General features: G+C 47.0%; 2 protein-coding genes and 1 non-coding gene across 6 annotated transcripts; 1 reads left to right on the top strand and 2 right to left on the bottom strand.

The window, feature by feature from the left end:
* Positions 1-23,307: 23,307 nt before the first annotated feature.
* LOC103642775 (uncharacterized) lies at positions 23,308-25,623 on the bottom strand. The gene is made up of 3 exons (XR_002265584.2): positions 25,423-25,623; positions 24,551-24,754; positions 23,308-24,083 (listed from the first exon to the last, which is right to left on the bottom strand). It is a non-coding gene; the product is annotated as an uncharacterized protein (transcript).
* Positions 25,624-30,142: 4,519 nt separating this feature from the next.
* Positions 30,143-40,204, bottom strand: LOC100383321 (NAD(P)-linked oxidoreductase superfamily protein). 4 transcript variants are annotated; one of them, XM_035963150.1, is made up of 7 exons: positions 38,971-40,204; positions 38,226-38,402; positions 32,554-32,806; positions 32,041-32,454; positions 31,550-31,793; positions 30,843-31,019; positions 30,143-30,606 (listed from the first exon to the last, which is right to left on the bottom strand). In XM_035963150.1, exons 4-7 carry the CDS (start codon positions 32,391-32,393, stop codon positions 30,379-30,381), a joined length of 1,002 nt encoding a protein of 333 aa, XP_035819043.1. In that variant the 5' UTR covers positions 32,394-32,454; positions 32,554-32,806; positions 38,226-38,402; positions 38,971-40,204; the 3' UTR covers positions 30,143-30,378. The 4 variants fall into 4 exon arrangements, with proteins under 4 accessions (XP_035819043.1, XP_020400768.1, XP_035819042.1 ...); NM_001354326.1 differs by having other exon boundaries at positions 30,203-30,606; positions 37,109-38,402; positions 38,971-40,126; XM_020545179.3 differs by lacking the exon at positions 38,226-38,402.
* Positions 40,205-45,927: 5,723 nt separating this feature from the next.
* Positions 45,928-47,475, top strand: LOC100279463 (uncharacterized). The gene has a single exon (NM_001152468.2). It carries the CDS (start codon positions 46,428-46,430, stop codon positions 46,947-46,949), a length of 522 nt encoding a protein of 173 aa, NP_001145940.2. The 5' UTR covers positions 45,928-46,427; the 3' UTR covers positions 46,950-47,475.
* The last annotated feature ends 24,268 nt before the right edge of the window (positions 47,476-71,743 follow it).

Raw genomic sequence — 71,743 nt, 5'->3', positions numbered from 1 at the left:
GCGCGCCCGCTCCCTCGCTCTCTCTCTGCCCGTGGGCCCAACCCGTCAGCCCCGCTTCTCTCGCGCCCGCACCCGCTTTCTTCTCTCTCTCTGCGTCGCGGGCCCGGGCTGTCAGCCCCGTCGTCCCCGCGTAACCGCCGCCGAGCTGCTCGCGCCCGCCTTCCCCGCGCCCACGTCGCGCGTGGAGCTCGGAACTGACCCGCCCCTGGCCACTTGAGCCCCGAGCCCCACTCGCCCTCACCCTCTCCCACATTTGCGCTCCAGTAGACCCTCTTTCCCCCTCGCTGCGCGCACGCAGAGCGCCGCCACCATAACCCCGCCGTCCCGAGCTCGGTTCCTCGTCGCCGTTGGAGCTCCGCCGCGCCCCTAGCCCCGATGAGCTCCGCCCCGACGTCCGCAACCCGGAACGCACCCCAATTCCCTCTTCCCCTCCCTATTTCTCTCTGCCCGCGCTCACCCGTCGTCCGCCGTGCAGCCGCCACCGTCGACCCGGGTCCCCGTCGCGTCTCTGTCGCCGCCGAGGAGTCCCCGGAGCCCGCCTTGAGGTAAGGGACCTCTCCCGCCCCTATCGCCCTTTGTTTTGCTCTCTGTTGCGTTTGATTGCTCGCCGGAGTAGAGTAACCCCGCCGTCGAGCCGCCCCGCCGTGAACCGCCCCCCTCCGGTGCCTCTGCCCTGACCCAGACCCCACCAATGGAGTCCCCGTGCCCTCCCTAGCCTCCCCGACCACTCGGATTGCCCCAGAGCCCCGCCAATCGCCCGCGCCCCTCGTCTCCGGCGAGCCATCCGCCGCGGGGACGAGCGCCACCGCCCAGCTAGCCGTAGGGAAGACCCAGGCCGCCCATCCGATCTCCGCCGTTCAGCCCAGATCGGGCGGCCCTGATTCAACTCGCCCGGACCTAATCCTGGCCGTCCGCCAGAGATCCAGCGACCCAGGCCCACTGCCCCCTCACCCCGTCCCTCTGCCCGTTAGGCCCCACTTGCCAGTCGCCCGCGCGCCCGCGCTGTCCGCCCGGTCCCGCCTGCCAGTCGCCCGCGCCCGCGCTGCCCGCCCGGTCCCGCCTGCCAGTCGCCCGCGCCCGCGCTGTCCGCCCGGCCCCGCCTGTCAGCCGCTCCCGCCGCCGCGCGCCCGCGCGCCCGCCCGCAGGATCTAATCCTGGCCGTAGATCTGAGATCCAACGGCTGTAGGCGCCCGATACCCCTTCGCCCGCGCATTTTCTTAAAGAACCCCCCTGTTTTCTGGAATTTGCGCCCGCCGTCCCTGGTTTCTCGCAGTTAGGTCCTCGGACCTTTTATTTAATTCAAAATAAGTCCTTAGGGTATAATTTTAACCCCTAAACTTGTAAAATTCATAACTTTGCCATATGAACTCCAAATTAGGTGCTTCAAATTGCAAAATGTTCATAATATTATTATCTATCTGTTTATGCAATGTTTCCCTGCTGTTCCCATGTCCCAATTAATGGTTAATCATTAGGATAAAGTTAAGGTTATGGGAACCCTATTTGAGATAAATAAAAGATAGTAGACTTTAATAAAAGTTGGAGCACTTAAGCTTATGGACTCAAACACTTAAGTTTAGGAACTTAAAACCAGGTGATGATTTAATTCCACCACTGACTTAAACTTGATTAGTGGATAATGAATCACTTTGTATAGTCCTCTACTCCAGACCTAGGGAACACCAGAGTGCCTATCCCTTTTCAAGTATGAACTTGTGACCTCTCTCTGCTGCATATGTTTGGTATATTGTTTTTGTTGTTATTTTCCCAAGTGCATAGTGTGAATGATTGCTTTACGTAGACAACGAGCAGTCTGTGTTTCCCTAGGCAGTTGCAGAGGGAGTCCCTGAGCAGCAGTTTGGTGAAGGCAAGTGTCCTCTGTCCCACTATGTCCTATTCATTTATAACTTACTACCCCGCATTACTCACTTGAAACCTAAGGATTGACTAGCTTTACACTTTACTTTGTCCTTGATGACCTATTGGGTTGTTATGGTTAGCACTTTGCTATTGCTTTAACATAATCAATGAACATGATGTGACTATTTATGATACTGTTATCCTGATGATGATGTTGATCTTGTGATACTCTAGGGGGCTCAGGCTGTTTTCCTGAGTACCTCTCCGTAAGGACTGGTTCGTTGAGAGACCACCCGGGATAACAGTGCAACCATGAGGGTGAAATGGGATGCCCTTAGCCGATTAATTAGATGAACTAGAGGTGTAGTTGCTTAGCCGTCGTGCCGTCAATGGGGTCCAGGCACAGTGCTTGCTCTGCCGAGGCTGAGTGCCGAGGTTCTTTCGTTTTGCTCTTTGTTAGTCACTCTCCTGCGGGGAGGGGTACTGTGTTTATCAAACTGGAGAAACCTAACGGGCAGCTACGATCTCTAGGGAATCTTTGTAAAAGCTACGTAGTGATGCCCTGCCGGACCACCTAGGTAGTGGTCAATGGGGATTAGCTCTCCCCGGGTAGAAAGGGAATCATGACTCATGGGTAAAGTGTGCAACCTCTGCAGAGGGTAGTGAAACTGGTATATCAGCCGTGCTCACGGTTAAGAGCAGCCTTGGGATCCTCTTTGATTAGAGATACAGATGGTCCGAGATACAATGATTATGATATGGTTTTGGTTCGACTATGATGATGATGTTCCTCGACGAGGAAATGGTTTACGGGTTGGTTAATGCTAAAATCTGGCTTCTACTAATGATAAGTACCTGACCAACTAAAAGCAACTGCTTGAGCCTAACTCCACATAAAGCTAGTCCACCTCAGCCAAACGGGACATTTGCTGAGTACGTTGATGTGTACTCATCCTTGCTTTACCACAAAACACCAGGTTGCCCACATTGTAACCACTGCTCAGGAGAAGGCGAAGCCGTGGAAGGAGACTTCCAGGAGTTTCAAGACTACGATGAATTCTAGGAGTGGGTTGGCGGCAACCCCCAGTCAGCTGCCTGTGGAGGCTTTATCTTTACTGCGTTTCGTTTAGCACTTTGATTTACCTGTTAAGACAATGACTATGTGGATGTCTATGACTCTATGATGTAATAAGTACTCTTTTATGTTATTATTCGAGCATTGTGTGATGATGTTCATTTATGTAATCGATGTGTACGTGAGTTCTGATCCTGGCACGTACATAGTTCGCATTCGGTTTGCCTTCTAAAACCGGGTGTGACATAAGTGGTATCAAAGCCCATGCTGACTGTAGGACCGCTGACCTAGAGTAGCACTGGTCGTACTAAGGACTATTGACCCTCCCCCTCACCTTGACATCTGATGTTACTTCAAAAAAAAGTCGGTCACCTCGACCAACCCTATATTTTACTATCTATCTATACAATACCTTGTTAAAATTTTTATCTTATTCTGTCCTTGGTTTATTCACTTGTCATATTAGTTCTGCTCTTACTCTTATGCTTACGGTGTCTTTTGTAGATGGCTCGTCTTAGACACACTGCACGTAAGTCGGTGATTCCTTTCCTGCCGTCTCGACTTGCGGAGCGTCCTCTGCACCGCACAGTGTCCGGACAGTCGAGTCACCTGGAGAGGCTGCACCACCGCCTGCGTGAGGAGCAGGAACGCCGGCGCCAGCACGGAGAGCAGCAGGGCTCTTCCTCCTCACCCCAGCAGGAGGTGGAGACCGTGAGGCCCCGTTCCTCTGTGGCCCAACTGGAGGCGCCCCTTGTTCCACCGCGGGACGTCCCGGCTGTTGGAGGAGCTACTGGTGGAGATCCTGGAGGAGACCCCGACGACGACGACTCAGACCACAGCACGGAGTCCTCTGAGCCGCAGGAGGCGGAAGGATGGGTCGCCCGACCCATCACCCGTGACGCCGCTCGCGGTTGTCACTTCCACGACGCACTCGACACCTTGCTGCGCCAGGCGTTCGACCGGCACACCTGGTCGATCGAGTATCGTTGTGTAGTCTACCAGCACAGTCGCGGGAGGTACCCGGACCGCTGGGAGGCTACCTGCCTAGTTCGCCGTCCGGAGGATGACCTCCGGGGTGCGGAGGCCGTTTCGGAGCACTATTCCATCTCCGAGAGGGACACTGCAGAGGCGGCTATGCAGGATGCAGCACGACGTGCACTCTCCCAGTACTGTTCCTTGTTCGGTGGGGTGGCCGATGGTCTTAACCTTCGGTACTACCCCCGCCGTCCTACTGGCAGCACCGAGAGTGTGGTTGTCTCACCTGTTGGTGAGGCTAACCCTAGGTTGAGCAGCACAGTCAACCTAGTCGCAGTGCTTAACACTAAGCTGGACCACTCTCTGGACGAGCTAAGCAGGGCTCGAACGGAGATTGCGGAGTTGCGTGCTGAGTTGGCAGAGCGCCATCACCAGGAGGGTGGTTCTCCCGCTCCTGTCGGGACTCAGCACCCATACCGCTCACCGCCACGTGGTCACCACACTTATGGTTCCCCTGTCTGTAAGACCAGGATAGATCTAGATCCTTAGATCGTTAGCGTCGGAGTTTGTAATAATTCTTAAGTCAGATGTCTCAGTCTTAGGTAGTCAGTTTAGTTTGCTTATCAGTTGCTTCCATTTAGTTTAGTTTGCTTATCAGTTGTTTGCATGCTTGTTATGATGAACTTGTGCTGGATTCGAATCTTTGTAATGACTGTTGCCAACCTGCGGGTTTCCCCTGCAGTTCGGCTTAGCTAGTAATATTAATGAAGTCAGTTGTTTAGTTGGGAAGCCATTTACTCTTACTTTCCTTATTTATCTGAGAAGCTGTGTTGAATCATGAATGAGGATCAGTGAAGCTCTTTGTTCACTCAGTGTCATGAAGAATTCTGTATTCTCTTTTCTTATGCTGAAGGGTTGTAAGATCAATGCTGATGTATGAATGTCTTCCACAGATGTCTGACAACAGGCGCCGATGCAACAGGCGTGCTTAGCTGGAGCAGCATGACCAGCAGGAGGAAAATCAGAGGCAGCCTCCCCCACCACCCCCGATGTCAGTGGAGCAGATGTTCTTGATGCAGACCCAGGCGGTGCAAGCCATCGGGCAGACTCTGGCAGCCATGCAGCAGGCTCAACAACAACCCCAACCCCAATTGCAAGTGCAGATGCCCCAGATGCCACGAGATAAGCGTGGTGAGTTCATGAGAGGGCACCCTCCTACCTTCGCCCATTCTGCTGACCCCATGGATGCAGAAGACTGGTTGCGCGCAGTGGAGAGGGAGCTGCGCACCGCCCAATGCGACGACAGGGAGAAGGTTCTGTATGGTCCCCGCCAGCTGAGGGGAGCAGCCCAGTCCTGGTGGGAGTCCTACCTCGCCACCCATGCTGACCCCGAAGCCATCACCTGGGAGGAATTCAGCGAGAGTTTCCATCGGTACCATGTGCCGGAGGGACTGATGATCGTGAAGAAGGAGGAGTTTCTGGCTCTGAAGCAGGGACCCCTGTCTGTTAGTGAGTACAGAGACAAGTTTCTGCAGCTGTCTCGTTATGCACCCGAGGATGTCAACACTGATGCCAAGAGGCAGTACAGGTTCATGAGAGGTTTGGTGGATCCCCTGCATTACCAGCTGATGAATCACACCTTCCCCACCTTCCAGCATCTGATCGATAGGGCAGTTATGACTGAGAAGAAGCGTAAGGATATGGAAGATCGGAAGCGCAAGATGAATGGACCCCAGTCCGGAGGCATCAGCCGTCCGCGTTTCTCAGGCAGTTCATCTCAGCAAGGCAGACCTGGTCACCCACAGGGATATGAGAATCAGAATCAGCGTCCGCATCAGCAGCAGTTTCAGAGACAGTACCCGCAGCAGCAGCAGCAGTATCGTCAGCACAGCCAGCAGGGAGGTAATCAGTATCAGAAGCAGAACAACCAGGCACCTCGCCTTCCTGCCCCAGCAGCGAATCAGAGCAACCAAGCAGCCCCAGCACAAGGAGGAGGCAGAGGATGTTTCCACTGTGGAGATCAAGGCCACTGGGCGATGCAGTGCCCAAAGAAGACGGCTCAGCAGCAAACCAACCCCAATGCCCCAGCAAGGCAAGGTGTACTGCAGCCGGCAGCAGGCAATCGTAGCCAAGCGTACAACCGTGGAAAGGTGAACCACTTGGAAGCCGAAGCGATCCAGGATGCACCAGACGTGGCAGTAGGTATGTTCTCAGTCGAATCTCATCCCGCGAAAGTGCTATTTGATACTGGTGCAACTCATTCATTTGTCACTGCAACATGGGTAGAATTGCATAGCATCTCAGTAGAGGCAATGATGCCACCCATGAGGATTAATTCGGTTGGTGGCAAGGTGCAAACAGATAAAATATGTTCAAACATAATGGTGGAAATAAGGGGGATAGGATTCCCCAGTGACTTAATAGTAATAGACACCCCTGGGATAGACATTATTTTAGGGATGAATTGGTTAATGAAGTATGAGGCGAATGTTAGTTGTGACAAGAGGACCGTAACATTGAAGTCCCCGTCAGGAGAAGAGGTAGTGGCCGAGCTAAGGATGCCTAAGTCAGAAGAGGGAGTCTGTCACCAGATTTCAGTTGATAGTAAGGAGCCCAACCCGCTCGAGGCTATCAAGGTTGTGTCGGACTTTCCGGATGTGTTTCCCGAGGAGCTAACAGGCATGCCACCCGAGAGAAAAGTCGAATTTGCCATAGAGCTTATCCCTGGTACCGCCCCCATTTCCAAAAGAGCCTACCGAGTGTCTGGACCAGAATTGGTGGAACTCAAGAAGCAGATAGATGAGATGTTAGAGAAGGGTTACATCAGGCCAAGCACCTCGCCTTGGGCCGCTCCAGTGTTGTTTGTAGAGAAGAAAGATGGTACCAAAAGGATGTGCATAGACTACAGAGCCTTGAATGAAGTCACTGTCAAGAACAAGTACCCCCTGCCAAGGATAGAAGATTTGTTCGACCAGCTCAGAGGTGCCAGCGTATTCTCGAAGATAGATCTAAGATCTGGTTATCATCAACTCAGAATCCGACCCTCTGATATACCGAAGACGGCATTCATCACCAAGTACGGGTTATATGAGTTCACGGTTATGTCCTTTGGTTTGACAAATGCGCCAGCCTTCTTTATGTACCTGATGAACAGTGTGTTCATGGATTATCTGGACAAGTTTGTGGTAGTGTTCATCGATGACATTCTCATATACTCTCAAAGTGAGGAAGATCATGTAGAGCATTTGAAGATGGTATTGCAAAGACTTCGAGAGCATCAGTTGTATGCCAAGCTGGGCAAATGCGAGTTCTGGATTCATGAAGTCTTATTTCTGGGTCACATCATAAATCAAGATGGGTTAGCAGTGGATCCAAAGAAAGTAGCAGATATCCTGAACTGGAAAGCACCGAAGGATGTTCGTGGGATCAAGAGCTTCATTGGGATGGCCGGATATTATAGGCGTTTCATCGAAGGCTTCTCAAAGATTGCTAGACCAATGACAGCGTTACTAGCAAAGAAAGTTGAGTTTAAGTGGACCCAAAAGTGTCAGGAAGCATTTGAAGAACTGAAGAATAGATTGACTACAGCTCCTGTGTTAGTCCTGCCTGATGTTCACAAGTCATTCTCAGTGTATTGCGACGCTTCGTACACCGGATTGGGATGTGTGCTAATGCAAGAAGGGAGAGTTGTAGCGTACTCATCTCGACAGCTGAAGATCCATGAGAAGAATTATCCCACACATGACCTGGAATTGGCAGCAGTGGTTCATGCTTTAAAGACCTGGAGACATTACCTGTATGGGCAGAAGTGCGACATCTACACAGATCATAAAAGTCTGAAGTACATATTCACCCAGTCAGAGTTAAACATGAGGCAGCGAAGATGGTTGGAACTGATCAAAGACTATGAGTTGGAGATACATTACCATCCGGGCAAAGCCAATGTTGTTGCAGATGCTCTGAGCAGGAAGAGTCAAGTCAATATGTTGGCCTCGCACCCAATGCCGTATGAGTTAGCCAAGGAGTTTGACAGACTGAGCCTCGGTTTCCTGAACAGTACGCAAGGAGTAACAGTGGAATTAGAGCCCACCTTAGAGCGGGAGATCAAAGAAGGGCAGAAGGATGATGAAAACATCAACAAGATCCGGCAGCTGATTCTAGAAGGAAGAGGCAAAGACTTTCGAGAGGATGAAGAGGGGGTAATCTGGTTCAAGGACCGATTGTGTGTTCCCGACCTCAAACCTATTCGGGAACTGATCCTCAAGGAAGCTCATGAGACAGCCTACTCCATACACCCTGGAAGTGAGAAGATGTACCAGGATTTAAAAAGGAGGTTTTGGTGGTATGGCATGAAAAGAGAGATCGCAGAATATGTCGCTATCTGCGAAAGCTGTCAGAGAACCAAAGCGGAGCATCAGAGGCCTGCCGGATTGTTGCAGCCATTGCGGATTCCTCAGTGGAAGTGGGATGAGATCGGGATGGATTTTATAGTTGGCCTACCTCGTACCCGGGCCGGCTACGATTCCATCTGGGTGGTTGTGGACCGCTTAACAAAGGTGGCCCATTCCATACCTGTGAAGACGACATACACCGGAGCAACGTTAGCTGAGTTATACATGTCACGGATAGTCTGCCTTCACGGTGTGCCGAAGAAGATAGTGTCAGATCGAGGAACACAGTTCACCTCTCATTTTTGGCAGCAGCTACAAGAAGCTTTGGGCACACATTTGAACTTCAGCTCAGCTTATCACCCGCAGACAGACGGTCAGACTGAAAGAACTAATCAGATCCTAGAAGATATGTTGAGAGCCTGTGCGTTGCAAGACAAGTCAGGATGGGACAAAAGGTTACCTTATGCAGAATTCTCCTACAACAATAGTTACCAGGCCAGCTTGAAGATGTCACCGTTTCAGGCACTCTACGGACGGAGTTGTAGGACTCCGCTGCATTGGGACCAGCCTGGAGAGAGACAGGTGTTTGGCCCCGACATCTTGCTTGAAGCCGAAGAGAATATCAAAATGGTTCAGGAGAACCTGAAGACAGCCCAGTCAAGACAGCGAAGCTATGCTGACAGAAGGAGAAGGGAACTGAGTTTCGAAGTGGGAGATTACATCTATCTGAAGGTGTCACCTATCAGGGGAGTCAGAAGGTTCGGAGTTAAAGGCAAGTTAGCACCCCGGTACGTCGGACCATATCAGATTCAAGCCAAGCGTGGAGAAGTGGCCTACCAGCTCGACCTACCAGAGAGCTTGTCAGCAGTGCACAATGTGTTCCACGTGTCGCAATTGAAGAAATGTCTGCGAGTACCAGAAGAACAGTTGCCAGTGGAGGGCTTGGAAGTCCAGGAGGATCTGACATACATAGAGAAGCCAACGCAGATTCTGGAGGTTGCAGACAGAGTCACCCGGAGGAATACCATCAGAATGTGCAAAGTCAGATGGGGTCACCATTCGGAGGAAGAAGCAACCTGGGAACGAGAAGATGATCTGAAAGCCAAATACCCTGAACTCTTTGCTGACCAACCCTGAATCTCGGGGGCGAGATTCTTTTAAGGGGGATAGGTTTGTAACACCCTGAATTTGGGGGTATAAAATTTCTTTGCTCATATTCACAAATTCAGGTGTTACTTCCTTTTCTCATCCTTCCTAATTCTTGTCTCTCTCATTTCTATAGGAGCTAAGTGCTTATTTTACTTGTAGTTATAGTTTATTATGTTAAACCCTAAGGGAGTATGAATTGTTGCATCATGTTGAACCCTAGATTTCACTTTTGTTTGGTGCATAATTCTCAAAAGGTCTAATTTGAATTTGTGGCTCATTTGAATTTGAATCAAATAGAGAAAATAAAAAGAAAAGAGAAAACAAATACCAAAATAAAAGAAAAAGGAAAAGAAGCCCGCTTTCCCCGCCCCTTTCGGCCTTTCGGCCCAGTCGGCCCACCTCGCGCGCGCGCCTCTCTCCCCTCCTCTCTCTGCGCAGCGGGCCCGACCTGTCGGCGCGGTCGCCTCCCGCGTACCCGCCCCCTTCTCTCTCTGCTCGCCCGGCCCCACCTGTCGGCGCTGCCGCTTCCCCGCGCGCGCCCGCTCCCTCGCTCTCTCTCTGCCCGTGGGCCCAACCCGTCAGCCCCGCTTCTCTCGCGCCCGCACCCGCTTTCTTCTCTCTCTCTGCGTCGCGGGCCCGGGCTGTCAGCCCCGTCGTCCCCGCGTAACCGCCGCCGAGCTGCTCGCGCCCGCCTTCCCCGCGCCCACGTCGCGCGTGGAGCTCGGAACTGACCCGCCCCTGGCCACTTGAGCCCCGAGCCCCACTCGCCCTCACCCTCTCCCCCATTTGCGCTCCAGTAGACCCTCTTTCCCCCTCGCTGCGCGCACGCAGAGCGCCGCCGCCATAACCCCGCCGTCTCGAGCTCGGTTCCTCGTCGCCGTTGGAGCTCCGCCGCGCCCCTAGCCCCGGTGAGCTCCGCCCCGACGTCCGCAACCCGGAACGCACCCCAATTCCCTCTTCCCCTCCCTATTTCTCTCTGCCCGTGCTCACCCGTCGTCCGCCGTGCAGCCGCCACCGTCGACCCGGGTCCCCGTCGCGTCTCTGTCGCCGCCGAGGAGTCCCCGGAGCCCGCCTTGAGGTAAGGGACCTCTCCCGCCCCTATCGCCCTTTGTTTTGCTCTCTGTTGCGTTTGATTGCTCGCCGGAGTAGAGTAACCCCGCCGCCGAGCCGCCCCGCCGTGAACCGCCCCCCTCCAGTGCCTCTGCCCTGACCCAGACCCCACCAATGGAGTCCCCGTGCCCTCCCTAGCCTCCCCGACCACTCGGATTGCCCCAGAGCCCCGCCAATCGCCCGCGCCCCTCGTCTCCGGCGAGCCCTCCGCTGCGGGGACGAGCGCCGCCGCCCAGCTAGCCGTAGGGAAGACCCAGGCCGCCCATCCGATCTCTGCCGTTCAGCCCAGATCGGGCGGCCCTGATTCAACTCGCCCGGACCTAATCCTGGCCGTCCGCCAGAGATCCAGCGGCCCAGGCCCACTGCCCCCTCACCCCGTCCCTCTGCCCGTTAGGCCCCACTTGCCAGTCGCCCGCGCGCCCGCGCTGTCCGCCCGGTCCCGCCTGCCAGTCGCCCGCGCCCGCGCTGCCCGCCCGGTCCCGCCTGCCAGTCGCCCGCGCCCGCGCTGTCCGCCCGGCCCCGCCTGTCAGCCACTCCCGCCGCCGCGCGCCCGCGCGCCCGCCCGCAGGATCTAATCCTGGCCGTAGATCTGAGATCCAACGGCTGTAGGCGCCCGATACCCCTTCGCCCGCGCATTTTCTTAAAGAACCCCCCTGTTTTCTGGAATTTGCGCCCGCCGTCCCTGGTTTCTCGCAGTTAGGTCCTCGGACCTTTTATTTAATTCAAAATAAGTCCTTAGGGTATAATTTTAACCCCTAAACTTGTAAAATTCATAACTTTGCCATATGAACTCCAAATTAGGTGCTTCAAATTGCAAAATGTTCATAATATTATTATCTATCTGTTTATGCAATGTTTCCCTACTGTTCCCATGTCCCAATTAATGGTTAATCATTAGGATAAAGTTAAGGTTATGGGAACCCTATTTGAGATAAATAAAAGATAGTAGACTTTAATAAAAGTTGGAGCACTTAAGCTTATGGACTCAAACACTTAAGTTTAGGAACTTAAAACCAGGTGATGATTTAATTCCACCACTGACTTAAACTTGATTAGTGGATAATGAATCACTTTGTATAGTCCTCTACTCCAGACCTAGGGAACACCAGAGTGCCTATCCCTTTTCAAGTATGAACTTGTGACCTCTCTCTGCTGCATATGTTTGGTATATTGTTTTTGTTGTTATTTTCCCAAGTGCATAGTGTGAATGATTGCTTTACGTAGACAACGAGCAGTCTGTGTTTCCCGAGGCAGTTGCAGAGGGAGTCCCTGAGCAGCAGTTTGGTGAAGGCAAGTGTCCTCTGTCCCACTATGTCCTATTCATTTATAACTTACTACCCCGCATTACTCACTTGAAACCTAAGGATTGACTAGCTTTACACTTTACTTTGTCCTTGATGACCTATTGGGTTGTTATGGTTAGCACTTTGCTATTGCTTTAACATAATCAATGAACATGATGTGACTATTTATGATACTGTTATCCTGATGATGATGTTGATCTTGTGATACTCTAGGGGGCTCAGGCTGTTTTCCTGAGTACCTCTCCGTAAGGACTGGTTCGTTGAGAGACCACCCGGGATAACAGTGCAACCATGAGGGTGAAATGGGATGCCCTTAGCCGATTAATTAGATGAACTAGAGGTGTAGTTGCTTAGCCGTCGGGCCGTCAATGGGGTCCAGGCAAAGTGCTTGCTCTGCCGAGGCTGAGTGCCGAGGTTCTTTCGTTTTGCTCTTTGTTAGTCACTCTCCTGCGGGGAGGGGTACTGTGTTTATCAAACTGGAGAAACCTAACGGGCAGCTACGATCTCTAGGGAATCTTTGTAAAAGCTACGTAGTGATGCCCTGCCGGACCACCTAGGTAGTGGTCAATGGGGATTAGCTCTCCCCGGGTAGAAAGGGAATCATGACTCATGGGTAAAGTGTGCAACCTCTGCAGAGGGTAGTGAAACTGGTATATCAGCCGTGCTCACGGTTAAGAGCAGCCTTGGGATCCTCTTTGATTAGAGATACAGATGGTCCGAGATACAATGAATATGATATGGTTTTGGTTCGACTATGATGATGATGTTCCTCGACGAGGAAATGGTTTACGGGTTGGTTAATGCTAAAATCTGGCTTCTACTAATGATAAGTACCTGACCAACTAAAAGCAACTGCTTGAGCCTAACTCCACATAAAGCTAGTCCACCTCAGCCAAACGGGACATTTGCTGAGTACGTTGATGTGTACTCATCCTTGCTTTACCACAAAACACCAGGTTGCCCACATTGTAACCACTGCTCAGGAGAAGGCGAAGCCGTGGAAGGAGACTTCCAGGAGTTTCAAGACTACGATGAATTCTAGGAGTGGGTTGGCGGCAACCCCCAGTCAGCTGCCTGTGGAGGCTTTATCTTTACTACGTTTCGTTTAGCACTTTGATTTACCTGTTAAGACAATGACTATGTGGATGTCTATGACTCTATGATGTAATAAGTACTCTTTTATGTTATTATTCGAGCATTGTGTGATGATGTTCATTTATGTAATCGCTGTGTACGTGAGTTCTGATCCTGGCACGTACATAGTTCGCATTCGGTTTGCCTTCTAAAACCGGGTGTGACACTGTGCCTTGTATTACTGTGTTCTTATTGCCCGCTTGATGTTTGAAGGAGTTGATTCTTGTTTGCAGGAAGAAAAGAGTGCCCTTGTCGCTTCTCGCGACAATCTTGACAGACTGTATCGTGATTCCAGCAACTCGTTGACCATCCTAGAGAGGAGTCATCGCTTCACCATGGAGGAGTTAGACAATCATCGCTGTAAGCTGCAGGAATCCACAGATGAAGTGATCCGTCTCCAGCAGTTGATATCAGCTAAGGATGCTGCTATCAAAGAACTCCGTGCTTCCAAGAAATCCATCGCCCAAGAGCTAGAGACTGCTCAACTGGCTGTTAAAGTTGCTGAAGAAACTTCCATTACTCTGAGGGCCCAGCGCGATAGAGCCATGGATAAAGCCATTCGCGCGGGGCGAATTTTGATGAGGAGACCCGGCGTGGTTGTTCCTGAAGACATAAGGGCTGACGTGAACGCTGCTCCTGATTCCTCAACTCGCCCTTCTTCGTCGGTTGCTCCTGATAAAGATTTTGCAAAATAGAGAAACATTTTGCGTGCTTTGAGCGCGCGGTTAGCATGATCGAATATTTGTTAGGAGACACTGGTTCAGCATTTGAATGATATTGTTACTCCCTTATTGTTTCGGAATTCGACAGTACGTAAATTTGCAGTAGTAAAGTGCTATGTGATGGTTTTGGAGCTTATTTATGGGATATAGAAGTCACCCCTATATGAGTATTCGTAAGCATGCGAAGTCGTTGCTGACTTAAATCGATCGCTTTTGTTAGTAGGGCATAGTGGTCACCCCGAGTTAAGTAAGCGCGAGCATGTTGCACCGCCTTAAGTCGTTGCCGACTTAAGCCGATTGCTCCGTTAGGTAGGGCATAGTGGTCACCCCGAGTTAAGTAAGCGCGAGCATGTTGCACCGTCTTAAGTCATTGCCGACTTAAGCCGATTGCTCCGTTAGCAGGGCATAGTGGTCACCCCGAGTTAAGTAAGCGCGAGCATGTTGCACCGCCTTAAGTCGTTGCCGACTTAAGCCGATTGCTCTGTTAGGTAGGGCATAGTGGTCACCCCGAGTTAAGTAAGCGCGAGCATGTTGCACCGCCTTAAGTCGTTGCCGACTTAAGCCGATTGCTCCGTTAGGTAGGGCATAGTGGTCACCCCGAGTTAAGTAAGAATGCAAGTCAATCATGAACAAACTGAGTATTCTTCAAGCCTTTCTTTATTGATGACATATTTCCCATTTTATAGAGTACATTGTCGTCTTGATAGCTTTTGAAATATAGCTAGGGATAAAACTTTCTGAGGTGTTCTATATTCCAGGAGTTCCCGATTTCTGTGCCGTCCATTTGAGTGAGACGATATGATCCCGGCCGAGTGACTTCTGCTACTATGAATGGTCCTTCCCATAAGGGCGATAACTTGTGTCGTCCCTCCCCCGTTAGAATTCCGAATTCTCCCACTGAAAAGGATTGTTGTCGCACGGCCTTGTCGTGATAGCGTCTCAGAGTCTGATGGTACCGTGCTGATTGAATTACTGCGTTCAGCCGCTCTTCTTCGAGTACATCAATATCTTCCAGCCTAGTTGCTTCGGCCTCTGCTACGCTTTCAAAGATCAATCTTGGTGCTCCAAACTTGAGATCAGCAGGTAGTACTGCCTCTGACCCGTAGACCATGAAGAAAGGAGTGTTTCCATGCAGAGCTCGGCTAGGTTGAGTTCTTAGGCTCCAAACAACATAGGGCAATTCCCTTATCCACTTTCCTATGAACTTTTCATTTTTATCGAAGACCTTTTTCCTGAGTGCTTCCAATATCATCCCGTTAGCTCGCTCAACCTGCCCGTTAGCTCTCGGGTGTGCTACCGAAGCATACTTGATCTGAATGCTTTTTTGCTCGCAGAAATCGAAGAACTCTGAACTTGTGAAGTTGGATCCCAGGTCAGTTATGATACTGTTCGGTATTCCAAACCTGAATATTATGTCTTGTATGAATTCCACGGCTTTAGCTGAGGTTAAAGAAGCAATGGGTTTGAACTCTATCCATTTAGTGAATTTGTCGATTGCTACCAGTACATGAGTGTATCCTCCTTGAGCTTTCTTGAAAGGTCCAATCATATCTAGCCCCCAGCATGCAAAGGGCCAAGTCACCGGTATGGTCTGCAATTGCTGTGCTGGTAGATGTTGTTGCTTCGACAAGTACTGGCAAGCTTCGCACCTCTGAACTAACTCGGTGGCATCACTTTTCGTTGTTGGCCAATAGAATCCCGACCTGAAGACCTTCCCGACTAGTGTCTTGGACGCTGCGTGTACTCCACATTGTCCAGCATGAACCTCATCCAGAAGTTGCTTCCCAGTAGACGATAGAATGCATTTCATGAAGATGCCTGATGCGCCCCTTCTGTATAGTGTCTCCCCAATGAGTGTGTAGTGAGCCGACTGTCTGGCGATGCGCTCGGCTGCATTTTTATCGTCTGGCTCCTCTTCATTCTTTATATATCTGATGATCGGCCTTCTCCAGTCATCAGAGCTTGACTCTGGTTGATTCACGATATTACACTCTTCTGCCTGATCCATTGAGATGCTTGGTTGTGGTATTTCTTGTACAAAGACTCCGGGTGGGACCTGAGTTCGACTGGATCCTAGCTTGGACAATACATCGGTTGCCGTGTTTCGATCTCTTTCTACATGATGAAATTCCAGGCCTTCAAATTTATCTTCTAGTTTCCGTACGGCAGTGCAATATTTTCCCATTGAATCATTCGAACAGTCCCATTCTTTGTTTATCTGGCTTATGACTACCAAAGAATCTCCGTATACCATTAGTCTCTTGATGCCTAATGATATGGCGATGTTTAGTCCGTGGATCAGAGCTTCATATTCGGCTGCATTGTTAGAGGCTGGAAATAGCAACTGGAGGGCATATTTAAGGTGCTCGCCTCCAGGTGCGATGAAGAGAATTCCTGTGCCTGCTCCCTGCAGCTTCAGTGACCCATCAAAATACATCCGCCATACTTCTGCAGTTTCTGGGTTCTCTGGTACTTGTTGTTCAGTCCATTCTGATACGAAGTCAACCAATGCTTGGGTTTTGATGGCAGTGCGAGGTCGAAATTCGATGTCATGAGATCCCAGTTCACAGGCCCACTTGGCTATTCGGCCAATGGCTTCCTTGTTGTGAAGGATATCCCCTATCGGAAAACCAGTGACTACTATGATTTTGTGGTCATCAAAGTAGTGACGTAGCTTGCGGGCAGTTGGAAGTACTACGTATAATAGTTTCTGAACTTGAGGATACTTTTTCTTCGAAGGACCCAGAACTTCACTGATGAAATAAACAGGATGTTGTACTGGGTAGGCATGTCCTTCTTCTGCTCGCTCGACTACCAACACGGTGCTTACCACGTGAGTCGTGCAAGAGATATACAGCAGCAGATCTTCAGCTCGTTGAGTTGATGTGGCTCGCCGTGGCGGCTTCAGTACCGGTGGGGTTGTCAAGAATTTCTTCAGTGCATCTAGGGCTTCCTGTGCTTCTGAAGTCCACTGAAACTTGTCCACCTTCTTGAGTAGCTTGTAAAACGGTAAACCTTTTTCTCCTAGCCTGGATATAAATCTACTCAGGGCTACCATACATCCGGTAAGTCGCTGAACCTTCTTTTGTGATTGTGGAGCTTCCATTTTCATGATAGCTTCAATCTTATTCGGATTAGCTTCAATTCCCCGGTGGCTGACAATAAATCTGAGTAGCTTCCCTGCTGGTACCCCGAAGACACATTTTTCGGGATTAAGCCTCCATCGGTATCGCCGTAGACTGTTGAAAACCACCTGTAAGTCTTCGATGGAGTTTTCCGAGTTTTCTGTTTTGATTACTACGTCATCCACGTAGGCTTCCACACGCTTGCCTCAGTGATCGGCTAAGCATGTTTGAATGGCTCTCTAATAAGTCGCTCCAGCGTTTTTGAGGCCAAACGGCATGGAGGTATAGCAGAAAGCACCGAATGGAGTGATGAACGCTGTTTTTTCCTCGTCTTCCTTTGCCAAACTGATCTGATGATATCCGGAATAGCAATCCAGAAAAGACAGCACAGAACATCTAGCGGTGGAGTCTACCACCTGATCTATCCTAGGGAGCCCGAAGGGATCCTTTGGATAATGTTTGTTGAGATCTGTATAATCGACACACATGCGCCAATCCACTTTATTCTTTTTGAGTACAAGAACAGGGTTGGCAAACCACTCGGGATGTAACACCTCTCTAATAAATCCGGCCGCGACCAAGCGAGCCAACTCAGCGCGAATGGCCTCTCTTTTGTCAGGAGTGAAGCGACGTAGTTTTTGACGGATCGGCCTTGCCTGGGGGTAGACCTTCAGTTTGTGCTCGACCAGTTCTCTCGGGACTCCCGGCATATCCGCGGGTTGCCATGCGAATACGTCCCGGTTGTCTTGCAGAAACCGGACGAGCGCGTCTTCCTATTTATCGTTTAGGCTGGAGCTCATGATGGCAGTCTTGCGTTCATCAGCAAACCCCAGGTTGATCCTTTTAGTTTCTTCAGTCGGCCGCATAGAGGTCGCGGCTTGAGCTTCGTTCGCCGGTGCCGTAAGGTCTTCCTCAGGCTTAGAGTTCGCCTGTGCTGAAGAAGTCGCCGATGGCTTGGTGGTGAGGGCTGCTTGGATGGCCACTCGGAAACATTCTGCGGCGCCTTGGAAGTCAGCACGCACAGTTATGATTCCTTGTGGCCCTGACATCTTTAGTATCATGTATGTGTAATGCGGGATGGCCATGAATTTTGCCAACCCCGGCCTCCCGATGATGGCGTTGTACCCGCAGTCGAAGTTTGCTACTTCGAACCTCAGGAACTCGGTTCTGTAATTCTTTGGAGTTCCGAAGGTGACGGGCATGTAGATGTGGCCCAGCGGGTATTCCCCTTCGGTCGGCACGATGCCGAAGAAAGGAGTGTCCGACTCGCGGAGTTCTTTGAGGTGAACTCCCAAGCCTTGGAGTGTCCGGGGGAAGGTGACGGTGATGCTGCTTCCCCCGTCCACTAACACCTTCTTCACCCTACTCTCTCAGATCACCGGATCGACGTGGAGCGGGTACTTGCCTGGGTGGTCGAAGTTGAGCCACTGATCTGCCCGAGTGAAGGTAATCGGGTGCTCCGACCACCGGTACGGAGCGGGAGGACTGGTGGTCGCCACCAATATCTGGCGATTGTTGAGCTTTTGTTGTCTTCTGTTCTCCTGCGATCCATGTCCGCCAAAGATGACGTTGACCTCCCTGTCAACGCGTGGGAAGGCTCCTCCTTCCCCCTCCTCCTGCTGCTGGGGTTGTCGTGGTTCTTCTGGTCCTCCCCGCGGCGGAGGATGAGGTAGAGGTTGGAAGGGTCGGCCGTGTCCGATGGAGTGCTTGAAGTCCCTGCAGTTCCGCAGGGTGTGGCGCATGTCCTTGTGGTACGAGCACTGGGCGTCGAGGATGTCGTCCAGCGTGCGCTCGCCTCCGCGAGGTCCTCCCCGGGCACGAGAGGCAGGTGGTCCGACGGCGTGCACCTCTTCGCGAGGTCTTTTCTCCCAGCGTTTGTCGGGTTGCTGGTTCGCGTCGCGTCGTGGTGCTGCCGGTGCGGGCTTCGCTCCCCCGATGAGGTCTTGAGCTCGCTCGTCGGCGGTAATGTAGAGGTCGGCTTCCCGGAACAGCTGCTCGGAGGTAGTCGGCGCTTTCTGCAGTATGGCTCGGACGAAGGCCGAGTCATTGGATCCTCTGTAGAAGTCCTCGATCACGGCCGCCTCCGTGACCTCGGGGATACGATTTCTCATGGTCTGGAACCTTTTAAGGTACGACCGGAGAGTTTCGTCCCCCCGGCGCTTGATGGATTTGAGGTCCCATGGTTGCGCTGGTTTGTCGAAGAGGGACTGAAAGTTGGCGGTGAAGCGTCGACTGAAGTCATTCCGGTCGTCGATGCAGTGTCGAGGTAGATGTCGCAGACATTGTAGTGCGTCTTGCCCGAGGACAATGGGTAAGTACGCAGTCATCACGTCCTCGGATGCTCCGGCGGCTCGAGCGGCAGTGGTGTAGACGGCCAACCAGCCTCCTGGATCCTGCTTAGGTTCATATTTGTCGACATTGGATACCTTGAAGTTAGGGGGCCACTGAATGGCCCTAAGGCGCGGAGTAAGGGCTGTCACTCCACACGTGTCCTCCTGTCGCCGGGGATGATGTCTGTCCCGGGGAGGGGAGTAGTCGTTGTGGTTCCTCGACCGACCCCAGGTAGTACCGCCAGTCGAAGCCGTTGCTGACTCGGTTCTGGTTGCCTGACTCCGAGCTGGGATGTCGTGATCCCTGTCGTACTCCTCCCGGCGGCGGATCTCGTTCTCATGCCGTCGTTAACGCGAAGCGTTGATGGAGCTTCGCGCGTCCCGGCGACTGTTGATGGCGTGTCGTAGATCGTTCGGCGGGTGAGCGAGCGGTAGAAGATGGTTGGCTGCTTGGGTGAACAGTCGTCGATAGCCTTCAGCGTCGGGAGTTCGAGGGAGTCCATCTGCTATCCGAGCTAGTACCCCTCCGACTTCACTTGGCGTGTTCATGGCTCGGGCGAAGTCGGGATTCAGGTTGCGCCCGAAGAGTGGATTTTCCCGGCGTTGCCTTGCGTCCTACTCGGCTTGTTCCTGAGCTCGTCGGTGATCACGTCGGCGGGAATTCCTTCGTTCCCTGAAGACGCGTTCCTCCGGAGTTTCTCCTATCTCCGAGACCTCGTCCCGCGAAACAGGTTGCTCCGGATCCCGTTCTCCGGCCTCATGATGTCGCTGAATGTTTCGGCGCCGGTTTCTCCGCCTGCGGGATTCCCGCTGAGGTGGTTCTTCTCCGGGTGCGGTCGGCTCGTCGTCGGAGACGGGGGGCGACTCCACTCTCCCGATGAAGAGGATGTCGGGGTAGAATGGTGCGGCGGTCGTGGCGATCTTCTTCCCGTTCTCCTTTGAGGGCGGAGGAACGGAAAGAACGACTTGCTACCTCCCGGTCTCTTTCTTCCTTGCGATCTGTGTCCATTCTTTCGTCGGGGAAGTAGACAATGGAGTCCTCCGGGTCAGCTGGAGGTTGCGCTTTTTCCTTCCTCACCCCGATATTCTCGGAGCGTGTTGGAGTGGACTTCTTCTTTGGCGGATCAGCGATGCGGTGTAGAGTTCCCTCTTCATCTCCTATGGACGAGATCGTTCCAAAGCAGAATACGGATCCGGGTCAGAGGGTGATCTTGCTGTAGAAGGTGACGGCCATTGAGCTAGCTTGGATCGGCGACACACCCCCTACCTGGCGCGCCAGCTGTCGGTGTTTTGGGTCCGACCGCACACCTGGGGTTGCCCCTCAAGGTGTTTTAGGAGTAGGACGGTGTCGCCGATTGTAACCAAATGGTTCGTGCCTGATGCACGAGGAACAATGGACAGTGTTTACAGGTTCGGGCCGCTTCGAGATGCGTAACACCCTACATCCTGGTGAGTATGCTTTGTGTAATGGGTTACAAGGGAGCTCTCGTAAAGAATTGAGGTGGGTGGCTGAGTAGTAAGATCGATCATTCTGAAGGGGTGCCCCCTAGGCCTTATATATTCGGCCGTGAGGCAATACATGTGGATATGCACCTAAGAGATAGTGAATCGTTTTTGTCTATCCTCCTATGATTCTGTCGACTTATCCTCGCCTGGTTACGTCGTTCGGGGCTCCAGCGCGGGAAAGTCGGATCTTCTGTTGTGGTCGCTTGCTCAACGCTGTGGGGCCGTCCGGGTTTGCGCCAACCCGGCCTTATGTCAATCTACTTCTCTGGTCGTTCCTCCCCAGGCCTATGAAGGAGTGACCTTACGATTTATTGGGCCCTTGGGCCTTTCATGAGGTCTCTTATCCTTCTAGTGGACCCGGGGGATATCCGTCACCCACAGCCACCACATTATAACCCAATGTTATACAACCATTCTCCATAGCAACACCAACCAAGTGAGCATATCTAGGCCAAAAATTATGTAAAGCAAGTTTCTAAATTTACAAACTTCCTACAAAACCCAATTTCATCTATACATTTATCAACCTTGTTGTGACTCCCAAAATCAATGTTGACACCAAGTCCATCGCGAAAAACCTACTCCCACTATTGTTTCACGCAGTCCCACCGCCACCATGACCAAAAATCCATCTCCATCGCCCCAGTCACTTTGACGCCACCACAACCAAATATCCTCATGTGCTGCCTCCACGTTTTCGCAGCAAGGGCCTTCATGGACGACATTTGCCTGTCGCGGTGGTTATCTGGTCTTCCACCAATACCTTCGACATTCCAAGATGTTGCTCACAGGTACGGTGCCCCCATTACTCTAGCCTTTGCTTCTTCTTATTTAACTCGTCATTGTTATTGTAGTAGCAACATGACAAGTTGCTTCTTCTCGTTGAATCTTGCTGTAGCGGCATACCACTTTTTTTTGTTGACGTGAACAACTTCAAAACAATTAGCAACCAACAAAAATAGAGAACTATTGGAGCATAAACATATTTTTTGCTTTCTAAAGTGTTTTAGCAACTCTCTAAATCTATAATTCAAGGAGCTAAATTTACATAACTATTGGAGAAACTCTTATCCTCGCCTGCTTGTCAATAACTAAGACTATGTTTGTTTACCCTCTAGATTATATAATTTAACTTAAATAAGTTAAGAGGCAAACAAACAACACAAATTATTAGGTGTATTATATAATCTAGATGTCTAGATTATAATAATCCATAAGCAACTCATTAGGTGCTTATATAATCCATAAGCTAGATTATATAATTCTAGATAGAAACAAACATACATGGCCCCTGTTTGTTTCGGCTTTTCGCAGCTTCTGGCCACCAAAAACTGCTGCAGACTACCAAACACTCAGCTTTTCAGCCAGCTTCTATAAAAACCATTGAAAATCAACATAAACATATAATCAGTTGAGTCGTCGCAATAGTAGTAATTCGTCACTTTCTAGATCCTGAGCCCCATGACAACTTTATCTTCCTCCGCACGTAATCCTAATGATACTTAGATTCTCTACACAGCCAGATTCTTCCTATAGCTAAATTTTCGGAAAAGCTGGTCAGAAAAAAGCTGAACCAAACAGACCCATGATCTAAGCCAGAGAATCTATCTTGCCATGCAACGTCACATCACGAAGAGTTGGATCTCGTTTTGTGATGAAGATGACACCTCAAGACAAGTATAGGACCTAAGACCCTGTTTGTTTGCTTATAAGATTACTAGGTCAGTGCCCGTGCGTTGCAACGGTGACATATAATATCTCGATAATTTATATATACAAATATGTGTTATACAATTATGAAATAGAGGATGACATCCGCGAGCTGTCCGGGTTGACATCAAAGAGAAACTCGGGCCTGTGACACACAAACACTCACCTAGTAGTGTTTTATATAAGATAGGTCAGTGCCCGTGCATTGCATCTGGAACATATAATATCTCGATAACTTATATATACAAATAGGTGTATGTACGTGCCTTGCTACAGAGTCAATATGTAATGATAAAATATATTGAAATGAAGAAGCACTATTTGTCGTTCTATTCTCTTGTTATTAAAATGCTAGTGCATTACGATTACATGGAGATGAACAAAACATAATTTATCATCCACCTCAATATCTCACATTATTTGACGAGAAGAAGTAAATCATAATCGTACACATTGAAATCTAACAATTCAACGGCAATGGGTTCCAGTTGTATGTCAAGTATATGAATCATATGATGATGCCCAACACTCATCACAAGAAAGAAAATGGGTGTGGCAACACAGCTTCTTGTACTGCTCCGTAATGTTGCTATCACAAGAAAGAAAATGGGTGTGGCAACACAGCTTCTCGTACTGCTTCGTAATGTTGCTATGGAATCAATATGATAAAATACATTGACATATAAAAACTTATTCTATACTTTTGTTAGCATCACTAAAAGTAGGCATTTACATACCTTGAAAAACATAAGATTGTACCGTGTTGTTATTGATAAAAAAATAAACAATGATAAATATGTGGCGAATATTAATCAACATCATCTATGGAGAGACGACATACAAAGGGGAGACGACGCACGAAGGTGAAAACAACACACGACATACAAAGGGGAAAACAACACATGACACACGAAAGTGTTATATGAAAAGGAGTAAAGATAGATAAAACAAGAAGACAGTAAATAATCAGTCATCGCTCACAACGGTTGGTTACATGCAAACAATATACACCGAACATAAATAGGGCTCAAGCCTAGATAAGCACATCAATCCTGAATTTTGTTGATGTTATGTACACTCTCGAAATGGCACTCAAAAAAACAAAAATGCTAAAATGAATCGCTGCTATAGAAGCTTTGTTGGGGACTCTCGAAACTTCGGTGGAGTCATCAAGCTCTTGGTCAACCATATCACCGTCTGTCCATCTCTCTAGATGACACGGCTCCCTCACCAAATGGCCGAAGAGCGCTGGTGAGCTCATCGAGCCTCTCCTGCTCCAGGAGCTTTGCGCGGAGCTCGAGTGACTCAAGTGTGTTGGCCTCTATGTTCAGATAATCCCACTCCGCAGGCGCGTTCTCTGTATGTGCCAATTTTAGTGTGCTAATGGGCGATGATTCCTCTGTTATAGTTGTGTCACAGCTCTAGTTTGTTGCATGATAAGAGTGTGGCTTTACATCCTTTCTTTGTGAAGGACACAACTGCGAGGGAATCACTTCATCTGCAAGCATAAAACAAATCAGTAGAGAGAGAGATTAAAAGCCAGTAAAGGCAGAAAATGTATTAGGTGAAACCATTTGAGGACAACCAAATCTATAAGCAGGAAAGCAAGTAGAGAATAAAACATCCCAAATCCGTGGAACAAGAGCATGCACCATTGTTGATGACAAAATCCTTACCGACACCATTGGGTACCTGCAGGGCCATATGAGCAGAAATGAGAGTGCACATACCGAACATACTGAACAAAAAAAGAAAGAATAGGACAATAAAATACCAAGATAAGTGATATGTGCACCCACGTTGTACATAGGAAGCATGAAAATGGAACCAAAAGTGGCTACAATATGTAAGAAGGATCGGGAACAGAAGAAATAGCACACGCCTAAAATAATTTTGATCTTCCAATAAGGCATCATGATATTAACTTTCATGCATGATGAGAAGAAAGCATACAAGTCCCATGATATGGAATATGAATTGGCAAAACTAAACTAAAAGCAAGCAAATAGTCCTAGAAACAAATTGCTTACAACAAGAGGATAAGAGTAGCAGTATAGAGCAAAAGAGCGGAAATCAAAATGAATAATGAAAGAAATGCCAGGAAGGGGAGGATAAAAAGAGAACTCCTGGCTAATTTTATACCCATTACAATGTATTACCTTCAAGTACTACTGTGTGAAGAAAACATCGCATTGTGTGAAGAATCAAATAACATTCATTCTCTTTTTTAAGGTGACAAAATGAAATAGTAGGACTGTTGCTAGAAAAGCCTTTGGTACCTCTAAAATGTGAAGGAAGCAAATAATGTCTCTCTGTAGATATTCCAGAACCAGAGCACAAGGGTCCAATAGAATAGCATGGGCCTGCAACAATCACCATCATCACATCAACACAAAATCATGGAAAATGGTTCTGCAAGATGAAAGAAAACTACTAATGTGTGTCCAGTGTGGTTACCAAGTTACCAATACAAGTAGATGTATGTACAAACCTTAATGGATTGTTTCTATCTATTTCTAAAAAGTTGCTATTAACTATTCGAATATCTTCAGCTATAAGTTTAGAAATGTAATTTCCATATCAAATGTAATGAAATGAATATTATTGAACATAATAGAGCATGAGCTTCTTTGAGAAAGAAAGATACCAGATGGAATCTAACTCACAAGTAAACATTTTTACTCTAGTGATAATAGATCCAGACCCTACCTAGATGCATCCTGCTAATTTGAGTTATAACCTGTGGTATAATTATAACCACCTCCCCACAAAATTCTGCTAGTCAACACTGAATATATGTATGTATAAAAGAAGTCTATCACATTCACATATTTTGAAATAAAGGGAAAAAAGAGATGTTCAGAGCTGAAATGTCTCTTCATAGCCCATGTCAGTGAGATCACACCTAGTTCCTCTAGCAGGTAAAAAAACCTTTGTTTGGTCAAAAAATAGAAAACAATGCAGCAGCTTTAGAAAAGAAACGATGAAATAAATAGGAGTGCTTGGGCAGTCATTTGGAGAGTGAGAATACCAGATCTCCTTTGACAGGTGGCGAGGGAAGGGTAGAGATCCGAAAGAGAATTCTCTTCCCACAGTCTCTCTAAACCATTAGGCTGTTCTGGCTTTGTCTCGTATTTACGAGTGTAATTGGCTGACAAGCATGCATCCTTGTTTTTCCTGATATATATCTCGACTTCTTTGGGTTGCCGAGACAACTGGAGAGCAACAAACTTGAAAGATGCAGGGGCACACAACCTTTGTTTATTCATCTGGTAAGCTAAATTTATCAAGGCCAACAACAAGATTATGGAACCAACCTGACAGAGATGTCGAATAGATAGTGTTGGCAGGCAACTGTGGTAGGGCTTTTCCAGTTTAGGCACACTTTGACCATCAAGTGGAAGCAGGACAAGATACAGGTTCAGCTGCAAGAAAGAAAGAAAATATTTAGGAAACCAAATTGATGATTCATGGACTTCTGTACAAGATCTGGTACCTCAGTAACCTTTTTAACAAATGTATCCATCGGCATGTTAGTATTACGAACATTCCGAAGCATAACTTGGAAATCACAACATCAAATTAGAAACCGGTGCACTACGACAAAATGCACTAAAAATCAGGGACTCTCTAGCTCCAACCCACTCCGCCGGGCCACCCCAAAGAAGACATGAAACAAAAGGTGCAGTTGCAAACTTAGATATTTAGTTAGACTGAAACCTAAGAAGCCGCATGATTCAAATGAAGTCAAGTTACTGACTCATATATTACTCTGGCAAACAGAACAAAATATGAACTTAAAAGTAAATGCTGCAAAAATAATTCTAGCACCACACAGATCCGCTAAATTATAAGGCACATTGTCCACTGGTAACTGTACCAAATCTGTTGAGATACCTGATTAACTGTATGCTGTCGGAATCCAAAAACAGAGTAATAGCGGTACTGGAGATTTGGTACAGTTACCAGTGGATTCCGACAGTACCGCTAATTATCATAAAATTTTCTTTCTGTTGGTTGCTCGATGGGAGCCCAATATTCAGTGCAGGAGGAACACCATCACCAAAATTCTTTCTTATTCAGTGCAGGAGGAACACCCGCATGATCATTGATCTAGGAGCATCGATCTATTAAAAGTAAATGCTGCAAAAATAATTCTAGCACCACACAGATCCGCTAAATTATAAGGCAAATTATCCACTAGTAACTATACCAAATATGTTGAGATAGTTGATTAACTTTATACTGTCGGAATCCAAAAAACCAGAGTAATAGCGGTACTGGAGATACATTCGAAGTTAGTGTTAAACCTGTGCGGAAATCTCCTCAGCTGCGAACTGCTTGCCAAGCGCCGGGAAATCGAGCTTGTCGTTGCCATTGTCATCCCTGATGACAGGATACGAGACCTGCTTGGACTCCTCGTCTACCTTGTTCATCTTGCGGTTCAGCTGCAAGAAAGAAAGAAAATATTTAGGAAACCAAATTGATGATTCATGGACTTCTGTACAAGATCTGGTACCTCAGTAACCTTTTTAACAAATGTATCCATCGACATGTTAGTATTACGAACATTCTGAAGCATAACTTGGAAATCACACCATCAAATTAGAAACCGGTGCACTACGACAAAATGCACTAAAAATCAGGGACTCTCTAGCTCCAACCCACTCCACCTGCACTGATCGAGCCTGCATGTTTGGATCCATTGTGGCCATGTTTTGTAGTGTTGTCCTGCACATATAAACCATAATGTTCAACTATGAGAATTGTAAGCTTTATATATATATATATATATATGGACATCATGGAAGATCAATTACACTGTTTTTATGCAAATTTAAAAAGTATAGATAATGGCAAACTAATTTAAACAAATGTTGTTTAACCTTCTTTTCCTGAAACATCTGAAATAGCTTCACCAGATCGTGAAGGAACAGACTGTTCATTTTTTTCAGCAACAGCATGCATAACATCCTGTGAGAACTGAGATCATGTCATAGTTGCTGTTTGGGAAGCCAGTATCTCAATGGGATCTTGAGTAGTAGCATCCTCAGTTACTTTGAAACCGCGGAATGATTTTCTCCTGTCCATTAACAGGAGTAATCATGGATCAGGTCATATTTTATCATGGATTCTTTTGAGCACATTGCAGGTAGGTTGAGAGAATGTTAAGTATAGAAAAAGCAAGTCTAATGTTTCACTTTGTCTGCCTCAACCAGTAGCAATAACACGAGGAATAAACCACGTGGGTGCAAATACATCTAAACAGACATGTCGCATGACACAAGCAAACAGAGAATCCAAGCAACCTATGATTTTCTCAGACTATCTTGTAAATAGTCCTCCTTCCTAAGCAATAATACCTAATTGTTCACTCACAGAATATAGAAATAGATAAGCAGCATACCAACGCAAATTAGGCTGTCTAATGGGTTCGTCTAAAGGATCAAAAATCAATATGCGCTTTTCTGCCTCTCCATTTAGTCGTTTGATCTCATCCTCAGCTTCTGCAATGATGAACCTTTATTAGTGCATTGCTTAATGAAGATCAATGAATAAGTGTAAATGATAATTTTTGTCTTATAACCAGAGAGGACAAATAGAAATTAAAAAATGTTCTGTGCATTGAACAAAAAAGTAGCAATAAAAATTGAGCAAAAATTGTCCAGACAGGTATTTTGAGGTTAAAATCCCCTCACGAAATCCAGCAGCCTGAACTCCTGCAAGCACTTTTGATGTGTTTGGTTTGTGGAGTGATGCACAAGCTGAGCAGGTCGGAGATGGACTCCTCCTCTTTTTTCTCATACTTGAGCCATGCCCCGAAGATGAGCTTCTCGTGTATGGTGCTCACATTCTCCTACACATGCTGGAGGATCCTCCGAACAGCTTGGCCTCGCCGAGGCCACGGAAGACCTAGAACTATAGGAGGTACAGGGAGGCCTTGTCGTCAGGAGGGCGGCACTCCAGCTCCTTGTGTATCTGAGCCAGTATGCTGACATAGTCCGCGGGCTTGAAGTGCGAAAGCACAGCCGGCTCCGACATCTTCATCAAGGACTCTCTGCGACACAGACAAAACAGGATGAACATCTCAATCGGCCAACTTTGCACAGCCAAATCAACACCAGTGCCTAAAAGACTGAGTCTTGCGTGACACAATTGAAGCATAAACGAATGAGCATATGTTGACATATCAAGCCAGAAACAAGTGAAGGACTAAGAGCTTACATGGAGGAGCCGCCAGCAGCATGGCCAGAGAACTTGGAGAGCTTCTCCCACACAGGCTAGAGGATCCTCCAAACAGCTTGGCCAGAAATTTGTACATCATATCGATCATTCATTGCTTCTGCTATGTACCGACAGTGAGAGAGAGACCGGTCTATGTTAGGGTGGAATAGCGTCTCTGGCTCTCAGCCTAAGGAGACGAGGAGGGCACCACCAGTGATCTCAGGTACGCCTTGGGCAGCGCCATCAGCTTCTTCGTCTTAGGAACGTAGGCCCTCCGGGTGAAGTTGTCGTAGTCGTTGGCCTCGATCTCGTCGAGGATCTGCCGGTACAGGAGCAGAGAAGACCATACCTGTAACAGCAGCAGTCACTCATCTGACCGGGTTCTGAAAACGGCTAGCGTTGTGTGTCTCACCGGCCATCGGCTCTCCTGGTTAAGCTCGGTGGCGCCTTCCTCTCGAGGGGCAGCCATGAGTGGGGCGTGGTGTGGAGCTTGGTCTCCTTGTAGGCCGACTCGGAGAAGAACAACTTCCTCATGGCACATACCACGGTGGGGGTCCAGATCAGGACTTCACCTTCACTTGTTCCTCTTGAATCCACTCAAATCATCGCCATCCAGGGCCCCAAAATCACCCCGAATTCACAAGGAAACGCCGGGAATCAAACCCCCGCGCCAGCCACGGGCAACAGAGGAGTAAGTTGCGTCGGCTGGTATTTGGGGGGGAGCGGGGCGGCAGTCGCGGATCCGAGGACAGGCACGGTGAGCGGAGGACATACCACGGTGGTGTCTCCGGAGCGAGCGTGGTGGAGTCCTCGTTCCTCGGAGTTGAGGTGGGCAACCAGACCTGCGGCGGCGGAGTCTGCTGAGGAGGAGGGGAGCGCACTGGCCCCAGAGGACAGGCACGAAGAGCGGGGCGCGCACGACGCGTGGGTAGTCCGCCATGGTCGTCGATGGAAGGGCACGGTGGGGGAGGATTTCGGCGTGGCGCAGCGGCGACGAAGATGCAAGGAGGATGCGCGGCGCTTCGGTAGCGACATCATCGTTGGAAGGGCGTGGTTAGGGCGACGAAGACCGGGGCGTGCGCGGCGTGGTGGTGGTGGGCGAGGTTTTCGGCGCGGCACGGTGGAGGATTTCGGGGCGGGCGAGCCTGGGGCGGCAGCCAGAATCGGGGGAGGAGAGGGGAGGTCGGGGGCGACGGTTTCCAGGCGAGGCGAGAGGGTTTCGGGGCGCGATCTAGGAGCGGGACCGGTGTGCGGGATCGGGGAGCGAGACTCAAACGTAGGATCGGACGACTGAGATTACAGAATGGTAGAACGGATGATTGAGATCGTAAAATGGCAGAACGGCAGAACGACAGACTACCTTTACTGTCTTAATAAGTAGTATAGATATAATCTAGCATGTAAATTATATAAGCATTTAATAAGTTGATTATGGATTATTATAATATAGGTATCTATATTATATAATCTATCTAATAATGTGTATTGTTTGTTTGCCTAGTAACTTATTTAAGCTAGATCAAACAGATCTAAAAATGGCATTCTAAAAAGTAATGGCCTGGATGGCATTTCAGGACAAGGTCAGACACCTGAAAATACATTTTAAGAAAATGAGGTCCGGACGACAAGTAGAGAGATCGTCCTCTACTTCTAATTCTTGATTCAATATGGCCGTATCTAAGCAACTGATTCAACGTAGCCGTATGAAAGCTACTCCAATCACCATTTTTTGTCCTTGCAACCTGATAGATGGAGATTTCTGCTACATTTCAACAATATCAAGCTCAGCAAGATCCACGCTGGAGACGCCGTCTGGGCTGAGGATCCCCAACACTGTGACCCTCTTGTGCTGAGGTATCTGACTAATCTTACGCCTGTCTTCATTGGTCAGTTCCCAATCGAAGATTTCCACGTTCTCCTTGAGCCTATCCCTTCCGAAACTCTTGACAACCACGCTAGCGCCTTGCTCGTAGATCCACCTCAGCGAAATCTAGGAGAGAACGAAAAGTAGTTATGCTGATTAGTGTTAACATCATACAAAGAGTTTAGAAAACCATTCTGAAGAATACAAACTGCACATACTTAGTCAATACATTAAGCTAAAGGTGCTAATATAAATCCGGTAGTTATTACCTTTGAAAGCCTTAAAAAAATTGAACTGTGGCCAGAATTTTGAACAACTGCTACACTTTAAGGTAGACACATTGAGGGATCAGTTGGTAATACCTGAGCCACTGACTTTCCTCTAGCCTTTGCAACCTCTTGCAGAACCTCAGACTGCATTACTGGATTGACCTTAGACGTGCTTTGGCCTGCTAGCGGAGAATAGGCAGTCAAATGAATACCTTTGTCTTTGCAGAACTCAGCTAACCTTTTCTGCTGCCAAATTGGATTCATTTCAACCTGCTCAAGCCAAGGTTATCTCACATGTCAGTGTATGGTGTAGGTATACTTGAGGATATACAATATACAAAGTTATTTTTAATTTGAAACAATTATCCCCTAAAACACCCACTTTTCGTTCAATGATGACTATTTACATATTAAAAAACCTTCAAGTTCTAATGTTCTATATTCATATGGAATATTAATATCCATGTGACACTCTTTCTTCTTTGATGAAAAGAAAGGCACACAGCTATTCTGCATGTTCGATAAAAATAAATACAGTAAAACATCCTGTTCTTCCTTTTGTGGTCTTTTGCGCAGTAGAAATTTCACGGTAATTTGTATAGAAATTTTATACGAATCAGTTTGTTTTTTACAACAAAAACGCATGAAACGTGAAAATGTCCAAAGGGGGCCTTATATAGAGTATATCATGCTTATCAATCATTAAGAAAAGGACTACAAGAACCTGAAAGACCCACAACTAACTGAGGTTACTGGCTTACTGCCATTGCCACCACCTAACTCATATGATCTGCACAGACCTGATTTACTGACGGGGGGATTTTAGCAATGGCCAGTAGCTCTTGGAGCTTCTTTGTTGTGAAATTGCTGACACCAATCATCCTAGCAAGGCCAAGCCGGTGGCATTCCTCCATTGCCCGCCATACACCTATTAGGTCCATGGGCATGATGTCCTCCCTTTTAAACGGGAACTGTGGCTTGCCGGGCTTTGCAGCTATCGGCCAATGAACCAGGTACAAATCAACATAATCCATTTGAAGGTTCCTACAGATGAAGAGATAAGAACCTTGATTGCCACAAAAAAACACTGATTTTAGTGTATTTGGTACTTGGAGCTACTGCAAATGCAAAACTGGCAGACTGAAATCGAAGCATTTAGTTTCTAAGATTCAGATCTAATTGTTGTTGCTAGTCCTTTCAAGAACCGAAATTTGAACCGCAGAGCGTTACCATCCTATTTGAAAGCAAATAAAAAGAAGCAGCAAAAAAGTTAAGCTCAACAAGCGCTTACTGCAAGCTCTCCTTGAGGGAAGGTAGCACGAGATCCGGGTGGCACTGCGAGCACCACATCTTGGTCGTCACGAACACCTCCTCCCTGGACGCCACGATCCCGCGCCGCGCTGCCTCGGCCACGGCGTCGCCGACGGCACGTTCGGAGCGGTAGAGCGAAGCGGTATCGAGGTGGCGGTATCCGAGCTCCAGTGCCGCGAGGACGGCGGTCCTGACGTTTTCCTCCACGAACGGGAACGATGCCGTGCCGAGCCCCACGGCCGGCACCGGCCGGCCAGCCGGGCCCACCAGGAACTCTGGGATCTCCGGGTTGCTGGTAGTCCTGGTACCGACATTCCTTGGTGGTGATGCCATGGCCGGAGCCCGGAGCTGCCTGGTTGCTGCTTGCGAACGACGACGACGACGGCGCAATGACCTTTTGCCCCAGTTTTCAAATTCCAACGTAGAATGAATACTATTATACTAATAGGATCACAAAGTTGGGTTTTCAATATCTATATAGTATATACTGTACCTGCCATAGCCGAAATATCAAATATGGGCCGCGAGGTGGAGCCGAGTGGGATGCAATGGTACCCTGAGACTGAATGCAGGTTATGCAGCACCCGCTCGCTGCCCCCTCCGCTTTTCCTACGGGCTCTTTATTGCCGTAATGGTAGCCGCTACTAGCTCCTCTACATCTCATCTACATGCTACAATCTTGGTGGACAGCACAGAAAACTTGTCAGCTTTGGAGTTACGGCAGCAGCTCACTGCTCACCCATGCTCTGCAGTAGTTGTTAGAAGAAAAAAAATGATATTAAATGATGAATGGGTTTATAAAATAATATTTTATGGTTGGAGTGAGATATAGAGGGAAAACTTAGAGGAAACTGATGTGAGAAGAAGAGAAGTAGGAGATAGAATCTAGATGACATAGCTGCATAGTATGATATAAAAGGAAAAATTTAGAGATAAGTGTTGCAGTCAGTCTGACTGCGAGGTCAGTTTGCTCCCGCCCAACATAATCAGAATAGATGGAAACTAAAAGCCTATTTGTTTAGCCTATAGATTATATAATCCAACTCAAATAAATTAAGGGGTAAACAAACAACATAAATTATTAGATGAATTATATAATCTAGATACCTAGATTATAATAATCTATAAGCAGGTGAATATGTGCTTATATAAACTACTAGCCAGTTGCTCGTGTTTTGCTACGATTTTTATATGCTATATAAATACGTATTGAGATATTTATTCAAATATAATATTTACTACATATTAAGTCAATAGTGTAGACCATCCCCGTGCCCCCGCCTCTCCCTCCGCATGAACGCCCCCGTCTCCCCCCTGTGAAATCTGCAACCCCCCACGCGCCGACAAAGCCGCAAGGGGATAGTGATAGACGACAAGGAGAAGGAGATTGTCAACAACAATGAGCCAAAGGGAGATAAGTCCATCGACTCACGCTCAAACAACAAGAACAAGGACGGGAAGAAGAAGAGGCGCTTCAAAAAGATAGTCTACGACAGCGATGCCTCCCAATCTTCACCGAAGGACGACGACTCTTCTTCAAAGAAAAAGACGGTTCACGAAAATTACTCTTTTGATTATTCCCGCATTCCGTACAACTCAATGCTCATTTATTGTCTATTCCTTTTGGCAAGCCCCCTCACTTTGATGGGGAAGATTGTTCGTTTTGAAATCATAAAATGCGTAGTCATTTATTTTCTCTTCATCCTAGCATTTGGAAAGTAGTAGAAAATGGAATGCATTTTGATAGCAATGATAATGCCATATTTATTAATGAACAAATTCATAAAAATATCCAGGCTACTACTTTTCTTTTAGCATCTCTATGCAGGGATGAATACAACATTTTTAGTAGCTTGGACAATACCAAGGAAATATGGGACACCCTCAAAATCACTCATGAGGGTAATGATGCCACAATGATCACCAAGATGGAGTTCGTGGAAGACGAGTTGGGGAGGTTCGCCATGAAGAGGGTGAGGAGCCAACTGAAACGTATAACAGGCTCAAGACCCTGGTGAACAAAATCCGAAGCTATGGAAGCACAAGATGGACGGATCACGACGTCGTGCGTCTCATGTTAAGGTTGTTTACTGTTATTGATCCTCATCTTGTTAATCTTATTCATGAAATCCCAGGTATACCAAAATGTCGCCCAAAGAAATTCTTGGTAAGTTTGTAAGTGGGCGCATGATGGTAAAAGAAGCAAGGTATGTCAACGACATCGCCAACGGTCCTCTTCCTCACTACGAGTCGTAACCCATTGCACTCAAAGCAACGACCAACTAGGAGGATCAGAACAAGAAAGGGAAGAATGAGAAAAGGAAGTTCTATAGAAAGAAGGGTGAGGCGCACATCAGCAAGGAATGGGACTCGGACTCCTCTTCATCCGACTCCGACGACGAAGTTCTATAGAAAGAAGAAGTGCGAGGAGGATCAACAAGGAATGTTTCCTATTTCTATGTATTTGGGAGCAAATGCTACATCTTGGTAAAGAAAGATAGACATTCAAAGTTTGCTCCCAAAGCCATTGAAGGGTTTTTACTTGGTTATGATTTAAATACAAAGGCATATAGGGCCTTCAACAAATCTTTGGGTTTAGTTGAAGTCACTAGTGACATTTTATTTGATGAGACTAATGGCCCTCTAAGAGTGCAAGTTGATCTTCATGACATAGATGAAAACGAGGTTCCAACGGTAGCAATGAGGACTATGGCGATAGACGATGTGCGACCACAGGAACAACAAGTGCAAGATCATCCCTCTTCCTCAACGATGGTGCATCCTCCGACTCAAGATGAGGAACAGGTACCACAAGACGACGACATGGATCAAGGGGGAGCACAAGAATAAGAAGAAAGGGAGGAGGAAGAAGTACCACATGCACCTCCAACCCAAGTCCGCACTAACATTCAAAGGGATCAACTGGTGGATCAAATCCTTGGTGACATTAGCAAGGGAGTTACTACACACGTATTGCTAATTTTTGTGGGCACTACTCTTTTGTTTCTTCTATTGAGCCTTTCAGGGTAGAAGAAGCCTTGCAGGATCCAGACTAGATGTTGGCCATGCAAGAGGAGCTAAACAACTTGAAGAGAAATGAAGTATGGAGTTTGGTGCCACATCCAAAGTAAAATGTTGTTGGCACAAAGTGGGTGTTTCGCAACAAACAAGACGAGTACGGGGTGGTGACAAGAAACAAGGCAAGACTTGTGGCAAAAGGTTATGCCCAAGTTACAGGTTTGGATTTTGAGGAGACTTTTGCTCCTGTAGCTAGGCTTGAGTCTATTCGAATACTATTAGCCTATGCTGCTCACCATTCTTTTAAGCTCTATCAAATGGATGTGAAGAGCGCCTTTCTCAATAGGCCAATCAAGGAGGAGGTGTACATGGAGCAACCCCCTGGCTTTGAGGATGATAAGTACCCCAACCATGTGTATAATCTCTCTAAGGCGCTCTATCGACCTAAGCAAGCCCCAAGAGCATGGTATGGATGCCTTATATATTTCCTTATTTCACATGCTTTCAAGGCCAGGAAAGCGAATCCTACTCTTTTCACTAAGACTTGCTTTGGTGATTTGTTTATATGCCAAATATATGTCGATGCCATAATATTTGGTTCTACTAATCAAAATTCATGTGAGAAGTTTAGTAGGGTGATGACATAAAAATTCAAGATGTCCATGATGGGAGAGTTGACTTATTTCCTTGGATTTCAAGTAAAGCAACTCAAGGAAGAGACATTCCTCTCTCAAACAAAGTACACACAAGATATACTAAAGAAGTTTGGGATGAAGGACGTAAAACCTGCTAAGACGCCAATGGGAACAAACAGTCATTTGGACCTCAACATAGGAGGTAAGTATATAGATCAAAAGGTATACCGGTCATTATCTTTGTGCAAGTACAGTAGACCAGACATTATACTTTCTGTTTGCATGTGTGCTAGATTTCAATCTGATCCCAAGGAATGTCACCTTGTGGCTATGAAGCGTATTCTTCGATATTTAGTTCATACGCCTTGCATCAGGCTCTGGTATCCTAAGGGTCTACCTTTGACTTGATTGGATATTCAGACTCTGACTATGCCAGGTGCAAGGTTGATAGGAAGAGCACAACTAGGACTTGTCAGATTCTGGGAAGGTCCTTGGTGTCTTGGAGTTCAAAGAAACAATGGTATCAAAGCCCTATCCACCATCGAGGCCGAGTATGTTGTTGCAGGCCAATGTTGTGTCCAACTACTTTGGATGAGGCAAACCCTTTGGGACTTTGGCTGCAATTTGAGCAAAGTCCCACTCCTATGTGATATTGAGAGTGCAATCCGCTTGGCGGATAATCCCATTGAACACAGCCGCACTAAGCACATAGACATCCGGCATCACTTTTTGAGAAATCACCAGCAAAGGGGAGATATCGATGTTTGCCATATTAGCACCGATCACTAGCTAGTCAATACCTTCACCAAGCCTTTAGATGAGAAAAGGTGTTGTAAGCTACGTAGTGAGCTAAATGTCTTAGATTCGTGGAACTTGGATTGATCTATAGCATATATGTCTTTTATGTTTTTAATCATATTATTTTAAGATTATCTATGTATTTGGGTGTTCAAGATGTAAAACATCATCCCCGGACCTCACAAGTCTTTGTGCAAATGATGCATATGTTTAAGAGGAGGATATGCTACAACTGTGGCAGAACCTCCCAAGGTATCGGGCCCACATGCACCTGTCCTTGTCTCAAAGAACTCAGACGGCCATGCATGTGCACCAGATAACTTAACAGGATCCGTCCGATTGCCCCACGGACACCGGATAAACCACTTACAACCAGAACCGCGGGATTAAGTAATACAAATCACACACACCAATATTTTGCAGCGGAAATCTTATTACCAAATTTTACAAGTTACAAAAATTTTACTTCGTACATGATCAGAGTGATTACTACATTGATTCAAACAAAGAAACTTTGAAAGGTTATAAATTATTTATAGTTTTGAAATATATGCTAGTTCAAGTGACCATCCTCATTAAGAAGTATAGAAGGATTACTTAGACTTATAAGAAGGCCGAGCCCACCGGCACTTAACACCATCATCAGCAGCACAAAACTATGACCTGAAAAACAACAGGGAATAAAACCCTGAGTATGGAATTACTCAGCAAGACTTACCCGACTAAAGAAAAGACTCTCAAGGATATGCTGGATTTGGGAATCAAGGAGAGGCTTTAGCAAGAATCAACTTAGATACTTTTGCAGAAATAGCTTACTAAAGTGAGTCCTTACTTTCAATATTTTAACGCCAGATTAAATATTTAATAGACTCTGTTTGCATCTAGTCTAGTTTCATCATCTCATCAATACAACATCATTTTTATCCATAGTGTTCACATCTTGACTTAGGTTGTAGGTCGGAGCTCAAGTCTCCACTCTCCGGGGATATAACGGCGATCCGAATCGATTTACTCAGCTGAGGATTTCTAACCACACGACATATCTTTCTCGTAAACCTTGATGTCTACTATTCCCACGGATCCTCCACTGCATGAACAGGTCCGCGCCACCCGAGAGTACACCACCCCTTTTAGGCGATCCGTTGCCAGGAGGGTACGTGCCACTCTCGCCATCTCTCCACGCCCAGTGCGCGATTGTCTTTTCATGTATGGAATAGCCGGGTTCAAGCTTACCCTGTCCCATTCTCAGGGCATGTGGCTAGATAAGATAGTCCTTGATCAACAGGCCTACATACGCATCCAATCCTTAATTGACCCGGGCGGAGCATCACTTGTTCCTAGCCCAAGTCTCGATTTAAGTACTTCCATCCTTAGGATTGTTTCTGTTCCTGAGGATGAAAAGAGCATCGCAGGGAACTTTGCAGTAAGATCCCATCATTGCTCCAAATGAAAATATACTTGCAGGTAGAAGCCATCCTCTCCCGGGTTAGATGGAGGACAACCTCTATCCACAAGATCTAAGCAAGGCTAAGCATTTTTGTAAATCATATTTTGATACTTCACAGAAGTATCTATAAAGGTATGGATATCAAGGAAAGCAATGCATCAAAGGGTTTCAAGTAACTCCTATGAACCTAATGCACATTTCACTAGACTTAAGTGTGCGAAAGGTATTTAAAACACAAGGAAAGGGGTTGCATGCACCGGGGCTTGCCTGGGTAACACTAGGTTAGTGTTGTTAGGCGACGACCACTTGACGAGTATCCCTCGATCGAGCACTTGCTTGATTTAACCATCTTCAGGTTGGTCCATCAGCTTCATCCTACGGATTAGCCCACGCTTGGGGTCGACTTGACTCAAGTTCTCCGCATCTCGTGGTTAATCAACGTACCTAAATGATTTGCATAATGCACATGAATGCATATAAACAAGAATATCACAAACCTAAATAAGGCTACACGACGGTGAATTAAACACCTAGCGGCGAGACGTTGTACTATTTTCTACGAAAAACACTAGTTATCAGCGTACGACTAAGCGCAATAATCACTGTTTTCTAGATTAAAACGAACCTAACGCAAACATCACGAACAACACATTAAACATAATCAGCCTAAACACAACTCATTAGCTAATTGGTTAAATGCTAAATTCATCCCCGCTTTATAAATTATACCACCTTGCTTCCCAAGAACCAATTTAATTTTATCAAACAATTATAATTCGTCAATAGTAATACTAACCATATTATTGTCTAGACATTTTAAAATACTAAATTTAACCTACGTGTCACCGAAATACTATATTATACAAAATAGAACTAGTTCGAATATATTCAGCAACTAAACTCCTCGAAGCACACCTCGCCTTACTGGTATTTCTAACTTAATCGTATGCGCATACGTAGCGTCTTATTTTACGATCATAAAACCGATAGTAAAAATAGCGAATCAGCTCACCACATCACAACTCGATTTGGTAGTTGCCTGAACGATGACATCCTTCGGCTGAAGTCCTTGATCGAACATCTGGCGAGCGTGACCGACGAGATAAGGCTAAGGCGAAGCTTGACGACGAGATCGTGTTTGAAGCGAGCTGGTGAGGTGGAGTTTGAGCAGAGGATGACGGGTTCGACGACTCGACGGTAAACGCGAGCACGCACGAAACCCGACGACAAGGACCTAGGATGTGCGACACACGTCACGCAATCAGCCTGTTGTGCGACCGAGCGATGACGACGAACAAAGAGCTTCGCGACGGCGCCAAGATTGGAGGCAGAAAAGACGGCCAGGACGGAGCACAGATCGGCGCCACAGAAACGAAAACCGGGCGCAGGGACGCGCACCATTTCTCTGGGCGCGACGGTGGCCTGGGCCAAAACCGTCCATGGCCAGGAGGCATGCACAGCCACCATGGCCGGCCAAGCGAGCAGAAAACCGCGGCGCCGGAGGAGCAAGGCGAGCAGGGAGATCCGGGCTGGGGAAAAATGGAGGCTGGGCCGACTCTGCAGGGGCAAACACGCCGAACAGAGGGCCAAGCCGAGCTGGGGCAGACAGCCATGGGAGGTCAGGGGCGAGCGCCAGGTGAGTGCAGGGAGCTTCGACGCCTGGACGCACAGGGAAAAGAACCAGGGAGCTTGGACCAGGAAGTGGCGCTGGTCATAAATGGAGGGGATCCAGTGAGGGGGCGCCTGGGCAGAGGGAGTTAACGCACGCGCAGGCGAGCCAGGAAGCAGGCGCGCCAGAGCTGGGACCAGGGGCTACGGCGACGAGCGAGCAGAGCATATGGGTGCGCGCCATAGAAACAAGCAGGGGAAGCAGAGAAGGGAGCGGGCGCCGCAGGGAAGGAGCTGGGGACTGGCACACGGCTGGAAGAGGCTCCAGCCATGGGGAAAACAAGGGGCCGGGGAGGAAGCTGTAGGGGGAATTGCAGAAGATCCACCACCGGGAGCAAAGGAGATGGGCGTCCGAGCCGGAGCATTTGAAGCAGACGCCCAAGGTGGAAGATAAGGCTGAAGCTCTGCTGGACGCAGGGGAGATGGACACTGCGGCTGGAGAAGATAAGACGCGCGCGAGCAGGAAAAAAATCATGGCAGAAAAATCTACAGCGAGCGACGAGGATAGAGATTGGCTGTGGGATATTTTCCCTGGTGAAAAGTCCAAGCACGTTGAGGATCAGACCAAGGGAAGGCGTTGGAAAAATGCAGCTGGTGGAGACCGTGGCGAGGAGAAGCCAGCACGAGCTACACCAGGACGCACGACAAAAGAAAATATTAGAGAGAGAGCGATGGAAGGATGAGGCTGAAAAAAATCAAGCTGAAGGGGAACTGCGTAGGAACTAATTGTGTGAGTAAAATCAGAGGGAGAGGATAAGGCCATCGGTCAACAGTTGGAGAAAATGATTTTTCCTTCTCAATTCTTTTTTTTTTGTTACAAAAGACTACACAAAAGATTTAGTTCTTAGATTAAGTCTGTGCGAGATGTAAATCGAACAAAACAAAAGATACCAGTCCAACTAGTAAAGATTGTATTTGATTTAATTTTAAATAGGGGCAAATCTCGATAGCTCATATGATAAATACGTTCCAAATTTCGCAAACCATTTAGATTAATCCAAATGGGCAAAGATAAAGACGATATCAAAATCGTTTAAGTGAAGATGATTAAAATTTAGTATCCATTTTATCTACTGATATTTCGTGCTTAAATCCATACTCGTTGTCGAGCGGAATATAAACACCAGGGGTGTTACAGCCCTCCCCCTTAAAAGAATCTCGTCCCGAGATTCAGAACGAAAGACTTATAAGAGTTGAGAAGCATGTAATTCATGTCCATATCAGCGATAATCATGAGACAGATCCAAACAAAGTCAGGTGTCTCAAAATGTCGTTCATCTAGTGGACATAACATGTGTCGCCTTAGGCTAATTTAGAAATGTCCACCAATAGAGACGATGTCTGTCAGAAGTACACATAAGGTTCCATGTGTGCAGTTTACTTTTTTTGATGACACTATACTATCTGAGTCTGTTGAGCGAGTGGTAGATATGCGACTTTACCCAAACAGAACCAGATGCAACCTCTTGGGTAAAACACACAGAAAGAGGTTTACCAACAAGTCATCATGGTAAGTTCATAGCACACGAGACGGGTGTAAATGCCGAATAACATCACAGTCAATTCGTGTTAGCCAAAGAATCCAAGTCCATGAAAATGATAGAGACTCGAGAAAATATCCATGAAAGATCCGTTGATGTTGACTTTGCGACCAATCCATTTTATCAAGCACTAGGCATGGCTCGACATGATCACACACGCTGGAAAAGCACGCGTGAGGCGGTCGAGGCATGACTAGAGCGATAATTAGGTGGTTATTGGCCGACTTAATCTTGATTTTTGTAAGTACTTTCTCAGGATGGGTTGAACCAAAGTGAGTTTAGACAACTCGATAAAACGATCTCTAAACTCAACCTTCGTTCATTGGGCAGTTACAAGTTAGTCAAAACCAACTTGTTGAACTATTTTTGACATTGGACATGTCCTCTCAGTACCATCGATAAGCCAAGGGTTGAGAGTTCACATTTTCTATTAGGAGATCATGTATTTGGGTCATTTGGTTAGGTTGTTCATCCATTTCTTCCATGAAAGATACATTACCCACTTGGTTAGGGAATACATGAATTAAATAAGAGAGCGAATGAACAAACTCCTGCATTTCAGCAGCAGGGGAAATCCAATCTCTATTTTGAGAGCTAATCAGTTGTCTCTCGACACTAAAAAGCTCCAAGGCTTCACCTTTACACAAAGGACGTAAAGGGAACTTGTATGTGTGTAGTCACCACCAAAGTCAAGGGAAAAGAGACCACACATGAAAGGGGTATGCCCTTTTGATCTAACAAAGATGACAAATGTTGCTTGATCCCTTCGACAAACAACACCGAAATTGTTTCAAGGAAGATATCTATGGAAGATCACACATCAGTGTAGTTCCACAATGGATCATGACTAGAGACCTTGATACCAGCATTCGACGAGTAGCACAGTCTTGTGTGCGCATTCATAGGAGGCTCTCAGTTTCGTTGCGGCACCATAAGTCCTTAACCATGACACCATCACCGAACTAGCACCAACACAGAATCCCGCATGGTAAATCTAGATTGTGACAAGATAACACATTGACATAGTCTCATAATGGATTACAACTACTAACCATGATACCAGCGCGTGCCGAGCAGCACAACCGAGTGTGCGCACACACAGAAGGCCCTCGGTTTTGTCACGGCACCAACGGTTTTAGTCATAACACCATTACTAGACGTAACCAATAAGAAATCTCACACGACACAACTGGATTGAGCAAGGATGACAATATACAAAAATAGACTCCACTTAAAAGAATGGTTACAAGTAGAGAGCCAAATAGATCACAGCCCGATGGATCGAACAAGACATGGCCATAACCTAAGCTTGATGAAAGAAGTATGATGGGAGACTGTTATTTCAGCCCAAGCATATTTCTATGCCCATCATAGAGATTACAAGGTCAAGGATTAGTATCTGACTAGATGCGGAGTAAAAATAATCATGAGATTAAGTTGATATGCCTTCGATAGAAATGAGGAAATCAAAGGCATCAAACTCAAGAAAATGATGAGACATGCCCTTCCTAGGTTGGGTCGATAAAACAATGATGTGATTATCAAGAACAGGCAAGCTGGAATTAGGGATATCAGCTTGCGCCAATCGAATAAGGGCATGGTCTAAGATGAAAATATGAGTCGAGATTCTTATTTTAAGCTTAAGTACCCTTTTTGTCCAACGAAGAAATTATCTAAACATTTATTTGTATAAGTTTGGATCAAGGAGGGGTAACGGAAAAATCAACTTTGGTCATGGTTCACCAACTAAGAACATGGCCTAGATTTGGGTTTAGGCAAACAAGTCACTAACCTTCTATCGACACATTAAGCACAAGAGCACACATATAGCATCTAAACATAATACCTAAGGAACGGAGAACAACTATTTTATCGAAGTTCATAATTCAACATTACACCAGATTATCTACAATCACCGGTTTCTGGAATACGGATGAGAGAAGCATTGGGTGTATAGGTGACAAACATAATGCAACAATCAGGATGCATGCTCGTCTTATTCGTCCTCACTGATTTTGCCAACATAATGTGGCGATAGCGTTCTATATCGGTGGCATACTTGCGACTCTCACGGTATTTTGCTAGTCGTCAACTATACATACGTTTTCGAGGTTAGTGTACCTGCAGAAAATTCCATCACAGCCCAATTTCCCAATGATGCAATTCACACATGACAGTTTATCACAGTTTATACTCCACATATTTCTATATGGAGGCCAGCTCATCATTAAGCACCGAGCCACGCATAGGCGCCGTTGCCACACTTTTACCATAGGGCAACTCATTATGGTAACTCACCTTCTTACCTGAGCGTAGGTGCGTCGTTGCAAGTACATTACACTTCTTAGTATTCCCATGTCTGTATACCCATACACATCCATGGGGTACTGAATTCCCGGAAAAGTAATTACTCCACATCGCAGCCTTCATATATACATATTTAAAACATGTATATAATCAAGCGCCACAATTAAGCACTCCCCTAGACCGACGGTTGTTCGGTCATACTCTCACATCTCACCTTACCTTGAGCGTCGATCCATTCAGAACTGAATGGCCTCAAAAATAACAATACACATGTATGCAATACCCACCCGGTTGTGGGTTAGTGGTTTTGAACTAAGCCACCTGATAGTCCTTAACTTAGGGCTTAATAGAGGATGTCGCTAGCATTATAGTTTTTCAAAACTATTTTTTTTTCAAAACCAAACAATGTGTTTAGTTGAAAATAGGTTTTCTAAAACCAAAACTTTTGTTTTGAAAATACGTATGTGACCGTATATACTTAATCCTGCTCTGATACCAGCTGTGGCAGAACCTCCCAAGGTATCGGGCCCACATGCACCTGTCCTTGTCTCAAAGAACTCAGACGGCCATGCATGTGCACCAGATAACTTAACAGGATCCGTCCGATTGCCCCACGGACACCGGATAAACCACTTACAACCAGAACCGCGGGATTAAGTAATACAAATCACACACACCAATATTTTGCAGCGGAAATCTTATTACCAAATTTTACAAGTTACAAAAATTTTACTTCGTACATGATCAGAGTGATTACTACATTGATTCAAACAAAGAAACTTTGAACGGTTATAAATTATTTATAGTTTTGAAATATATGCTAGTTCAAGTGACCATCCTCATTAAGAAGTATAGAAGGATTACTTAGACTTATAAGAAGGCCGAGCCCACCGGCACTTAACACCATCATCAGCAGCACAAAACTATGACCTGAAAAACAACAGGGAATAAAACCCTGAGTATGGAATTACTCAGCAAGACTTACCCGACTAAAGAAAAGACTCTCAAGGATATGCTGGATTTGGGAATCAAGGAGAGGCTTTAGCAAGAATCAACTTAGATACTTTTGCAGAAATAGCTTACTAAAGTGAGTCCTTACTTTCAATATTTTAACGCCAGATTAAATATTTAATAGACTCTGTTTGCATCTAGTCTAGTTTCATCATCTCATCAATACAACATCATTTTTATCCATAGTGTTCACATCTTGACTTAGGTTGTAGGTCGGAGCTCAAGTCTCCACTCTCCGGGGATATAACGGCGATCCGAATCGATTTACTCAGCTGAGGATTTCTAACCACACGACATATGTTTCTCGTAAACCTTGATGTCTACTATTCCCACGGATCCTCCACTGCATGAACAGGTCCGCGCCACCCGAGAGTACACCACCCCTTTTAGGCGATCCGTTGCCAGGAGGGTACGTGCCACTCTCGCCATCTCTCCACGCCCAGTGCGCGATTGTCTTTTCATGTATGGAATAGCCGGGTTCAAGCTTACCCTGTCCCATTCTCAGGGCATGTGGCTAGATAAGATAGTCCTTGATCAACAGGCCTACATACGCATCCAATCCTTAATTGACCCGGGCGGAGCATCACCTGTTCCTAGCCCAAGTCTCGATTTAAGTACTTCCATCCTTAGGATTGTTTCTGTTCCTGAGGATGAAAAGAGCATCGCAGGGAACTTTGCAGTAAGATCCCATCATTGCTCCAAATGAAAATATACTTGCAGGTAGAAGCCATCCTCTCCCGGGTTAGATGGAGGACAACCTCTATCCACAAGATCTAAGCAAGGCTAAGCATTTTTGTAAATCATATTTTGATACTTCACAGAAGTATCTATAAAGGTATGGATATCAAGGAAAGCAATGCATCAAAGGGTTTCAAGTAACTCCTATGAACCTAATGCACATTTCACTAGACTTAAGTGTGCGAAAGGTATTTAAAACACAAGGAAAGGGGTTGCATGCACCGGGGCTTGCCTGGGTAACACTAGGTTAGTGTTGTTAGGCGACGACCACTTGACGAGTATCCCTCGATCGAGCACTTGCTTGATTTAACCATCTTCAGGTTGGTCCATCAGCTTCATCCTACGGATTAGCCCACGCTTGGGGTCGACTTGACTCAAGTTCTCCGCATCTCATGGTTAATCAACGTACCTAAATGATTTGCATAATGCACATGAATGCATATAAACAAGAATATCACAAACCTAAATAAGGCTACACGACGGTGAATTAAACACCTAGCGGCGAGACGTTGTACTATTTTCTACGAAAAACACTAGTTATCAGCGTACGACTAAGCGCAATACTCACTGTTTTCTAGATTAAAACGAACCTAACGCAAACATCACGAACAACACATTAAACATAATCAGCCTAAACACAACTCATTAGCTAATTGGTTAAATGCTAAATTCATCCCCGCTTTATAAATTATACCACCTTGCTTCCCAAGAACCAATTTAATTTTATCAAACAATTATAATTCGTCAATAGTAATACTAACCATATTATTGTCTAGACATTTTAAAATACTAAATTTAACCTACGTGTCACCGAAATACTATATTATACAAAATAGAACTAGTTCGAATATATTCAGCAACTAAACTCCTCGAAGCACACCTCGCCTTACTGGTATTTCTAACTTAATCGTATGCGCATACGTAGCGTCTTATTTTACGATCATAAAACCGATAGTAAAAATAGCGAATCAGCTCACCACATCACAACTCGATTTGGTAGTTGCCTGAACGATGACATCCTTCGGCTGAAGTCCTTGATCGAACATCTGGCGAGCGTGACCGACGAGATAAGGCTAAGGCGAAGCTTGACGACGAGATCGTGTTTGAAGCGAGCTGGTGAGGTGGAGTTTGAGCAGAGGATGACGAGTTCGACGACTCGACGGTAAACGCGAGCACGCACGAAACCCGACGACAAGGACCTAGGATGTGCGACACACGTCACGCAATCAGCCTGTTGTGCGACCGAGCGATGACGACGAACAAAGAGCTTCGCGACGGCGCCAAGATTGGAGGCAGAAAAGACGGCCAGGACGGAGCACAGATCGACGCCACAGAAACGAAAACCGGGCGCAGGGACGCGCACCATTTCTCTGGGCGCGACGGTGGCCTGGGCCAAAACCGTCCATGGCCAGGAGGCATGCACAGCCACCATGGCCGGCCAAGCGAGCAGAAAACCGCGGCGCCGGAGGAGCAAGGCGAGCAGGGAGATCCGGGCTGGGGAAAAATGGAGGCTGGGCCGACTCTGCAGGGGCAAACACGCCGAACAGAGGGCCAAGCCGAGCTGGGGCAGACAACCATGGGAGGTCAGGGGCGAGCGCCAGGTGAGTGCAGGGAGCTTCGACGCCTGGACGCACAGGGAAAAGAACCAGGGAGCTTGGACCAGGAAGTGGCGCTGGTCATAAATGGAGGGGATCCAGTGAGGGGGCGCCTGGGCAGAGGGAGTTAACGCACGCGCAGGCGAGCCAGGAAGCAGGCGCGCCAGAGCTGGGACCAGGGGCTACGGCGACGAGCGAGCAGAGCATATGGGTGCGCGCCATAGAAACAAGCAGGGGAAGCAGAGAAGGGAGCGGGCGCCGCAGGGAAGGAGCTGGGGACTGGCACACGGCTGGAAGAGGCTCCAGCCATGGGGAAAACAAGGGGCCGGGGAGGAAGCTGTAGGGGGAATTGTAGAAGATCCACCACCGGGAGCAAAGGAGATGGGCGTCCGAGCCGGAGCATTTGAAGCAGACGCCCAAGGTGGAAGATAAGGCTGAAGCTCTGCTGGACGCAGGGGAGATGGACACCGCGGCTGGAGAAGATAAGACGCGCGCGAGCAGGAAAAAAATCACGGCAGAAAAATCTACAGCGAGCGACGAGGATAGAGATTGGCTGTGGGATATTTTCCCTGGTGAAAAGTCCAAGCACGTTGAGGATCAGACCAAGGGAAGGCGTTGGAAAAATGCAGCTGGTGGAGACCGTGGCGAGGAGAAGCCAGCACGAGCTATACCAGGACGCACGACAAAAGAAAATATTAGAGAGAGAGCGATGGAAGGATGAGGCTGAAAAAAATCAAGCTGAAGGGGAACTGCGTAGGAACTAATTGTGTGAGTAAAATCAGAGGGAGAGGATAAGGCCATCGGTCAACAGTTGGAGAAAATGATTTTTCCTTCTCAATTCTTTTTTTTTTGTTACAAAAGACTACACAAAAGATTTAGTTCTTAGATTAAGTCTGTGCGAGATGTAAATCGAACAAAACAAAAGATACCAGTCCAACTAGTAAAGATTGTATTTGATTTAATTTTAAATAGGGGCAAATCTCGATAGCTCATATGATAAATACGTTCCAAATTTCGCAAACCATTTAGATTAATCCAAATGGGCAAAGATAAAGACGATATCAAAATCGTTTAAGTGAAGATGATTAAAATTTAGTATCCATTTTATCTACTGATATTTCGTGCTTAAATCCATACTCGTTGTCGAGCGGAATATAAACACCAGGGGTGTTACAACAACTTGACCCTTTGAGGCTAATGTGTTTGTTTAAGTGACTTTGGTGTAGTCTCAAAGGTGAATTGAAAGCGAAATGGTGGACTTGAACAACGAAAAAGGCTTCCACTGTGTAACGGTATCATTGTACCATGTTTAAGTTGCCCTTGGTGTTCATTGCCTTCCTGCTCTTAATTCGCAATTTTTTGGTGAGGCAATGAAGTTTTAAGGCCACTAGTTTCTCCATTTTGGTGCTTAATGCCAAAGGGGGAGAAATTAAGGACAAAGCAACTAGATCTACCGCCACTTGTGAATTTAAAAAATAATTGTGTTTAGTACTTGTCTTTTGATCAAAACCCTCTTATTGTAAAACTACTCTCTTGTGGGAGAGAAATCTTTATTGTAGGGAAAGGGGGAGCTTTTGGCTTTTGATCAAAACTAGTCTTGAAAAATGTTTTAATTTGCAAAACTAAAGTGTTTTTGACATAGAAGTAAGAAAATTAATTTGTTTTGTGAAAATAAACCAAGTGGTGGCAACATAATCCAAATATGCCAACTCCTATACTTAATCTATTGATGGTTGATTTGACTTCAATTTGCAAAACTTAGCTCATATTTGATTATGTTAGTGCATCTTTAAGTTGCCTTTGGTGTGTTAGCATAAATCACCAAAAAGGGGGAGATTGAAAGAGAAATGTGCCCTTGGGCCATTTCTATTTGATTTGGTGATTAAATGCTCAACACATTACTATGGACTAACATTTTTCCTATGAGCACGAGCACAGGTAGTTGTAAAGTAAATTGAGAAAGAGCACTTTTGGGCTTGAAAGTGGGCATACTACAAATCTATATGGTTCCTAGTGAAAAAGGTATGTTTCTATCACTTAGTCAATTGTTTTAGGTACTAATCATACTTTTCTAAGAGCTAGGGACTATATGAAGTTGAGCCAAAAGGAGCAAAAGGGAGTTGGCATGAAAAAGAAGCACTCTGGGTGGTCTGGGTAGCACTGTACGGTCTGGTGCCATCCACTGGATAGTCCATTGACCGTCCGGCCGAATGGTCGCTCTCAGGATAAGCCGGGCACCCTCGGCTATAATTCATCGGACGGTCCCCTCAGAGCGCCAGACAGTCCGATGTAAAGACTGCCAACGGTTATCTAACACGCCAGCCGCATCCAACGATTAGGTGGCGCATCGGACAGTTCAGTGCCCCCCCCCGGGCAGTCTAGTGCCCACCTAAAACGGAAAGTGACCAATCAGGATCTGGTGACCGTTGCACTGTGCGTCGGGTGTGCACCGTACAGTCCGGTGCACCTGGGGACAGAAGGCAACCAGGGCCTTCCAAATGGAGCTCCAACTGCTCCTAGGTCCCTTGGGGCTATAAAAGGACCCCCTAGACGCCATGAACCAGTACTCAAGCACCCTATGAGCACACTACAACTCTGAACCTCTACGACCACATTGTTGATTTGTTAGAGAGAGATTTTGAACATGTTATTGAGTTGTGACTATATCGTTTTGATTTGTGTGCTCTCTTTTTTGTACGTGTTGTTGCTACGTTGTGATCTTATGTGCGTTTCTACTTCCCTCCTTACTTCGGATTTAATTGTAATCATTTGTGTAAGGCGTGAGAGACTCCAATTTGTGGAGATTCCTCACAACGGGATATCGATATAAGGAAGACTACTATGGCACTCAAGTTTGATCTTTGGATCACTTGAGAGGGGTTGAGTGCAACCCTTGATCAAAGGAGGTCACCACAATATGGAGTAGACATTGGTCGAACCACGTTAAAAATCATTGTGTCTCTTGTCCATTTACTTATTCTGATTACTGTCTTTTTGAGTTCTCTACTCACTTGCAATATTGCTCCCAAGTTCAATACTCATCTTAAAGGAGCAAACAAGTGAAGAGTTCTCCCTTCTTCTCTCTTCTCATCCTAACTTGACTTTAGTCCTCACTAACACCTATTATAAACCAAGTTTGTATTGTTTAGTGCTAATTTCGTAGGATCACCTATTCACCCCCTCTAGGTGTTCTCAAGTTGTAGCCTAGAGATTCTACAAGAAATACATTTGAAATGGAATGGTCAGGTGATATAGCAATTTTACCCAATCCTTTGACCAAACCTTGATTCTCATCCCCGAATGTGATTGCTCTTTGGGGATCTTCATTTTTCTCATAAGAGGAGAACATCTTCTTCTCCCTTGTCATATGGTTTGTGCACCCGCTGTCGATTATCTAACTTGTTCCTCCGTATGCATAAACCTACAACACAGATTTAGGCCTTGTCCTTATGTACTCAAACGGTCTTGCGTCCTTTCACATTAGAAATAAGCATTTTGGGTATCCAAACACAAGTCTTTGGACTCTTGTGCTTGCCCCCAACATATTTAGCAACTATTTTACTAGATTTGTTAGTGAGAACATAAGATGCATCAAAAGTTTTAAATGAAACACTAGGTTCATTTGATACATCAAGAACCTTTTTATTAGGCATTTTAACATGAGTTGTATGCCTAGAGCTAGAAGTCTCATTCTTGTAAATATAAGCATGATGAGCAAAAGAATGAGATTTCTTAGTATAAATTCTTTTAATCTTATACTTAGGATAGTTCTCAAGATATAAAATGTAGCCTTCCTTATCTTACACCATAGGAGCCTTGCCCTTCACAAGTTTGGAAATCTTGTTTCCATGAGCATTAAGTTTGGTGTTGTCTAGCCTCCCAGGTTGGAAGTGAACACCATCATTGATGCCAGGGCATCTCCCACTATAAAGCCTACTACCAACAAATTTAAATTTCTCATTTTCAAGCTCATGTTGAGCAATTTTAGCATTCAACTTAGCTATGTGATCATTTCGGTCTCTAATCAAAGGAAGGTGATCACTAATAGCATTAACATCAACATCTCTACATCTAGTGTAAATAGTAACATACTCAACATTAGATGTAACAACATGGCAGGCATTTAATTTTTTAATCTTAGCAATTATAATAGCATTTTTTAGTTTCAAGACAAGAAATTGAATCGTTGCTTGCTTTTAGCTTATCAGTCAAATTTTCGCTTTTTCAACTTTAAGAGCAAAAGCATATTTTAGTTTAACAAATTTTTTGTTTTCCTTAACGAGTAAATCTTCTTGGCATTCCAAGACATCATCCTTCTCATTAAGGGATTTTATCAATTCATTGATTTTCTCCTTTTGTTCAATGGTGAGGTTTGCAAAAAGAGAAGACAAATCATCATCCTTTTCACTAGAGCTACCCTCATCATCAGAAGTAGTGTATTTGGGGTGTCTCTAGAGTATACCTTCTTATTTTTGGCCTCCTTGGCCATGAGACACTTGTGGCCAACATTGGGGAAGAGGAGAGCCTTGTTGACGGCGATGTTGGTGGCGTCATCGTCGGAGGAGGAGTCGGTGGAGCTCTCACCGGAGTCCCACTCCTTTCCCATGTGCACCTCACCACCCTTCTTCTTGTGGTAGTATTTCTTCTTCTCCATCTTCTTGTTCCCCCTATTGTCATCGTCCTTGTCACTATCACTTGCATATGGACATTTAGCAATATAATGACTGGACTTACCACACCGGTAGAAACCCCTCTTGGAGCGGGGTTGTACTCCTTCCCCTTGCTTTGCTTGAGGATTTACCGAAAGCTCTTAATTATAAGAGCCATCTCCTCATTGTCAAGCTTGGAGGCATCAATTGGGAGCCTTTTGGTTGGTGTGGGCTCCTCCTTCTTTTCTTTCTTTGACTTGAATGCAACAGGTTGCGCCTCGGGTGTGGAGGCCCGCCTTGCTCCAAGTTGACAATGTGTTTGGAGTCTTTGACCATAAGTTCAAATCTCACAAACTTGCCAATCACCTCCTCATGAGACATTTGCTCATACCTAGGACTCTCATGGATTAATTGCACTTGAGTGGGATTACTAAAATAAGAGATCTTAGAATAACCTTGACCATTTTATGGTCATCCCACTTGGCGCTCTCGAGGTTGCGGACTTGGTTCACCATGATCTTGAGTCGGTTGTACATGGCTTGTGGCTCTTCACCTTTGTTGAGGACGACCCACCAAGTTCACCCTCAATTGTTTCCCGCTTGGTGATCCTGGTGATTTTGTCCCCTTCATGTGGTGTCTTGAGGACGTCCCAAATTTCTTTGGCAATCTTCAACCCTTGCACCATGTTGTACTCCTCCCTACACAACGAAATGAGGAGTATGGTGGTGGCTTGAGAGTTGAAGTGCCTCATTTGGGTGGCCTCATCGAAGTCGTAGTCCTCGTTGCCCAAATGTGGTGCCTGTGCTCCAAACTCAACAATATCCCAAATGCTTTCTTGGAGTGAGGTTAGATGATGCCTCATTTTATCACTCCACATAGAATAGTCTTCACCATCAAAATATGGTGGTTTGCTTAAGGGAACTGAAAGTAAAGGAACACATTTAGGAATGTGGGGATAGTGAAGAGGAATCTAACTATACTTTTGCGCTCTTGGCGCTTTGAAGATGTTGATTTGGCGTCGAAGGTTGAGGGTGCAGATGAGTCGATCTTATAGTAGACCACATTCTTCATCTTCTTTTTCTTCTTGTCGCCCTTCTTGTGCGACTTGATGGAGCCGATAGATTCTTCTTTTTCCTCGTTTTGCTTGTCGCCAGATATCTTGACCTCCTTTGATGAAGTTTTGTCTTCATGCTTCTTCCTAAAGACCTAGGCTTTTCCCTAGTGGATACCTCCTTTTTGACATGTTCGCCTGACATCACTTCGAGTTGTTAGACTCTAATGAAGTGCTGGACTCCGATATCAATTGAAAGTCACCTAGAGGGGTGAATAGGCAAAACCTGAAAATTACAAACTTTGAACACAATCTTTTGCTAGAGGATAGTGTTAGAACAAGTATGAACATAATCGGAGTGTGGAAGAGAGTTCTTCTTCCACGAGTTGCTCAATAAATGTGGATAACTTTGGGAGCTAACTCAAAAAGTTTGCGAGCAAGAGAGCTTAGAGAGAGATAGGAGAGGAATAATCAAATCGCAATACAAGATTAACACAAATACACGAACAATTTGTTTCTCAAGGTTTGGTTCCATAGAACCTACTCCCCGTTGAGGAGGCCACATAGGCCAGGTCTCTTTCAACCCTTTCCCTCTCTCAAACGGTAACTTAGACCAGTTGAGTGCTTCTTCTTAATCTCAAGCATCACTCAGACCCCGCAAGGATCACCACACAATTAAGTGTCTCTTGCTAGCTTGACAAGTCACTTGCTTGAGAGTTTAGAAGTAGATGAACAAAACACTATCAAAGCTAAGCAACAAAAGAAACACAAGATCACACTCTCTCTAGAATTTCCAAGGCACTAATCACTAATGATTATTAATGACAATTATGGCACTTGGAGGAGCTTGGGACTTGGGAGCTTTGAATATGTCTTCGAGTGATGTGCTTTGATGGTTGAAGGGAGGTGGTTGGGGTTGTATTTATAGCCCTCAACCACCACATAGTCATTGCTAATTTTCTGCCACATGCGAACGGTCCGTGCCCTAGGTCGGACGGTCCGCCCTTCACATCAACGACTGGAATTGCAATGGTTAGCAGTAACGACTATATCAACGGCTACAAGTGCATTAAATGCATCATCAGATGTCAGATAAAGCAGTCGCAGACGATACGGCCGCACCCTAGACGGTCCGTGAGGACGCTAAAAATGAATTTTACGAAACCTGACACCTTCAGGTTTTTCTGGTTTTCAACATGAGGACGATCCGCGCTTGGTCTCGAACGGTGCTCTCCTCTTCTTTGGACAATTTGTAGTAGAAGATTGGATTTCAACATAGTTTATGTCTGAGGAGCGTCGAGGTGTCATGGACGGTCCGCACGCAAGTGATTTCTCCAAAAAGCTATCCTGTCCGAAATAATCTACGTTATTCTATACAGTTGACTTAGAATTGAGATGGATGAACTTATGCACCTGTGGAACACTCAACTAGGCAAACTAGTTAGTCCATAAGGTTGTGATGGTCATGAAGCACCAAAATCAACTTAGAGAAAATGGTTAAGGCCATTTCCCTTTCAACCGGCAGTACTCCCTCATCGATGACAACTTGTACAAGAAAGGAACAGTCCAACCGCTCCTCAAGTGCATCGTTAAGCGTGAAGGCAGAGAACTAATGACCGTGGTCCACTAGGGCTTCTCGAGATGCCACGTCGGCCTAAGGGCCCTCACTTCCAAAACTTTATGACTCGGTTTCTCCTAGCCTGGGATCGTCAAGGACGCACAGAATGTTGCCCAAAGTTGCAAAGCTTGTCAAGTCTTCACACCAAGCAAGGGGGACCTTCGCAGAAATCCAAGTTGATCGCCCCCACATGACCGCTGTGGTGCTGGGGCATCGACATTGTTGGCCCCCTCCCAACATCTCAAGGCAACTTGAAGTACACCTTCGTTGCCATGGAATATTTTACCAGATGAATAGAGGCAAAGGAAGTCTCCGTCATAACGTCAAACACAATCCAAAAATACTTATGGCAGCACATTATCTGTAGATTCAGGGTCCCCTCCAAGATAACCATGGTCAACAGCAAATAGTTTGACAGCCAGCAGTTCCGGGATTTCTATGCATCGGTCGGAATTAAAGTCAACTTCACGTTTGTATATCACCCCCAGTCAAATGGCGCATTGGAAAGGGCAAATGGAAAAAATTCCATAACCGCCAAGAAAAGGTTACATGACGAGATAAAGGGTAGATGGCTCGACCAACTTCCCAAAGTCGTATGGGGGCTGAACACAACGAAGACCAGATGCATAGGGTTTACACCTTTCAAGCTGATGTATGGCACGGAAGCAATGACGCCGCAAGAACTAAAATGCAAATCCCCAAGAGTTGAAAACAACTCAGATCCAAAGGCTGAACCTGTGGACAAAGACTTACTCGAAGACCACAGAGTCGAAGCACTCAACATAATCGCCAGATATCAAGAAGCAACCAAGGCATGGCAAGACAAACCTATCAAGATCAAAGAGTTTTGCAAAGGCGACTTAGTCCTCATCTGGACGACGCAAACACAATCTAAAGGGAAGCTTGAACCAAAGTGGGAGGGACCACACCTCGTCTCCAAAAATACTTCGTCGTACGCCTACATGCTAACTAGCAAAATGGGCGTCCAGCTAGAGCACAGCTGGAGCGTGGATGATTTGTGAAAGTTTTTTCTAAGAGCGACTTCGATCGCTTATGTAAGAATGACTCCGATCGTAGGGGACGCGAATGTCCATGTAATACTTGAACACTCGGCCTGTACACTTTTTCTCGCCAAAGGGTGAGGTTTTTAATGAGGCGGAGCCTTGTAATAAAGTGTGAACCCCCAACGAATGAGTGGGCCGAAAAGCCTCTCAAAGCCAACATTCGAGCACGAAGGCAGTCACCGCCACACTGGGAGACCCGTTTGCGGCGTGCGACAAGACACCCCTTAGGTGTAAAAACGCCTCAAGGCAAGGCCACATTACAATGAAATCTTGGCGAAGACACCTCTTCGGTGCAAAAACGCCTCAGGGCGAAGCCAGATTACGATAAAATCTTGGCAAAGACACCCTTTGGGTGCAAAAACACCTCAGGGCATGGCCAGATTAAAAATAAAATCTTGGTGAAGACACCCTTTGGGTGCGAAAGCGTCTAAGGGAAAAACACTAAAGACGAACGTGGCCACACCCAAACATCTCGATAAAAGTCATACGTCGCAAAGCTCATACAAAAGAACATTTCGAAGTCCACCACTCGCCCATAATCGACCAAGGGGGAGAAGGCAATGTTTTACACTAATTTTTTTGCTAATCGGTGATGACTGCTGCAAATGGCGTTTTACACACATACACCATGCACAACACACAAACAACACAACATCATTATTACATAACTGCGAAACAACATGAAGTCACAAACTAGGGGGCTCCTCCTTCGGGGTCAACTCGTGCTCTCTGCATTTAAATAGCATAATCTCCAGCTCTCAACCCTTATCAAAAATCCTGAGGACTGACTCACGAACATGATGCAAGGCACACTCACCACTTACAACCCCCGCCAAGACGCAACGAGGCCCCAAATCCTTGTCACCCAACTCACTAGCCCTAACACGTACCACCTTACCCGACACGGGATCAAGCAGATCAAAGAATTTCCGACGCCCACTGCCACCATGCCTTCGGACCGACCGACCAAAACCATTTATTTACGAAGTGGCCCTTCACCCAGAGGCACCAACACGAGTACGACACACCCTCTCCACTTCAACAGAAGGCCCCCAGGAGCCCTAGAGGCCTCCGACCCCGTGATGTCCATCACGACAAAAAGTCTAAATCTTCCCTAGGCGACTTATGATTCAACTCTGTAAAAAGCCTAGATCGTCCTCACCTACTGTCGACTCAAAATCGAAACAATCATCAAAACCACTAGAGTCTGACGGACTCCAGAAAGCTAAAGGAGTAACACACAAAACATCGTCCAACAAACCTCCTCCTTGATCAAAAAGACAGGGTCGCTTTGCGTAGATCCCTAGAGAGGAACCTGCGCGAAAGCATTGTTCCAAACACAGTGTCAGTCCCCACAACTGTTCCAACCAAAAGGACCCCATCAGAACAAATTTACACCTTCGTCGTGTCATAAACGTCAAACAAGGTCTCGGTGGAACGATCCCTCGTGGCAGTAGCTGTCACCTTGAACAATTACGTGTGCATAGCTGTGGCGGAGAAGGCCTCCACGACATCCATCCTCTCAGCCTCCATGTCCGTCGTCTTTTCGTCACCGCCCGTCCCCTTATAACCTTTCCTCGCCTGTTACAGAAATGTCAGAAAGCAACAACGAAAATAATCCAAAATCATAGTACCGAACACCTACCCGTTCTAACTCCGCCACTAAACACTTTCGAGCAAACTCACAACCAAAGGCGACCCACAGGCGATCCAGCATTTCATTGGCCGCCGCACCGGCAGCTTCACTGACCTTAGCGTAAAGATTCTCGCTGGTGTTAAATTCCGACGACGACAAATGGGACACATGGTTGCACCCTTCATGGATCAATGACTCAAAACTGCTGTCAGTGTTTCGACCCCGGGGGGGTCCCTGGACCGACGAGTAAATTGTCGCTGCGTGTCCCAGCCCAGATGGGTCGGCGCGAGACGGGACACGAAGGGGGGAGAACAGCAAGGGGAAACCGTGACCTTCGTGTTGTCCTATGCCCAGGGTGGATGGATGCGCTTGCAGTAGGGGGTTACAAGCGTTCGCGTGGGAGAGAGCGAGAGCCTTATGCGTCGGCCCGTTCTCCCGCGCGGCCAACCTTCTCATATGAGAGCCCTGGACCTTCCTTTTATAGGCGTAAGGAGAGGGTCCAGGTGTACAATGGGGGTGTAGCAGTGTGCTAACGTGTCTAGCAGAGAGGAGCTAGAGCCCTAAGTACATGCCGTCGTGGCAGTCGGAGAGGTTTTGGCACCCTGTTCATGTGATGTCGTGGCCGTCGGAGGAGAGCTGGAGCCCTGCGGAAGGACAGCTATCGGGGCTGTCGAATCCTTGCTGACGTCTCCTTGCTTCCGTAAGGGGCTGAGAGCCGTCGTCGTCATGGAGCACGCGAGGCGCCATCATTATTTGTTTACCGGGGCGAGCCAGATGGGACGCCGGTCTTGTTCCCTGTAGCCTGAGCTAGCTAGGGGTAGGGTAATGATGGCCCCCCTGTGACGTGGTCGGTCCGAGCCCTAGGTCGGGCGAGGCGGAGGCTCCTCCGAGGTCGAGGTCGAGTCCGAGCCCTGGGTCGGGCGAGGCGGAGACCGTCTTCCGAGGCCGAGGCTGTGTCCGAGCCCTGGGGTCGGGCGAGGCGGAGTCTGTCGTCCAGCGTCGAGGTTGAGCCCGAGCCCTGGGGTCGGGCGAGGCGGAGACCGTCTTCTGAGGCCGAGGCTGTGTCCGAGCCCTAGGGTCGGGCGAGGCGGAGTCCGTCGTCCAGCGTCGAGGTTGAGCCCGAGCCCTAGGGTCAGGCGAGGCGGAGACCGTCTCCCGAGGCCGAGGCTGTGTCCGAGCCCTGGGGTCGGGTGAGGCAGAGTCCATCGTCCAGCGTCGAGGTTGAGCCCGAGCCCTGGGGTCGGGCGAGGCGGAGCTTCCTATGTCGCCCGAGGCTGGACTTAGCCGCTGTCGACCTCACTCTGGCGAGTGGAACGGCAGTCGGAGCAGGGCAGGCGGTGCTATTTTCTTGTCAGGTCGGTCAGTGGAGCGGCGAAGTGACTGCGGTCACTTTGGCCCTGTCGACTGAAGAGCGCGCGTCAGGATAAGGTGTCAGGCGATCCTTGCATTAAATGCTCCTGCGATACGGTCGGTTGGCGTGGCGATCTGGCCAAGGTTGCTTCTCTGCGAAGACTGGGCTTCGGGCGAGCCGAAGGTGTGTCCGTTGCTTGAGGGGGCCCTCGGGCGAGACGTGAATCCTCCGGGGTCGGCTGCCTTTGCCCGAGGCTGGGCTCGGGCGAGGCGAGATCGTGTCCCTTGAGTGGACTGAGCCTTGACTTTAATCGCGCCCATCAGGCCTTTGCAGCTTTGTGCTGATAGGGGTTACCAGCTGAGATTAGGAGTCTTGGGGGTACCCCTAATTATGGTCCCCGACAGTAGCCCCCGAGCCTCGAAGGGAGTGTTGATACTCGCTTGGAGGCTTTTGTCGCACTTTTTTGCAAGGGGACCGGCCTTTCTCGGTTGCGTTTTGTTCCGGTGGGTGCGCGCGAGCGCACCCGCCGGGTGTAGCCGCCGAGGCCTCGGAGGAGTGGTTTGACTCCTTCGAGGTCTTAGCGCGTTTCGTGATGCTTTGGCCGGTCTGGTTGTTCCCTCATGCAAACTGGCCGTAGCCCGGGTGCATAGTCGAGTCCCAAGTTCTTGGGCTCGTATGTTGACGCTGTCAACGGTTTGGCCGGAGCCGGGTTTGCGAGAGCAGCCCCCGAGCCTCCGCACAGAGCGAGAGGACGGTCAAGGACAGACTCGTCTTTTTTCATGCGCCCCTGCGTCGCCTTTCCGCAAGGAGGAGGGGGAAAGCGCCATGTTGCCCTCGGAGGGCGCCGAACATGGTGTCTCCAGTGAGTTGCTAGCGGGTGATCCGAGTGGACGCCCGTGCCCCATTCATTAGGGGTCGGCTAGTGGCCCGGAGGCGCGCTCCAAAAGTACCTGCGGGTGATTCGCCGGACCCGGTCCCCTTTTGACGGGGTCCGAGGGCTCGATGCCTCCCTGTGGTGGGATTCTGTTACAAAATCATTCCCGTCGGTCTCGAAAATGTCCTAGGGTACCTCGGGAGCGTAGCCCGAGCCTTGGTTATGTATCGAACGTACCCAGGGTCATCCCTCGCTCTGCGTGCTCTTAGGCGGCTGTCAGAACCCTTCAGGGGCCAGCCTACGAACCCCTGATCAGTAGTGGGTGCGGAGCCCGAGTGGCCTGAGGCGGCCGTTGAACCCTTCCGAGGGGCCAGCCTTCGAACCTCTGACCAGTAGTGGGCGCGGAGCCCGAGTGCTCTGAGGCGGCTGTTGAACCCTTCCGAGGGTGAAAGGGAATTAGGCTTACACCTATTTCCTAATTGATTTTGGTGGTTGAATTGCTCAACACAAATAATTGGACTAACTAGTTTGCTCTAGTCTATTAGTTCTACAGGTGACAAAGGTTCACACTTAGCCAATAAAAAAGACCAAGAAATGGGTTCAACAAAGAGAGCAAGGGATAACCGAAGTGTGCCCTGGTCTGGCGCACCGGACTGTCCAGTGTGCCACCGGACTGTCCGGTGTGCCACCGGACAGTGTCCGGTGCACCAGGGTACTCCAAGTCAAACTCTTCACCTTCGGTAATTTTCAGAGGCGCTTCGCTATAATTTACCGGACTATCCGGTGCACCACCGGACAGTGTCCGGTGCTCCAGTGGAGAGCGACTCTGAACTCGCCAGCTTCGGGAATCCGCTCCACTATAATTCACCGGACATGTCCGGTGCACACCAGACTGTCCGGTGAGCCAGCGGAGCAACGACTACCTCGCGCTAACGGTCACCTGTAGAAGCATTTAATGCGCGCCAGAGCGCATAGAAGTCAGGCACGCGTGAAGTGGCACACCGGACACTCTACAGTACATGTTCGGTGTGCCACCGGACATCCAGGCGGGCCCAGCAGTCAGTGCTCCAACGGTCGGAACCCAACGGCCTGGTGACGTGGCTGGCGCACCTGACACTGTCCGGTGCGCCATGCGACAGCAGCCTCCACCAAACGGCTAGTTTGGTGGTTGGGGTTATAAATACCCCCAACCACCCCACATTCAAGTCATCCAAGTTTTCCACCTTCCAACTACTTACAAGAGCTAGGCATTCAATACAAGACACACCCAAGTGACCAAATCATCTCCCAATTCCACAAAAGCTTTAGTGTTAAGTGAGAGTGATTTGTTGTGTTCTTTTGAGCTCTTGCGCTTGGATTGCTTTCTTTCTCATTTGTTCTTGCGATCAAACTCACTTGTAATTAAAGCAAGAGACACCAATCTTGTGGTTGTCCTTGTGGGAACTTTGTGTTCCTAGTGATTGAGAAGAAAAGCTCACTTGGTCCGAGGGACCGTTTGAGAGAGGGAAAGGGTTGAAAGAGACCCGGTCTTTGTGACCACCTCAACGGGGAGTAGGTTTGCGAGAACCGAACCTCGGTAAAACAAATCCGCGTGTCACACTCTTTATTCGCTTGCGATTTGTTTTGCACCCTCTCTCGTGGACTCGATTATATTTCTAACGCTAACCCGACTTGTAGTTGTGATTAACTTTGTAAATTTCAGTTTCGCCCTATTCACCCCCCCTCTAGGCGACTTTCAATTGGTATCAGAGCCCGGTGCTTCATTAGAGTCTAACCGCTCGAAGTGATGTCGGGAGATCACGCCAAGAGGGAGATGGAGACCGGCGACAAGCCAACCGGCGAAAAGCCCACTACAAGTCACGGGAAGGCTTCATTGGAAGAGTCCCGCAACAAAAAGAAAGGGAAGGAGAAGAAAGCCTCCTCCCACAAGTCGCATCGGAGTGGCGACAAGAAGAAGAAGATGAGGAAGGTGGTCTACTACGAAACCGACACTTCATCACCTTCCACCTCCGGCTCCGACGCGCCCTCCGTAACTTCTAAGCGTCATGAGCGCAAGAAGTTTAGTAAGATCCCCTTACACTACCCTCACACTTCTAGACATACTCCATTACTTTCTGTTCCATTAGGCAAACCGCCAACCTTTGACGGTGAAGATTATGCTAGGTGGAGTGATTTAATGAAATTTCATCTAACCTCACTCCACAAAAGTATATGGAGTTGTTGAGTTTGGAGCACAGGTACCATCTGTAGGGGATGAGGATTATGATGAGGACGAGGTGGCCCAAATCGAGCACTTCAACTCCCAAGCCACAACCATACTCCTCGCCTCTCTAAGTAGGGAGGAGTACAACAAGGTGCAAGGATTAAAAAGCGCAAGTTTGGGACGTGCTCAAGACCGCGCACGAGGGTGATGAACTAACCAAGATCACCAAGCGGGAAACGATCGAGGGGGAGCTCGGTCGCTTCCGTCTTCGCCAAGGGGAGGAGCCACAAGACATGTACAACCGGCTCAAAACCTTGGTGAACCAAGTGCGCAACCTCGGGAGCAAGAAATGGGATGACCATGAGGTGGTTAAGGTTATTCTAAGATCACTTATTTTCCTTAACCCTACTCAAGTACAATTAATTTGTGGTAATCCTAGATATACACTAATGACTCCCGAGGAAGTAATCGGGAATTTTGTGAGCTTTGAGTTTATGATCAAGGGCTCACGGAAGATCAACGATCTTGACGGTCCCTCCACGTCCGAAGCACAACCGGTCGCATTCAAGGCGACGGAGGAGAAGAAGGAGGAGACTACACCAAGTAGAACACCCATCGATGCCTCCATGCTCGACAACGAGGAAATGGCGCTTGTCATCAAAAGCTTCCGCCAAATCCTCAAGCAAAGGAGGGGGAAAGATTATAAGCCTCGCTCCAAGAAGGTTTGCTACAAATGTGGTAAGCCCGGTCACTTTATAGCAAAATGACCTATTTCTAGTGACTGTGACAGGGGCGACGACAAGAAGGGGAGAAGACAGGAGAAGAAGAGGTACTACAAGAAGAAGGGCGGCGATGCCCATGTTTGTCGCGAGTGGGACTCCGACGAAAGCTCTAGCGACTCCTCCGACGACGAGGACGCCGCCAACATCGCCGTCACCAAGGGACTTCTCTTCCCCAACGTCGGCCACAAGTGCCTCATGGCAAAGGACGGCAAAAAGAAGAAGGTTAAATCCAAATCCTCCACTAGATATGAGTCTTCTAGCGATGATAATGCTAGTGATGAGGAAGATAATTTTTGTACTCTTTTTGCCAACTTAAACATGCAACAAAAAGATAAATTGAATGAATTAATTAGTGCCATTCATGAGAAGGATGATCTCTTGGACTCCCAAGAGGACTTCCTAATCAAGGAAAACAAAAAGCATGTTAAAGTTAAGAATGCTTATGCTCTAGAAGTTGAAAAATGTGAAAAATTATCTAGTGAGCTAAGCACTTGCCATGAGACTATAGACAACCTTAGAAATGAGAATTCTAATTTGTTAGCTAAGGTTGATCTATTACTTGCAATGTTTCAATTCCCAATCTTAGAAATGATAATGATGACTTGCTTGCTAAGATTGAAGAATTGAACAATTCTCTTGCTAGCCTTAGAGATGAAAATGAAAAATTGCTTGCTAAGGCTAAAGATTTTGATGTTTGCAATGCTATCATTTCCGACCTTAGAAGTAAAAATGACATATTGCATGCTAAGGTTGTAGAATTAAAATCTTGCAAACCCTCTACATCTACCGTTGAGCACACTACTATTTGCACTAGATGTAGAGATGTTAACATTGATGCTATTCATGATCACATGGCTTTAATTAAACAACAAAATGATCATATAGCAAAGTTAGATGCTAAAATTGCCGAGCATGACTTAGAAAACGAAAAGTTTAAATTTGCTAGAAGCATGCTTTATAGAGGGAGACGCCCTGGCATTAAGGATGGCATTGGCTTCCAACAGGGAGGCAATGTCAAACTTAATGCCCCTCCTAAGAAATTGTCCAACTTTGTTAAGGGCAAGGCTCCCATGCCTCAAGATAACGAGGGTTACATTTTATACCCTACCGGTTATCCTGAGAGCAAAATTAGGAGAATTCATTCTAGGAAGTCTCACTCTGGCCCTAAACATGCATTTATGTATAAGGGTGAGACATCTAGCTCTAGGCAACCAACCCATGCTAAGTTGCCTAAGAAGAAAACTCCTAGTGCATCAAATGATCATGACATCTCATTCAAAACTTTTGATGCATCATATGTTTTAACTAACAAATCTGGCAAGGTAGTTGCCAAGTATGTTGGGGGCAAACACAAGGGATCAAAGACTTGTGTTTGGGTACCCAAAGTTCTTGTATCTAATGCCAAAGGACCCAAAACCATTTGGGTACCTAAAGTCAAGAACTAAACATGTTTTGTAGGTTTATGCATCCGGGGGCTCAAGTTGGATCATCGACAGCGGGTGCACAAACCACATGACTGGGGAGAAGAAGATGTTCTCCTCCTACGAGAAAAACCAAGATCCCCAACGAGCTATCACATTCGGGGATGGAAACCAAGGTTTGGTCAAAGGTTTGAGTAAAATTGCTATATCACCTGACCATTCCATTTCCAATGTTTTTCTTGTAGATTATTTAGATTACAATTTGCTTTCCGTTTCACAATTATGTCAAATGGGCTACAACTGTCTATTTACTGATGTAGGTGTCACTGTCTTTAGAAGAAGTGATGATTCAGTAGCATTTAAGGGAGTGTTAGAAGGTCAGCTATACTTGGTAGATTTTGATAGAGCTGAACTCGACACTTGCTTAATTGCTAAGACTAACATGGGTTGGCTCTGGCACCGCCGACTAGCCCATGTTGGGATGAAGAATCTTCATAAGCTTCTAAAGGGAGAGCACATTTTAGGATTAACAAATGTTCATTTTGAGAAACACAGGGTTTGTAGCGCATGCCAAGCAGGGAAGCAAGTTGGTGCTCATCATCCACATAAGAACGTCATGACGACTGACAGGCCACTGGAGCTCCTACACATGGACCTATTCGACCCGATAGCTTACATAAGCATCGGCGGGAGTAAGTACTGTCTAGTTATTGTGGATGATTATTCGCGCTTCACTTGGGTATTCTGTGGCGGAACTGCCCGAATTATTCCAACTTAAGTGCCTAAGCCCTGCCTTAGAGGCTAGACCACACTTAAATAGGAATAACCCGTCAATCCCTCGGATCTAGTCCGACACGGCCACTGACAGGATCAAGTACCACAATCTCACTCGATGGTGAGTCACAGAGCAAATACAATAAAGCATAAAACCATGCATGAAAGGGGTAGTAAGTTATTACATCATCATAGAAGTTTTGCAAAAGTAACCATCATTGTTCGAAGTGCAGCGGAAATAAACTAACGGTAAATAAATATAGAGATGGGGAAGCCTGTCCCATCACTCCTCATGCTCCTCCTCAGCCGAGGTAGGGTCCCACTCGACAGTCCAACCCGGTGGCAAGATGGACGGCCAAGTCACTCCAGCAACCATGTCCTCCAGAGAACCTGTAAAAAATTATGCCACAAGCAAGGCTGAGTATACTAATACTCAGCTAGACTTACCCGGTGTGAGGAGTCTACTCCTCTACCTCTAGACATGCAACTGTTTGGCTGTGGGGTTTGGTTGCCAAAAGCACTAGCTGAGTTTCTAAATCAAGTTTTTAACTTTGTCAAATTTAAGTGTGACTCTCTTAAGGCTAAAGATGTACTATCTATTCATACATGGTAGCAAGCATTATTATCAATCAACAGCTTACATCAACTCATCATATTTCCACTTGTTACTCAATGTAGCAGCATGGATCAAGCAGTCTCATTAGCTGCGAGAAGCAGACGATTCGAATCGAGTTTTTATCCTTGCAAGGTAAACCTAAGCACACGACATGTAGGGGCACTCCGTCCCCACACACATCAACCGTCCCCATCGATTCCCTGGCAACAGATCAGGGCTCACCGCCTTGGCGTACAATGCCTCACTGACCCCGACTGCCGTCGTGCAGTGACCGCACTTGTACCCACCATAACCGGAATGGGAGACCTCGTCTCAGGTCGCGTGAGGGAATATGTCTGCGGGCAGGTTCACTCAGGTACTAGGCTTAACGATTTACCATATTTCTCGGTATGTGTTTAGTACGTTCAAACGCTTGACTCACGGTACCACACCTTAATCCTTATTCCAATTTTTATCCCGTGGACAACCAATCCCCATGGATTGTTGTCCATATATCAACACCATTATGATAGAAAATGGATACAACCAATTTCCTGACCTCGCGCGAGTGCTAGAAAAATCACTCGACTTCTACCGAGATCCTAATTAATAAAGCAGCTACTCGACTTAGCATACTAGTATTCATCTCAATGGGGTCCCTGAGATCATGCAACTAGGGTTTCAAACAACTCCTACACTTAAGTGCACAATCAATCCTACAATCATTAAGTATATTAAAATAGCATAATTAACAGGTTATGCATAAAACCGGGGCTTGCCTTACAAAGCAGTGGCAGGCAGGTCCTCTGGTGCAGACTCTGGTGCTGGATCCGGGGCTACCTCCTGAGCAGCTCCTTGCTCCGGCACGAGGACGTACTCTCCGTCAGCAAGGTTACAGTCTATCGAAATGCAATGAACATGTATGTCATGATTATGCAAGATTTAATAACATTATGCTAAAAAGAACTACGTCAAGAAGTGACTTAGGGTTTCTTAGTCATGCGAGGCTCCAAGTGGTTTATACTTATTACCTTTTAGTCTTAGGTTTCCATTGAAGATAACATAGTGGACTTGTATTGCCTTTATATATTTCAGTGGACAAAATTACAAGGGTTTTGGATGGCACTAATTATCCTTATTCATTTTTTTTCCTCACTTTAATTTCTTATGATTTCTAGTGTAGGTTTGAACTATGACAGTGTTTTAAAAATTTCCAAAAATTCTGTAAAAAGGTACAGTGGGTTGCCATTTGCCATTCTAGCCTGTTTTAAGAATTTGAGGCTTAAAGTACAAAGGCTAGACTTTAAACAAAAATAACAAGAGTTATGCAAAATGGGCCACTTTACACTACATCTCTTAGTTAGGGGTGGGTTCTGTCCTAAAGGTTATTTTTGCTGGCATCCAATAGTAATAATAGGCTTCTGTGCTAAAAATCACAGAAAACTAAGGGGTGGTTATTTAGTTATGATTTTCTTAAATTTAATGTCAAAAAGGCACTTTCTACTACATTATTATTTGAAAAATGTCAAACAGCAGATTTCATATTTTTCCTAAGTTCTCATTAATAAAACATTAGTTATCCCAAGGGTGGGGGGTGTTTTTACCTTGGGGTTATTTTTGTAGGGTTTTTCTAAGTTATCCTTGTTTTATTAAAATAAAAGGTATCCTACTTATTTTATACTAAAACATGGCATGATATATTTTTCCAGTGAACTACCTTGAATAAGTATCTCAACAAAAATAGAGGTGCTCTCTGGTTCATTATTTATACCCCCTTTTCTAGTTTTCTTAATCCTAAGCATATTGCAAAATAAGGGGTAAAGACTAACTTATTGGGGTGGACAAAGAGGTTTAACATTTTTAAACAGGTCAGTAGGTAGATATAAACTTCTCCAAATTTTTCTAACCCTAGCCAAATAGCACAACTATTTTTCTTTCTATTATTGAGCTTTTGGCTAAAACTATCATTAAATCAGAACTTTAAAGTTTTCTATAGTACCAAGGGGTTTTATATTTTTCTTAAGTAGGTTACATTAATTAAAGTCTGGCAAAATTGGTTTGACCAAATTTGGATGAACTAAACTGAAGTTATGAGTTTTTAAAGTTTCTGTTCAAATTAAAAACAGACTTAATAAAGGTTTTCTGGAAAAACAGTTTACACCGAGGTCCCTGGGTTTAAACTAAATCAACCTTCGCAGTTCTACCCTTGCACCACTATTCCCCTGTGTCTCTGACATTTCACAAAACCCCCTGACCTTCTCTCCCTCTCACCCGCAGTCCTTCCCCCAATGCAAACAGTAACCGCGGGAAAGAAAAGGGTGGCGCGGCTTACCGGCGGCGAGGGAGGTTCGGCGAAGGGCAGGGTTGGCTCGAGGAGACTCTGGCGGTCACGTCGAGGTACGGCTTGACGTCGGGGATGGCCGGAATCGCTCGGTCCACGCGCGCAGGCGGGTGTTCTCGTCGGCGGCGAGCGTACCGGCCAAACCACGGCGAACTGGTTCAATCCAAAGGCACGGTGAGCTTCACGGGGTAACGTAGTGACCGTGTGCACCAGGAATCGAAGGATGATTGAGTGGATTACCCGGTCCACGTACTCCGGCGGGGTTGAGAGCTCCGGCGAGCGTGGACTGGCCTCTCCGGCGAAGCAAACTCCGATTCCTCGCTCGGGGAGCTTCACGGAGGTGTGCACAGTCTTCTCCGAGGGCTGGACGGGGTTGGGAATGGCTCTATTGGCCGGTCTACGGTGGCAGAGGATCGAGCGGCCGCGGACACGCTGCACACGGGCAAACGGCGGCGAGCTGAGCTCCGGTGAAGTTTGAGTGTGCGCGGAAGAGTACAGTCGAAGCCTGGGAGGGCTTTATAGGCGCGGGCGCGGGCCATGGCGCTGGCTTGGCTCGGGCGCGGCGTTGGGCATGCGGGGGCGCGCGCGGGTGTGCTCTAGCGCGGGCAGAAGGCGTCGAACACGTGGAGGTGTGTTTCTTCCATTGTTCAAACGCGTGCAGAGATCACAAACGTGCGAATCTTGCCATGAATCCGGCGCAGACCTCTTCCTGGCACCTAGGGCTATCTCTCATGTGTGAGTTCCAATGGAGGATACGCCCTAGATCAAGAGATAGACGGGCGCCAAATCTGGCTTGTCTCACTGCCCACATCGCGACAAAACTGATGCCAAGACCTGTCAAACGTCAAAGTCTCGGTTTCCACTTTTTCGAGGGGGTGCCTTAGGTGGTATGCCACATTTTTGGTATAGATCCTAAGTAGTTTTGGTGCCATCTTCAAAGTGAACACAGTTGATCTTCAGATTAGGGTTAAAAATTGGACTTAGAGAGAAATAGAGAGCTCTAGCCCTCTCTCCACTTGGAGATTTGAATTGGGGTTTCTCCAGGGGTCTTTTGCAATATTACCCTCCCCTAATTGATGGTTATAAGGTTAGTTAGGGCTTTGCTAAAGATCATTCATGTTTTGCATCTTGCTTACTCTCTTTTCCCCCCCTTAACCAGGGTATGGGAGATAGGGTTTAGGAGGGCCTAGGGTTCTTTCCCCCCTCTTATCCAAGGTAATAAGTGTGCAAGGGTTTGATTAATACTTCTTAGGCCATTAACAACTTGATTAACACAATACCTCCAAGGTTCTTATATGTTCCCTTAAGTCTCTACCACATGTGATCATAGCCTTTAGTGCCAAGGTGGGCTCTAGCCAAGGTAACACCTGGGGTGTTACAGCCCTCCCCCCTTAAAGGAATCTCGTCCCGAGATTTCAGGTAGAGTCCCTTGGAGGGGTGCTTGAAGGTGTGTTAAGTTTCTCTTATTAACTGCTCTTCGAATGTTATTCTCTTTGCAACTTCAGAAGGAAGCCCTTCTTAAGTTAAATCCACAATTTAGACTATCCTTGTTATCTAAGTTTCTCTTATAATTGAATTCAAAGGGCAGGTGGGGGTGGGGTTTTGGGGTTACATACCGACTCCTTTGGGTAGAAAGTCGGGGAAGTGAGAGCGTAGAAAATCCTCAGTCTCCCATGTAGCTTCTTCTGCTGAATGGTGACTCCACTGAACCTTGTGCATTCTGACCGACCTTGCCCGAGTTGATCTCTCCCTTTGATCTAATACCTTGACGGGGTACTCTTGGTAGGACAAGTCTGGGTCTATCTCAATATCCGGTTATGGCAGTACTTTAGTGGGTAGGCGAACACATTTTTGCAGCTGAGATACATGGAACACATTGTGAACTGCTGACATGTGAGGTGGCAATTCCAATTGATAGGCAACGGGTCCACAAGCCTCCTTGATCTCGTAGGGTCCAATATAGCGAGGAGCTAACTTGCCCTTGATCCCGAATCTCTGGACACCCTTGGTGGGTGATACCTTAAGATAGACATGATCTCCCACCTCAAACTGTAGAGGCTTCCGCCTCTTGTCATGATAGCTCTTTTGCCTAGCCTGAGCAGCTTCTAGGTTCTTCTTGATGATCCGGACCTTTGCCTCTGCCTCAAGTACCAAGTCTGGCCCAAAAATTTCCCTTTCTCCTGCTTGAGACCAATTTAGTGGGGTCCTACACCTTCTCCCATATAAGGCTTCAAAAGGTGCCATCTTCAGACTGGACTGATAGCTGTTATTGTAAGAAAACTCTGCCAAAGACAGACACTTGTCCCAATCCTTCCCATAATGTAGTACACATGCTCGCAACATGTCTTCCAAAATCTGATTTATCCTTTCTGTTTGGCCATCTGTTTGAGGATGGTAGGCTGAGCTTCGTATGACATGGGTCCCAAGGGATTCCTGCAATTGCTCCCAAAATCGTGCCACAAATGGTGCTCCTCTGTCCGAGACTATAGTCCTTGGTATCCCATGCAGACGAACTATTTGGTCAATGTAGATCTCTGCATACTTCTCTATCCTGTGGGTGGTGTGCACTGGTAAGAAATGCGCAGTCTTTGTCAGTCTGTCCACAATAACCCAAATAGAATCATGGTGCCTGGATGTATTGGGTAATCCCACTATAAAGTCCATGCAAATGTCCTCCCATTTCCAAGATGGTATGGGAAGGGGTTGCAAAGGGCCGGCTGCCTTCAAATGACTTGCTTTGATTCTCTGACAGGTATCACACTCGGAGATGTACTTGGCAATTTCCCTCTTCATTCTGGTCCACCAATATAAAGATCTGAGATCATGGTACATCTTGTTGCTACCAGGGTGCATGGAGAATTTGGAAAGGTGAGCTTCATCTAGTATCTTCTTTCTGAGCTTAGGGTCCTTGGGAACAACCACTCTATCTCCAAACCATAGAATTCCCTTGCTGTCCTGTCGGAAACACTTGTATTTCTCTGCCCTTTGCTTGACCATTTCCTTAATCATTTGGACACCCTTATCCTCAATCTGTGCCCTTACTATTTGCTCTTGCAATGTGGGTTCCACCAAGATATAACTTAAGTCACCCGAAGAAACAACTTCCAGGTTCAGCTTGCACAACTCATCGCACAGGGTGGTGACTCTTGCATCCATGCTCATATAATTGCACTGGGCTTTTCTGCTCAAGGCATCTGCCACAACATTTGCTTTGCCCGGATGGTAATGCACTTCCAAATCGTAGTCCTTGATTAACTCCAACCATCTCCTTTGCCTCATGTTCAGATCTGCCTGAGTGAAGATGTACTTGAGACTCTTGTGATCAGTGTAGATGTTACAGTGAGCTCCCATCAAGTAGTGCCTCCATATCTTAAGAGCATGAACCACAGCTGCCAATTCCAGATCATGTGTGGGGTAGTTCTACTCATGGGGCCTGAGTGCTCGTGAAGCATAAGCAATGACTCTGTTCTCTTGCATCAAGACACATCCCAATCCGGTACCAGAAGCATCACAATAAACTTCAAATGGCTTGGTGTTGTCCGGTTGAGCTAGCACTGGGGCTGTTGTCAAATGCTGCCTCAAGGTATGAAAGGCATCTTCGCACTTCTGGCTCCAAACATACTTGACTCCTTTCTTTAACAGTTCAGTCATTGGTTTGGCAATTCTGGAAAAATCCGGGATAAATCGTCGATAATACCCTGCCAATCCCAGAAAACTCCGAATCTGCCTCACTGTAGTCCGGGGTTTCCAATCCATCACCTCCTGCACCTTCTCAGGATCAACTGATATCCCATCCTGAGAAATTGTGTGACCCAAGAATTTGATTTTCTTCAGCCAGAACTCACACTTAGACAACTTAGCATACAACTGATGGTCACGCAGTCTCTGAAGTACAGTATGCAAATGTTTGGTGTGCTCGGCTTCATTCTTGGAATAAACCAGAATGTCATCAATGAAAACGACCACGAACTTGTCTAACTCTGGCATAAATACTGAGTTCATCAAGTACATGAAATAAGCCGGGGCATTGGTCAGCCCGAAGACATCACCAAAAACTCATACAACCCATATCTGGTAGAAAAGGTCGTCTTGGGAATATCGCTGGCACGGATCTTGATTTGATGGTAACCTGAGCGAAGGTCTATCTTGGAGAATACCTTGGCTCCTACCAACTGATCAAACAGAACATCAATACGGGGCAGTGGGTATTTGTTCTTGATAGTCACCACATTGAGAGGGCGGTAGTCAACACACATCCTCAAACTCTCGTCCTTTTTCTTCACAAATAAAGCTGGACATCCCCATGGTGAAGTACTTGGGCGAATAAACCCCTTGTCCAATAACTCTTGCAATTGCTTCTTCAATTCTGCCAATTCCGCGGGAGGCATCCTATAGGGTCTCTTGGAGATAGGAGCAGTCCCGGGTTGCAACTCAATTGCAAACTCAATGTCTCGGTCAGGTGGCATCCCTGGCAATTCATCCGGAAAAACATCTGGGTAGTCACGGACCACTGGGATCTTTTCCACTGGGGAATCTATCATGATGAAGGCACAAGAACGAGTACAA

Source organism: Zea mays, chromosome 10 (genome assembly GCF_902167145.1).
Source record: "Zea mays cultivar B73 chromosome 10, Zm-B73-REFERENCE-NAM-5.0, whole genome shotgun sequence".
Classification (NCBI taxonomy): Eukaryota; Viridiplantae; Streptophyta; class Magnoliopsida; order Poales; family Poaceae; genus Zea; species Zea mays.
The sequence above is the reverse complement of the archived record's forward strand: the minus strand, read 5'-3'. Positions and strand labels throughout refer to the sequence as shown.

What these genes read in the sequence shown, in the direction of transcription:
- LOC100383321 (XM_035963150.1), bottom strand. Translation starts at nt 32,393, where the DNA reads ATGGCATCACCACCAAGGAATGTCGGTACCAGGACTACCAGCAACCCG. An exon ending in TCCCCCCGTCAGTAAATCAG is followed by an intron (nt 31,020 to 31,549) that starts GTCTGTGCAGAT and finishes TGGCTTGAGCAG; the next exon opens with GTTGAAATGAATCCAATTTG. An exon ending in GAGGAAAGTCAGTGGCTCAG is followed by an intron (nt 30,607 to 30,842) that starts GTATTACCAACT and finishes GTTCTCTCCTAG; the next exon opens with ATTTCGCTGAGGTGGATCTA.
- LOC100279463 (NM_001152468.2), top strand. Translation starts at nt 46,428, where the DNA reads ATGTGCGACACACGTCACGCAATCAGCCTGTTGTGCGACCGAGCGATG.